Genomic DNA, 72,089 nt, shown 5'->3' with positions numbered 1-72,089 from the left:
GTAAGTTTGTTTTACTGATTTTGGAGCGCTTGTGATCGGCCTATAGGTAGGGTACGACTTACCCCTCTTTAGATTGAGCTTGAAATATGATTTCTTGTTGATTAGTTAGAGTTCGGGTTGGGTAGTGAATGAATCATGATTAGAAAATTAGAAACCATGCTTTAGGCCTATTTTGGGATTTTATCAAGCACTCGTGAGCATGATACTTTCCTTGTTGATCATCCATGCCTTATGGTGTATTTGTATACGTGTGCATGTTTGGCCTAAGCCTATGTTTAACATAAGCTTGCCTTAGAAATGCAAGATTCGGACCCGATAGGCCATAGTCTTGCAAGATGCCATTTAAACTTTCTTAGATCCTTGTAGACTGGTGTAGCAGACTTGAGTCTGATAGTTTAAGCCTTAGCTAGGCGGTGTGCTTGCTTCAATGACTCTCGATCCTTACCTTTGCGCTTATGTGATATTATGAGTTTTCAATGATGATACAAAGTTTTGTTCTGCGATTCAAGATTGGTAACTATTGATATCTGGGAGCACTTGCAGTAGCTATATTTGAAATATTTGTCAGGCATCCAGATTCAAACTCAAGCCTCGACTGTGTTAACATTTTGAAGAGCATCTGGTTAAAGGTCCGACCTCAATTACTTGATAATTGATCTGTTACTTGGATATTTCTAATGAACATTAGGTTAGAGGTCTGTCCTCCTTTCTTTCAGATTGAACAGGTTCGGTATGACGTTCTAGTTTTACATTCTTTGATCTTGGGTTCTAAGATTCAGTTCTTGGTTGTTTTAGCTATTTAGTGTACTTTTCGGGCTAATGGGGTCCATTTGGGTTTTTATTTAACTTGCGAACGTGTGTACCTTCTGATCTTATAGGGTCCAATTAGGTGTAGTTTAGTTGTAGATTACTTTATTTAATTCTTTCTACACTTGTGTGCACTTCCTTAATTAAGTTAATACTTTCTTTCTTGATCTTGTTCTATCATATTTCTCCTTTTCATATTGCTATTACTTTTCAAAGCTCAGTCGGCCTATGATGCCTACTGGGTACCTATTGTTTTGGTACTCATACTACAGTCCACATCTTTTCTTGTGATGCAGGTCCGAGCACCAGTGACTAGCGTTGGTTCAATCTTGGAGAAGTCTAATCCGGAGAGGGGGTGAGAACTTGACATTTTGTAGTATTCTGGTCTCCATCTGTATAAATATGGATAGTTTTTTGTTTTTGAGACAAGTCTTGTTTCTGTGGTCCGCTTTTGACACTTGTACTATTTTTCTTTAGTCAGCTCTGTACTAGTGACTTCTAGATTCTTGGAGGGATCCGTTGAACATATTTATTTTGGCTTGTCTTCCGCTTATCTATTTTGTTTATATTAGAATTGCTTATTCTTGGTTAGTTTCTATCATTTAACCCATTACTAATTATTTCGGTTACAGGTTAACTTACCTACTGGTGGGTTATAGTAGGTGTCATCATGGCTTGAGAAATCAGGTCATAACACTGTCTTCCACGAACGTGGCCACTCCATCCAAGAAATCAGAGGTCATCAAAGTGAACCACCACGAACGCAGGCAGGGAGGCACAATCTCAAAGGCCAAGGAGCCTAAGACAGATGACAACAACTAACGCACAAGCACAAAACCTCGGATTCGACCCTCGGAAGTTGTTCAACCACGAGCAAAAAACCCTATAAGCCTCCTTAATAAATTCGACGTTTTGAACTCAATAGAATCATTGAAAATTGAATTTGAGATCTGCTTGACCCGAAATCCAAAAAGTCGCAACTAAACTTATTTCAAGCCTTAAAATATCAAAATGAGCTCGAAACGTCCAAAAATTCTATCAAGACCACTCCTAGGCCTAAAATCATCGCCAAATCCAATGGAGTCATCAGAATTTTCTAAGCATTGAAACTTCAAATGTTGACCAAAGTCAAACCTTGGCCTAAATTTCTTCCAACTTCCAACTTATGACCTCAAATCTCCTATATAACTCCAAATTCAGAAACGACTACTCTTCTAGACCAATTTCTACATTTCAGAGCTGATAGAATTGACAAAATTTTATTCTGAGACTTGTAGCTCTGGCTAATACCAAAAACTACTTTTGAACACTTTAAGCCTTTAAAACGCATACCCCCAAAACTCGAAATTTTCCAATGAATTTCCAAAACCAACACAAAATATTGGTCACAAATGACTCATAGTAACTTTCAGCAGACTAAAATGGTAATTTTGGAAAAATATATAAAACTAACCTTCAGAATCATTACAAATGAAAAGTAATAATTTATTGTGTTAAGATAATATATTAATTCAATACCTATAATTATTTGATAACATTAAAACTTTACAAATACACCATAAAACTTTATGTGAAATATAATCTCATTAATTGTATTGAATTGAGTAATAAATGAAAAAATTGTTCTCTGACAAATAGTTAATGCATGTTGTAAATATTGTGCAATTTTTTCTTAATAAATGGAGAGGATGTTTTGTCTGCCAGTTGTTAATGCAAACTTAACGTGTACAAGTTTTTTAAATGTGCATCCCTTTTGATGAAATCGTAGTTTGGACAAACTTTTATTTGCTTTAAATATTCACTTTCATAACTTATATCTAATTATCTATTTAGTTCTACTTTTGATATATCATGCTTTTCATAATCACAGCCTCCAAATATTTTATAAAAGCTTTAGGATATCTTTTGGTATTCAATCATTTTTATCTACATAAATTCATCTTTTTTGTTTCATGAGACTCCTTCCCAAGATTATACTTTCATTCAATAGTTAAAATAGTGAAGTGCTTATACTACCTCTATTTTGTACCAAAATAAAAAGTAGTGAAGTGCTTATAGATCATTATTGTACTATTTAATTTTTTTCATCTTTATTGTCATGATTAAAATTTTATGAAGGATTGTCACGACCTGACTTGCTGTGAGTGGCGTACACACTAACCCTCCGATGGGAGAACCAATTCACCCCAAACTAAACAGATTATCAACAAATAGTCATATAAATATATGGAGACAGTTTAAATAAATAGTTCTAAAACTGAGTTTTCATAATACTCTGGAGATTAGTCAAACAAATGCAGAAAATACTCATTAGAACATGAAAGTAATTATACAAAAACTCTAACTAAAGTTCTAGAATAAGGGGATGTAACCCCAAAAACAATAATATAAAAGTAGAGTCTGAAAAATGTCTAAGTCCGAAGGGAATGGACTAAGAGACAAGATGAATCCACGACAGTAGGAAAAAACTAGCTCACCCTTGACTTCGACAAAGTCAACAATCTCCTAGTTGAGGTCTCTCAACAGCCGTCTAAAAATTGCTTGAACACAACAAAGAAAGAGCAAGTACAATATTAGTACACAATCACAGTGTAGTGGTAGGATCGCACGGTCATTCTAGTAAGTAAAATTTTAACCAGAAACCACAACAAAGTACAATAATAATATATACAATCATATTACAGTTAAGACATATGGTAAAATAATATACAAGTCAACATACTTAATCACAATACAACGGTCCAAAGATGGTCCACTCATAGGACCCATACTCAGACTGTTAGTGTGCTGACGAGACAGTCGTTCATATAGTTAGTGTACCAGCGTGGTACCCATTCTAAATTATCGGTGCGATAACCAATACAACTATACCAGCATGGTACTTGATCAAAATGTACTAGTGTGATATCCGATCCTACATAAAGTTACACATATTAATCACAACCACAATAAATAGGCATAAACACTTGAACAACCAAGTAATACATTCATTGCATGCAGTTTGATTAGAGATTATTATTTAACCTTATATTTTTTCCTCTTCCCTAATTATATATATTTATATATATATATACATATGCATACAATACTAGTGAAGTAGTTAACAAGCAGATATATCATAAATCGAAATACAAAATCATCACCTACCTCAAAGCAAGCCCTTGGAACTCTAAAGAAATGAAGCTTTCCCTTTTTCCAAAGCTTTGGCTCATTCCTTGTCTAAAACAAACTAAGAACACAAGTAATATATGAAAAATGTCCTAACTTACCCGGATTATAATAAAATCTTAACTCTTGGTCAATGTCATGATCTTATCGCATAACTAAGGCCTTTCCCACCATATATTTCTGTCAAGAACCCTCTCCTAAAATAATTACCATGAATTCTATGGTCTAAGAATTAAAATACATGTTAAGGGAGAGATTAACTTACCTTTAGCTCAAGAATCGATGGAAAACGGAAAGAAGTAGCCCTAGGTGACCCATTTTCTGTCCAAAAATGAAGTTGCAACAAAACTAACACTTTTGGACTTTTACCCAATAAAACCTATGTCTGGCCCACCATAGTGGTATTAATCCCACCACAGTGGATTAAACAGAGATAAAATCTTGGATTTCTAGTCATAAACATCTATTTCACAATATTGGCATTCTAAAACAACCCTTTCACACCAAGATCAATTCTGGGAGTTCTACTTGCATGAATTCAATTCCATAAAGTAATACATGATCCTTAATCTCTTCACTATCAGTTCAATAATCAACACCCAAAAATCAACCAGAATCCATTACCAAATTTCCCTAGACCTCACCTAACTCTAATTTTATACAAGTCTGGCCTAGTCTTAAAATTTTTAAGTTACTACTCAAAAGTTTTATGACCTAATTTTCTTTCCCATTTGCTTATCCATATTGACATGAATGGATTGTTACAATAGATACCCATTTACCCATATCTCATCTCCAGGTGATCAAATATGAAAAATTGGGCTAAGGCAAGAATAAAGTAGCACCTGAATCATCAAACAAGTAAGGATACTTATCGCGCATGTCCTTCTCGGTCTCCCAGGAAGCTTTCTCAACCGAAGATCCTAATCTAGCAAAACTGAATCTCACTTAATAATATTATCCCAATAACCATGACACCTCTTCATCATAGATACATCAAACACGGGATGAACTCTAGATAAGCTAGGCAGTAAAGCCAATATATAAGCCACTAGCCCTATATAATCAAGAATCTCAAGTAGCCTAATGTAACGAGGGATTAGCTTGCCCTTCTTAATGAACCTTATAACTCCTTTTATGGGTGACACCTTCAGAGGTACTTTATTTCCATCGTAGAAAGTCATATCTCTCACCTTATGATTTACATATTCCTTTTGCCGACTCTAAGCTGCTAAAAGTTTAGCTCGGATACTCCTTACTGTATTGTGAGCATCCTTTATCAAATAAAATCCCAAAGGTTTCTTATATCCAGCCTAAAACCACCCTATGGGCAATATACATCCCCTTTCCATAAAGTGCTTGAAATAGTATCGTGTCAATACTGGAATGGTAGTTGTTACTATAGAATAACTCACACAAGGGGTAAAAACTTATCTCAATGGCCCCCAAAATTAATCATGCATGCCCTCAACATTTCTTCTAACACTTCGATTGTTCTTTCCAACTAACCATCAGTGTATGGATGAAAAATTGTGCTGAAAGTGAGTTTGAGTGCCCAACTCCTTTTGCAACATACCCTAAAACTTTAAAGTAAATTGCATACCATGATCTGAGATGATATATAGGAGCACCCCTTGGAACTTTACTATATCCTCAACATAGATCTTCGCCAACTGTTGAGCATTATATCCCACATTGAGTAGAATGAAGTGGGCTGATTTTGTCAGTCTATCAATCACAAACCAAATAGAGTCATACTTTCCCAAGGTCATGGAAAGACCCACCATGAAATCCCTAGTTATCCTCTCTCATTTCCATTCAGTAATAAGCATTCTCTGAAGTAAACTTCTAGGAGTTTGACGTTCATACTTTAACTGCTGATAATTTTAAAACTTTGCCACAAACTCAACCATGTATTTATTCATTGTAGGCCTCTAATAAACTAGTTTCAAATCTCAATACATCTTGGAAACAGCTGTATTAATAGTGTACCGCAAACCATAAGACTATGTTAGCAATTTTTGAATCAAGTCATCAACTCGGAGAACACTTTAATATCCCAATTCTTGAAAAATTACTTTTTCATGTGAAATGATCATTTTCCCTTTTCCTTAGATTTTTCATACTTTATTTGTATTAGGGTGATGGTTGGCACAGTTTCCAATGCGATCGAGCATAATTTTAGTAATTTGGGACCTTGAGTGGAGTTTTTATTAAGATAGTTAATCTTGATCAGCATAATAAGATCTGAGCGTCAGATGAGAATTACATCAGTTTTGTTGCATCCTGAATGTTGATTTTGGTCTAGTTGAGTGTTTACTTAGATCCCTAAGACCTTAAAATTCATTTTGAGAATTTAGGCTAAAAGTTGAGTTTTAGGCCTAATAGGGGTCCTAGAGGGTATTTTCTTTATAATAATCTTTTTTCAGGAATCTGACGATTCCATTAGTTTTGAAATATATTTTATAATCAATTTTCATTATTGGTTCGTGTTTATAGGGTTTCGACTGAGTTTCGAAGCTCAAAAAGATATTTTGAACGTTGCAAGTGCATTCTTTTAGCGAAAAAATCATTGTGTTAAAAATCTATCCAAACTCATTTCAAATTTTCGACATTTTGGGAGCTAGAAATATCCGTTTGAGATGATTTTTATTGAGTTTTTTTCATATAATTATTAGGTACGTATTTTTAACCTTATTTTACTAATTTTCCAAGAATATCTCTTTCATATTTCGTGATTTTTATTCACAGAGTAGAGATTTTAAACCCTAAAGTAGAGAAATAAAAAATTATTAATTTGAAGGTCGATTTGGAATGGATTTTCATTAACTTTTGGGATTTAAGGTCCTTGTATTATCGGTAAACTGATTTTTGACAAAGGTTTTTCAATATTTCTCTTGCGTTGAAAATGTGGGTTTTGGGGTTTCTTCTCCATGTTGGAAAATTAGTAATTTTATAATTTGGAGCTCGATTTTTACTCGATTTTAATGAATTTTTCAACCACAAACTCATATTTACTTGTAGAACATAATTTTTAAATAAAATTATAATTTTGACCTACTTGATTTCAGAGAGATTTTATGATGATTTTGACCCCGATTCTAAAACCTTGTAATATGGGTATCGTTAGACTCCTTTTGATGAGATCTTTCCATTTCAGATAGTTGGTGATTGTTTCAGAGTGGGTGTTTGTGAGTAGAGCTCCGATTAGAGTGTTCAGGCGAAGTTTCGGCCTTTGAGTTAGGTTTGTCTATCCTTTCTTGAGAATGCGATTGGGTAATTACTCATTCATATTTTATAAACTTTGGGATGGATCGTAAAGCAAATTGGGACTGTTGATTATATTGTGATGCCTGTGTGGGGGCTTGATTAATACTGTGTTGTATGTCTTATTTGCTATTCTATTTTCTTTGAGAGCATGTTATTCATGATTTGCCTCTAAGATACACTTGTAACACTATTTGACTTATAATGCCCGCGTGAGGGGTTGAGCCTGGGATTTTTATCACACTTGAGTAATGAAATTCTTTCAAAAGGTTGAACACTTATTTCAATGTATTTCCTTCTCATTACTATCTATTAAGGGAGTATATCATGTTTAGGGTGAGTTTTGAGAACTTTGAAGCTTATATTACATGTTGAGGTTAATATTGCCTCCATGCCATAGGTGTTGTAATGCATTCATCCTCATTCGTCATATCATTGATCTTGGAAAGTTGAGAAATGTGGAAATTCTTTTTGAAAAAGAAAATATGATACCTTTTTATATTCTTGACCACGAGCTAATTATCAAGTTGATGAGATATTGATATTGTGATTTGGTATATAGACGGTGAGTCCCCCATGGGTCCTTGTCTGAAAGTCTTAGCTCGACGGGCGTATATGATAGGTTGTGCGAAAAACTTGATTCCACCATACCACCACATCATTGCATCATCCTGTATTGCATTACATTGCCTTTTAGATTATTTGACTTATCTAATTACATGTGATGTTGAACTATTCTTATGTTTTTACCTTACTCGCGTCATTCTATATAAATTGGCGGTATCGATGTCGGAATGGGATTTTTCTATATATACAGGTGGAAGCGTTCCTTAGTTTATTTTATAAGTTTGATAAATTCCTTATACTCAGTAAGTAAAACCTACTGAGTACATATATATTGTACACACCCCTACTTAGGTGTCACTTTTGATGTAGATTCTAGTCAGGGTACTTCTTGTGGCTGTTGATCATCTCTAGCGAATGGGTTATTTCAGACTAGTGTTGAGATTTTGTGTATCGGATCACCATTAGTTCCGTCTATTTATCTTAGTCTTTATTTTCGATTTCAGAGACTTATATTATATATTAGACTTAAAAGTTGTAGTAGATGCTCTTTATTCTAGGAGTCTCATATGTGAGTTGATTTTCTCTTTTTCCACAATCTTCGAGTTATCTCTTAAGTTAGAAAGTTAGGCTTACATACCAGGTTGAGGTTTAGGGAGTGTTCCATCACGACCTAGATTTTTGGGTCATGACAAACACAAATTCTTCTCCTAAAACTGAGTATATAGCTAGCATCCTGAGCCTTACCAGACACTTCCAATTTCTGAGCTCACTCCAACTCTTATCTTCCTACTGCTTAGCTTTGATCTCATGAATAAAAGTTAGTCTAACCTCAATACTAGCCAGCACCCACCTTTCTCTGAGATGTCCATCTTTATGAACTTAATTTCCAAAGCCCAAATATCCATAGAGAAGGGCCATTTAGATGCACCCAAACTAGCTAGACTGCCTATGCTAACTATTTTCTAGCTCAATATGTCTTCCACCACATTAGCCTTACCTAGATGGTACTGAATAGTGACAGCATAATCCCTTGAGTAATTCTGTCCATCTTTACTACCTCAAATTCAAATCCTTCTAGGTGAACACATGTTGTAGACTACGATGATCAGTGAACACCTCACACTTAATACCATAGAGATTATGTTGCCAGATCTTGAGAGAAAAAGCTATCGCTGCCAACTCCAAATCATGCATCTGGTAGTTCCTATCATGAACCTTTAACTTTCATGAGTCATAAGCTATGAAATTCTTATCCTAAATCAACACAGCATTAAAGCTTGAATGTGAAGCATCATAACAAACAATGAAGTCCTTACCTTCAACCGACAATTATAAGATAGGTGTTGTAAGAAGAAGAGTCTTGAAATTTTGGAAGCTCTCTTCAAATTTATAAGTCTACTCAAGGTATTTCCTTCTTACTAAGTCTGGTCAAGTGCGTAGTAATAGCAGTAAAAAATTTTACAAACTGTCAATAATAGCTGGCAAGCCCCACAAAACTCCTAACCTCAGTCACAAAACTAGGTCGGATCCAGTTCTTAACTGACTTAATATTTTAGGGATACCATCACCCCTTCTTTTGAAACCACATGCCCAAAAAGAAACCAAAAATTCACATTTAGAAAATTTCTCATATAATTTTTGTCTAGAAGATACCTACAACAACACGAAGATGATCTGCCAATTCTTCCTTAGTTTTAGAGTAGACTATGATATCATTAATAAATACAATTATAAATGAGTAGTGGAATGGTTTGAATACTCCATTCGTCAAACTCATGAAGGTTGCATATGCATTGGTCAAACCAAACGTTATTACAAAGAACTCATAATGCTCGTACTGAGTTTTGAATATCGTTTTAGGTACCTCCTCTATCCTAATATTCTACTAATGACAACCATATGTAAGATCAATTTTTGAGAATACTGCAGCACCCTAGAATGGGTCAAATAGGTTATCTATGCGAGGCAAGGGCTACTTATTTCAAATGGTGATCCTATTTAACTGTTGATATTCTATACACATCCTCATATTTTCACCCTTTTGGTTAACAAATAAGATACCCCATGGAGAAGCACTAGGAAAGATAAAACCTTTATCAAGGAGCTCTTAGATCTGAATCTTAAGTTCCCTTAACTTAGATAGAGCCATACGATGGGGAGGAATAGATATTGGGTAAGTGCCCAGCTCCAAATCAATACAAAAATCTATATCCCTATCCGGATGCATACCGGCAAATTAGTAGGAAGTACCTACTTAAATTCTAAAACTACAAGGATGGAATCGATTGAGGGGGATTCTACATCAAAATCTTAAATATAAGCATAATAAGCCAAACAACCCTGCCCCACTAGTTTTCTAGCTCAAAGGAAGGATATTGTCATAGCTCGAGTCTATACCCTAGGTGTGGCTGGCACTCAAAAACCATCGACTGTTCCCAAGTGACCCTCTGGCAAGGTTAACTACTAAGAAAAATTCATAAGTCATAAAAAAATATAACTCAAGTGGAAATATACAAGAATATAAATGTAACTTCTCAAATTTAGTTCAAATACTCTAAATCAACATCTCAATGTATTTTAGACTAGTAGTGAGATCCTGTATACCGGATTACCATTTTTTCTATCTATCTATCTTGGTCTTTATTTTTTATTTCAAAGACTTTTGTTGTATTTCGTGTTTCTTTCATTTTGGCTCGAATCCATTCTAGGAGTCTCTTATATGAGTTGATTTTCTCTTTTTCCATAATCTTTGAGTTATCTCTTGAGTTAGAGTGTTAAGCTTACACACCAGGTTGGTATTTGAGGTGTGTACCATCATGACCTTAGTTTTGGGGTAATGACGGTCTCATAAGTTAAAGAGCAGGATGTTTATTAGAGTCGTACGTATCGGTACGTAGACGTCATACCTATATTCAAAAGTTACAAGATACTTAGTTGGAAAATTTCTTTTATTTGATTCTTTCATGCGAGATATTCGTATGAAGTGTTTTAAACATTCAATCTATTCCTTCTGCATTTGAAGTAATGTTCGAGTTTGAGAGGGTTATTCCTACTTGGGAATGATCTAGCGAGGCCCCACCCAAGCCCAATTATGAGTATGAGTACGTGGAGCATCAGACTGAAGTAGTGGGGAAATGGTCAGTTAAACTTTGAATGTTAGATTTCAGATTTTGGGTATCCATTAAGCCCTACTTTTCATTCCTCTGAGATTTGTGGCTCTACCTATTTTTACTAGTATTGTTATATCTACTTCAAAGCACAAGAGTTTTGAGAGATTCATCAGATTATTGCCTTCCAAGTTTGATGGTACGACTAGTGAGGAGGATTATGACCTTTTGATTGAGTGCCAAGATATGTTGTTCAACCTAGGGGATCTTAGAGGCACATGGAGTGGCTTACACTTCATACTAATTTGCGGGAGTGGGCAAAGAGTGGTGGAGATTGGTTCTTGCTTACAAACTTACCAGTTCTCCTATGGTGGGTTGTGAGAAGCTTATTGAGGTTTTCCTTGGGAGGTTTGTGTTGTACATCATTTGCAATTAGCACATAGATGAGTTTGATAGATTGGAGTAGGGTTCTTTATCAGTATATGAGTACGAGGCTTATTTTCATGAATTGTCTCGTTATGCTATCGAGTATTCCTAGAGAGTTTGAGTAGATCCATAAGTTGGCAAAGAGATCCATCGGTAATCTTTAGGAAGCCATAACCTCTTTGTATTATTAGGTGCCTCATTTTAGAGTATTATTAACCATGCCATGATGATCGATAGTATCCAACATGCTAGACAGGGCTACACCAAGAGGTCTGTCGCTAGTCTTAATTCATTGTTCATTCATCTAGAGGTACAGAGTATTTGGATTAGGGAACCTAGGGTTATCAGAGTAGACTAGTGCATGCGGCAATTCAGAATACAGATGGTACAGGTGGATCTATATATAGTCAGACTAGTCTGATTGTTCTTCAGGTTCAAGAGGACATGTTGATACTTCAAGTTATCCTCCACATGGTTCCAATACTTGAGAATGTTTTATTTGTGATGAATTTGGGCATAAGGCAAATGATTACCAGACGTTCTTCTTCTAGTGTTCAGCTAGATCATGGATTTTTCATGCAACGTTGGCTCTAGTGGTTTGAGATGCTTCATAAAGTGTGAGAGGTAGCACTAGGGGTGAAAAAGGTAGAGCTTGAGGTGGTTTAAAGGCTAGTGGTGATCGTAAGTTATGATATGCTATATCAATTAGGGATGAGTCAGAGGCCTCCACTATAGTGATTATAGGTATCGTCTCAGTTTGCCATCGCCTTGCTTTAGTATTATTTGATCCCATATCTACCTATTTTTATGTGTCGACTAATTTTTCCACAGATATTGATTATGTGTATGAGCCCTTTGTAGTACCTATTAATGTATCTATCCTCATAGATGAGTCTTTAGTGGTGAATCAGGTGTATTGGGGATGTGTAGTGACATTTTCGGGTAGAGAGACTGGGGAAGACTTGATCTTATTAAATATGCTTGATTTTTATGTGATATTGGGTATGGATTGGTTATCTCCCTATCATGTAATTCTAGATTGTTATGACAAGACTGTGACCTTAGTTTATCCTAGTTTGCCTCGATTGGCATGGATGTGTACTCTAATTTTGTATCCAAAGGGGGTGATTTATTATATTCATGCTTGACGTATGATGAAAAAGGGTTGCCTGACTTATTTTACCCATGTACATGACCTTAATAAGGATTCATCTCCATTAGAGACCATAAAAGTGGTGAGAGAGTTCATGGATATATTTCCTACAGACTTATCTGGTGTTCCTCCAGACCGTGATTTTAATTTTGTGATTGATTTGGAGTCAAGGACGAAGCCCATCTTTATTTCTCCTTATCGAATGGCTCTATTTGAGTTGAAATAATTCAAGGAACAATTATAATATTCGTTGAAGAAAGGGGTTAATTCGGCCTAGTGGTTCACTATGGGGTGCACCATTGTCTTTTGTGAAGAAGACGAATGGTACTACCAAGAATATATTGACTATCGACAACTGAATAAGGTTAAGATCAAGAACAAGTATCCTCTTCCTCATATTGATAATTTATTTGATCACCTTCAGGGTGCATTGATATTTTCTAAGATTGACTTGAGGTCGGGTTACCATCGATTCAGAGTTCGAGAATTTTATATCCCAAAGACCACTTTCAAGACTCATTATAGGCATTATCAGTTTGTAGTCCTGTCCTTTAGGTTGGCTAATTCACCGGATTCTTCGATGGAGTTGATGAATCAGGTATTGTGACCCTATTTAGACTCCTTTGTGATTGTGTTTATCGATACTATCTTGGTTTACTCCAAGAATGAGGTCGACCATGTTCGTCACTTCAGGGTTGTACTTTAGAGATTGAGAGAGGAGAAGTTATATGCAAAATTCTCCAAATGTGAGTTTTTGCTCAAGTACGTGGCATTCTTAGGTTACGTGGTGACTGGTATTATGGTCGATCTGGCCAAGGTTGCAGCAATTTTTTATTGGGTTAGGCCTATTTTGGTTATAAAGATTCGAAGTTTTATTGGATTAACAGGCTATTATGATCAGTTTATTCTGAATTTCTCTTCTATTATAGCCCCATTATTTAAGCTAACTCAAAATATCATGAAATTTCAATGGACTAATGAGTGTGAGATATGCTTTCAAAAGCTCAAGGAATTATTGACCTCGGCACCTATTCAGCATTACCCAAGGAAGGTGTAGTAGTCATTGTATTTTGTAATGCTTTAGGTGTCGATTTGGGTGGTGTATTGATGTAGAGAGGGAGCGTTATAGACTATGCTACTCGACAGTTGAAGGTAGATGAGAAGAACTAGCCTACTCAGGACATAGAGTTAGTGGCGATGGTCTTCTTTTTGAAGTTGTGGATACACTATCTCTATGGTGTGCATTGTGAGGTCTTTATCGATCACCATAGCCTTAAGTATATCTTTTCTCATCCGAATATGAACATGAGGCAGTATAGGTGGTCAGAGCTATGGAAATACTTTGACATCACCATTCTTTATCATTTGAGAAAGGCTATTATGGTAGCAGATGCCTTGAGTCTGAAATCTCCTAGTATTGGTAGTTTATCCTTTCTTAAGGTTGAGAAGAGGCCTTTGGATTTAGAGGTTTAGTCATTTCCTTTACAATTGGTCTGACTTGATATCTTTACACCTCATAGCATTTTGGCCTTCGTGGAGGCTAGGTCTACCCTGATGGATCGGATTCGTGCCTATCAGTTCGATGAAAAAAAGTTGAGGAGATTATTCCAGAAAAGTATTCAAAGGTGAAGCTAATTCAACTACCCTCGATCTCGAGGAAGTTTTAAGGATTAGAAGTCATATTTGTGTGTGGTTGGTGATTGGGTGCATATGATATTGGAGGAGGCTCATTGTTCCAAGTATTCTATTTACCCGGGAGTGGTAAAGATTTTTCATGACATGAAACAACACTATTTATAATGTGGAATGAAGAGAGACATTGTTGATTTTGAAGCTAAAGGTTTAAATTTTCAACAAGTGAAGCATGAGCATTAAAAGGAGGGTGGTCCTATGCAAAGGATGCCCATTATCTAGTGGGAGCAATTTATTATAAACTTTGTGATGGGGTTACCCTTGGCTTTGTGTAAGCATGATTCAGTTTGGGTGATTGTCGATCGGTTGACCAAATTAGCTCATTTCACTCTGGTGAAAACTTGCTATATTGTGGATCAGCTGGCTAGGATCTACATCCATGAGAATGTTTTCTTGAATGCAGTTCCCATTTCTATTCTATCTGATAGAGATACGCAGTTTACCTCTTATTTCTTGAGTTCTATACAGGAGTAGATGGGTACCAAGTTTGAGTTAAGCACAACTTTTCATGCTCGACTGATGGTCAGTCGGAGCAGACTATTAAGATACTTGAGGACATGCTCTAAGCTTATGTCATGGACTTTAGTGGTTATTGGTAAAAGTCTCTTCCTCTCATGGAGTTTGCATAAAACAATAGTTATCATTCCAGTAGTTAAATGGCGTTGTTTGAGGCTTATATGGGAGGAGATGTAGGTCTCCCATGGGATGATTTATTTTGGGGTATAACCTTGAGGTACTGATTTTTTAAGAGATGCCATGGATAGGGTGAAGTTGATTCAGCAGTGCCTTGTGATAATGCAGAGTAGGCAAAAGATCTATGCGGATATGAGTGTTTTTGATGTGTCATTTGCCATTGGTGAGCAAGTGTTGATAAAGGTATGACCCACTAAGGGTGTGATGAGGTTTGGGATGAAAGAGAAGCTCAGTCTGAGGTTTATTGGCCCCTTTATAGTTTTGGAGAAGTATGGGGAAGTGGTCTATAAATTGGCCTTGTCCCCAAACCTTTTAGATGTTCACCCTGTGTTTCATGTATCGATGCTTAAGAGATATCGATATAATGATTCTCATGTGATTCAGTGGGTCTCAGTTTCTTTGGATCAGTACTTGTCATTTGAGTAGGATCTTATTGATGTCTTAGATAGGCAAACTAGATTGTTGAGATCAAAGTATATTGATTCAGAGAAGGTGTAGTAGAGGCACTAGCCTGTTGAGAAGGCTCTATGGGAGGTGAAGCCCGACATCCGTTATAGATACCCTCTACTTTTCTCCCTTACAGGTACTTTACTTTACTTTTCATTCGAGGACGAACGTGTGTTTTGGTGGTGGATGATGTAATGTCCCAATTCTTTATAAATTACTTTTTCATGTGAAATGATCATTTTGCCCTTCCCCTTAGCATTGTAATACTTTGTTTGTCTTGTGAAGATGGTTGGCACAGTTTTCGATGAAATAAGACATGATTTTAGTGATTTCCACCTTGAGTGGAGTTTTTATTAAGATAGTTGGACTTGGTCAATATATTGAGATCGGAGTGCGGATGGGAATTCCGTTAGTTTCGTTTTGTCTGAAACATCAAGTTTGGTCAGTTGAGTTTTGACTTTGAGCCCCGAAACCTTAGAATTTGTTTTGGGAATATAGGGTAAAAGTTGATTTTAGGCCTAAAAGGGGTTTGGGAGGGTATTTTCTTCATAACAATATTTGTTTGGATATCTAAAAATTCCATTAGTTTCAAAACAAGTTTTATAATCAATTTGCTTTATTGGTTCATGTTTATAGGATTCTGAATAAGATCTAAAGTTCAAAATGATATTTTGAACGTTGCTGATGCATTCTTTTAGTGATGAAAAAATAGACTTCTAGCGAAGGAAACTGGGTATTAACAACGAAATCGTTTTGTTAAAAATCAATCTGAATCCATTTCGTATTTTTGATATTTTGGGAGTTAGAAATGTCCGCTTTAGGTGATTTTTAATGTATTTTATCCTATATTTATTCAGGACGTATTTCTAACTTTATTTTACTCATTTCCTTAGAATATATCTTTAATATTTCATGATTTCTATTCAGAAAGTAGAGATTTTAAAGTCCAAAGTAGAGAAATCAAACATAGTTGATTTGGAATGGTTTTACATTGATTTTTGGGATTTAAGGTACTTGTATTGTGGGTAAACTGATTTTGACAAAGATTTTTCAAAATTTCTCATTTTAAACCCCATTGCAAATGTGGGTTTTGAGGTTTCTTCTCCAAGTCACAAAATTAGTAATTCTTTAATTTGGAGCTCGATTTTAATGTGCTTTTCATCTACAAACTTCTTTTTACTTCTAGAACATGATTTTCAAAAAAATTAGGATTTTGTCCTACTTGATTTTAGAGAGATTTTTGGATGATTTTGACTCAGATTCTAAAGTCTTTCAATATGAGTATCGTTAGACTCCTTTTGATGAATTCTTTCAACTCTTGATAGTCAGTGATTGTTTGGGATTCAGTGTTTGTGAGTTGAGATACAGTTAGAGTGTTCAGGCGAATTTTTGGCCTTCAAGGTAGATTTGGCTATCCTTCTTTAAGACTGGAATTGGATAATTAATCATTCATATGTTATAGACTTTGAGATATGATCATGTGAATTGGGACGGTTGATTATATTGTGATGCCCATGTGGGGGACTAATTATTACTTTTTTACCCATCTGGGGGCCTTATTTGCTATTCTATTTTTTTTGAGAGCATATGATTAATGATTTGCTTGTGAGAGAGGCTTGTAACACTATTTGACTTCTAATGCCTGCTTGAGGAGTTAAGTTGGGGGTTTTGATTACATTTGAGTAATAAAACGCTTTCGAAAAAGGTGAACACTTATTTCAATATTTTTCTTCCCCTTACTAACTATTGAGGGTGTATATCATGTTTAGGTTAAGTTTTGAGAACATTGAACCTTATATTATGTGTTGAGTTGAATATTTCCTCCATGCAATATGTGTTTTGATGAATTCGTCCTCATTCATCATATATCTTGAGAAGTTGAGAAATGTGAAAAACATTTATGAGAAAGAAAATGCGACACCTTTTTATATCATTGACCACGAGCAAGGTGGCAAGTTGATGAGATATTGAGATAGTGATTTGGTATATAGACTGCGAGTCCCCCATGGGTCTTTGTCTACAAGCCTTAGATCGACAGGTTATATGACCACTTTGATTCCACTGTACCACCATATCATTAAAACATCTCACTACATTACATTATTCTTTGGGTTATTTGACGTATTTGATTATATGGGATATTTAAATGTCCGTATGTGTTTACCTTACTCGCACCTTTCTACATAAATTGGTGGTACCGATGCCCGAATAGGACTTTTCTTTGTGCAGGTTGAAGAGTTCCTTAATTTATTTCAAAAGTTCGATTTATTCCTTAAACTCAGTCGGTCAAACCTATTGAGTACATTTGAATTATACTCACCCCTACTTCTGTTTTACTTTTGATGTAGATTCTATTTAGGGTACTTCTCGTGGCGGTTGATCATCTCTAGCGAACCGGTTATTTTGGACTAGTTATGTGATTCTGTGTTTCGGATCACCATTAGCTCCATCTATCTATCTTATTCTTTATTTTCAATTTCAAAGAGTTGTGTTGTATTTCTGAATTAAAATATGTAGTAGATGCTCAACATGCTTATAATGCCATGTTTTGGGAAATTCTTTGTTGCATTTCGTGTTTCTTTCACTATGGCTTGACTCTATTCTAGGAGTTACGTATGTGAGTTGATTTACTCTTTTTCCACAATATTTGAGTTATCTCTTCAGTTAGAGAGTTAGGCTTACACAACAAGTTGGGGTTTGGGGTGTGTGTCATAATGACCTCGGGTTTTTGGGTCGTGACAAACACAAATTCTTCCCCTAAATCTAAGTACACTGCCAGCATCAAGGGCAGCATCCTGAGCCTTACCAGACACTTTCTTCTTGTAGAGCTCACTCAAACACTGACCTTTAAACTACTTAACTTTAATATCCTCAATAAAAGTTTTTCTAACTTTAATATTAGCCAGTACCCACCTTTCTCTGAATATTCGTGGCTAAGGGCCACTTAGATACACCTAAACAAGCTAGAGTGCCTATACTAACTATTGTCTTGCTCAATGTGTCTTCCATCACATTAGCCTTACCCGGATGGGACTAAATGGTGACATCACAATCCTTAAGTAACTCCATCTATCTTCGCTTCTTCAGATTCAAATCCTTCTGGGTGAACACATATTGTAGACTGCGATGATCAATGAACACCTCAAACTTGACACCATAGAGATAATATTGCCAGATCTTGAGGGCAAAAGCTACCGATGTTAACTCTAAATCATGTCTTAGGAAGTTCCTCTCATGAACCTTTAACTTCTGTGAGGCATAACTTATGACATTCTTATCCTAAATCAACACAACACTCAAGCCTGAATGTGAAGCATCATAATAAACATTGAAGTCCTTACCTTCAACCGGCAATGTTAGGATAGGTATTATAGTCATAAGTGTCTTGAGATTTTGGAAGCTCTCTTCCAATTTATAAGTCCACTTAAAAGGTACTTCCTTCTAAGTTAGTCGAGTCAAGTGCGTAGCTATAGTAGCGAAATTCTTTACAAACCGTCAATAATAGTTGTCAAGCCCCCACAAAACTCCTAACCTCAGTCACAAAACTAGGTTGGATCCAGTTCTTGACTGCCTCCATATTTTGGGGATCAACCATTACCCCTTCTTTTAAAACTATATGCCCCAAAAAGTAAACCAAAGATAGCGAAAATTCACATTTAGAAAATTTCACATATAATTTTTGTTTCCACGGCATACCCAAAACAACACAAAGATGATCTATATGCTCTTCCTTACTCTTTGAGTAGACCATGATATTATCAATAAATATAATTATAAAGGAGTATAGGAGTGGTTTGAACACTCCATTCATCAAACTAATGAAGGTTGCATGTGAATTAGTCAAACCAAATGACATTACCAAGAACTCATAATGCCCATACTGAGTTTTGAATGTAGTCTTAGGAACATCCTCACGCTTGATCACCTGGTAAAAATACCAAAATACCCTTAAAGGATAGCGCGCTCACATGATGTATTATCCCTAACTTTTTTGGCCAATTTGAGGATGGAATATCGATCAGGGGAAAATCAAATGGGAAAGTGGTCTCGATGGAATTTTAGGCGAACCAGATCAAAAGATAATTTTTTGGGGCAAGATTGCATTTCTACAAAAGTTTGTGACCAGTCCGCGTCATGGACATGGTCTAGTTTAGTTCAATTTTCACTGTTGAAGATTTTTGGAAAAAAAATACACTTTGAAGGAACAGGTCCGCGATGCAGACCTGCTCCCCTATATGCCAAATTTTTTGCCCGATATTATTTCTAATCAGGGGCATTCCAATCTTTTCTCCACCCCTCCCACACTTATACCATATCATTTTGAGACTGTTTTCAACCTCCTATCATTTCCTAAACGCATTCCTAAATTCCTTTATGCTAAATTAACTTAAGATCTAGGGATAAGGAGAGTAGAAAAGGCTAGGGTTCAAGCGATTCAAGCAAATCCTTTGTAGTTTGATTTTTCAACCTTTTTCCAGGCATGTAAGGCAAAACTAAAGTATGTACATTGTTCTTCCATGTGGCCATGATTGTGATAGGTTAATTTGTAAATGATTTGAGTCCCCATGATTATGTTTCTTGAGAATTTCCTTAAATTTAATACATTTTACATAATATCACTTATTGATGTTTTCTAGTAACTTCTTTCTTGAACAGATAATTTTATACTATTTACTTCATAAACCCTCATAATATTTTGACTAAAATTGGATGTATATGCCTAAGGATTGAGTCTAGAGCCTTGAACTTCTAAATGTATGATTGTAATTGGGATGTGAGCATGATGATAGTATTGATGAAACTTGATAGTCCTTTATATATTCATAATTGAACCCAATTGAATGGTCTCAACTGAATGTTTTCATAAATGATTGTCCTAACTACTCTTAAATAATTAGGAATAATTAGATAATTGATTGGTTGAAAGGATTAATTCGATAGAACTGATAAAGTGATAAAATTCCGTATGAGACTTGTTGATTGGCTTATTGGAATTGATTTTATTATGAGTATTGAGTCTTGGGAGGAGCATCGAGCACTGAATTGGGTAATATTAAGTACTAAGTTAAACCCAATAACTACATAACCAGCGTAGGAGAGTATTGAACCATTAAAGTCGGATATTTCTCTATTTTATTATCTAAAAAGATAGGACTTGATTGATTGATTGGATCCTTATTGGATGATTCGTCCTTTACCCTGGCAATGTATTGGATGGCTGTAGAAATAGAAATGAGGTTGGTGTACGATTACTGTCTCATAAGTGATTGTTGTCGAATAAGAGAAACTCCTAGATAGGTCTTGATAGTACTCTAATTCGATTGAATTGGATTTTGTATGATTGGTCTCTGTCTAAACCTTACTCTTACTTTAGACTTATGATATCCTAATTGAGTTCCTTACTCTTGATTGAGTTACTTGAGTTGATGTTATTCTACCTTATGCATAATTCATTCTACTATATTACATACTCGTATATTCCATGTACTGATATCCATTTAGGCCTACATCATTTAATGATGCGGACACACGCTCTAGAGATCATTAACAAGTGCACCGTTAAGGATCTGTTCACATTCCAGCTGATTGGTGAGTCCTCCCTGCTTTTGGGGAATACCACTCATTTATCATTTTTCTTACAAGTTTAGTTTCTGTTATTTTTATTTTGGTAGTCATGAACCTGTCATTGGTACGATCTAGATAGTACAGTTAGAGGCTTTATAAAACAGATAGTGATGGATTTGTTTTGATGTCTTTAAGTCTTGAGTAGCTATCTTTCAAACTGTGTTTCTGATTTGATTTATTATAATTGTTGATTGAGATAGCCCACTAATATTTTTTTTCTCTTAAACTAAGTCTTCCAATGAATGAATGAATATGTGATAAGGCCAAGTGGTTTTCTTGGGAGCCAACAATGGTTTCTGAGTGTTGTTTACATCTAGGGTACCCTCTCGGGGTATGAAAAACTTGGTATTAGAGCATGGAGTTTGAGAGTCCTAAGGAGTCTATGAAGTTGTGTCTAGTAGATTCTTTTTTATTGGTATGTTGTACACCACTCTAATAATCCAGAGACTATAGGACATTAGGAATTGTTTCACTTCCTTCACATTTTGAGTTCATGCGATAAAGTTCAACTCTATGAAAGTTCACTTGTAATTCATATGTCCAAGTTTTGACTTTACCACCAAGAAGATTTGTCGGACCAGTTAGGGGAAGAGGACTCTCAGCTAGGAAAAATGTTAACTAACCTTAACGATAAGTTCCAGAGGGACAAGAAGACCGAGTTGTGCTTGCAGAACCGCCACCATAGGCTGACATCTCAAATAGGGAGCTTCTGCAGGCCATTCAAACTTTAGCTCAAGTAGTGACAACACCAGTGGTTTGGCGGATAGCAAGTAGACAAGATGCTCCGGACACATCCAGTATCCGTGAGTTCTTGAGGATGAACCCGCTTGAGCTCACAGGGTCGACACCTAATGAAAATCTAGAGAACTATATAGATGAGCTTCAGAAAGTGTTCCAGGTTATGCATGTGAGTGATATTGAGCAGGTTGAATTGGTTTCTTACCAGCTCAAAGGCATTGCCACACTATGGTTTGACCAGTGGAGGAAGGCTAGATGATAGGGTTCGCCAGTTCTAAGTTGGGCAATGTTTGAGGATGCTTTGTTAGTACGCTTCTTCCTGAGAGAGTTAAGAGAGGCAAATGTAAGAGAATTTTTGAATCTCAAACAGTTCTTTATGACTGTGTAGGAGTACAGTCTTAAGTTCACACAACTGTCCCGTTATGCTCTAGAGATGGTTGTTGATATGAGGAGTAGATGAGTTTGTATGTAGTTGTATTGGGTTATTTGACAAAAAGAGAGGGAAGGGGAACAATGATGGTGGGAGACATGGATATTAGTAGGTTGATGACTTATGTACGGCAGACAAAGTAGGAGAAGCTATGGGACTGGAGGAGTTTAGGAGCAAGAGGGCTAAGACATCTAGCCATAAAGTTGGTAAAAGAGGGAATGGGAATGGGAGTTATTTTTAAAAAGGGCCATCTGGTCCTGCTCCATCATCTACTAGCGTGCTTGTACCCAGGATTAGGAATGAACAGGGGTCCCAAGAATTTAGAGACCAAGGCTCCTAGTCTCAAGCTAGTTTGGCTCAAGGTTCTAAAGGTAAGCCACCATGTGGAAAGTGTGGAAAAATTCACATGGGACAATGTCGTAAAGGAGGGAATGATTGTTTGTGGGTCACTTTCAGAAAGACTATCCAAGGTGAGCCATCAAAGCCTAATCGGCTACTCCAGCACCACCAGTTCAAGAAAGCTAGAGAGGTGCTACTTCTGGTATAGGCAAGGGTTTAAACCATTTATTTGCCATGGGTAGTCGCCAAAATTAGGAGAAACTCACCAGATGTTGCCACAGATATAGTTCAATTATTTGCTCTTGATTGTTATGTTTTGATAGATATGGGTGACACTTTACCATTTGTAACTCCTTATATGGCTAGTAGATTTAATAGAATGCCTGAATGTCTTCTTGAACCTTTCAGTGTGTCTACTCCATTTGGCGAGTCTATCTTAGCTTAAAGAGTCTATTGGGATTGTACTATATCAATCTATCACAAGGATACCATGGTTGACTTAGTGGAGTTGGACATGGTTGATTTTAATGTGATTCTTGGCATAGACTGGCTTTACACCTGTTATGCCTCTATTGATTTTAGGACTAGTATTGTTAAGTTCAAATGCCTGAATGAGACTATCTTAGAGTAGAAGGGTAGTTTTATTATGCCTAAGGATAAATTTATTTCCTACCTTAGAGCCAGAGAGTTAATCTCAAAAGGGTGTATTTATCACATTGTGCGAGTGAAAGATGATAGTGTTGTCCTAATTTTGAGTCAGTTGCGATTGTGAATGAGTTTCCTAATGTGTTTCCTGAGGATCTGCTTGGAGTTCCTCCTAATCAGGAGATTGATTTTGGGATCGATGTTCTTCCCGATACTTATCTTATCTTTATTCTGCCTTATAGAATGGCTTCTGCAGAGTTGAAAGAATTGAAAGATTTGCTAGATAAGTCTTCATTAGGCTGAGTGTCTCACCTTAGGGCGCTCCTTTCCTATTTGTGCAAAATAAAGATCGGTCTGTAAAAATGTGCATTGATTATAGGAAACTGAATAATGTCACATTAAAGAGCAAGTATCCTCTCCCCAGGTTAAATGATTTTTTTGACCAACTTCAAGGTGCCTCCTATTTTTCAAAGATAGACCTCATATCAAGTTACCATCAGTTGAAAGCGCAGGAATGTGATATTCCAAAATAGTTGTTCGAACCCGTTGTGGATATTTTGAGTTATTGGTCATGTCATTTGGGTTGACTGATGCACCTATAGCCTTTATGGATCTCATAAATTGGGGGTTTAAGCCATATCTTGGTATGTTCATGATTATCTTCATTGATGATATTTTGATCTACTTTTTTTTTTTTTTTTTTTTTATGGGAACAGACCCTACACGAGGCTCCCACCTCTCGTGCATAGTCAGGGGTTGAGCAACACCCCCAAGCCTTAACATAAATAATCAAAATAAAATACAAGGAGGGGGACATAAACCTTGCCTCCGATCCTATGGTGGTTCATAAGTCGGCTAACCTATTAAGGTCGGCTAACTCATCCCCGATACAAAAAAGAGACTAACTATAACTAGAAATCATTAAACCTGTGAAAGGACTCCTCTCGGTACAAATCAACTAAGAAAGAATAAATGAGGGAGACTCTCCCCTTCCATGAGAATACAAGAAAGTAGCCTACACTAGTCCTATTCAATTATGCTACGACTCAGGCATAGCTACATTGAGAAAGAACAAGTATACGAACCTTCTATCTCGCATGGGTTGGGGAAATTCTTTTCATCTTTGCTCTTTTTAGACATGTCGTACCAAGTGGGTCCAAGGAAAGTTGCAGCAACAACAATCGTAGCTAAGGGGGATGAAATGATAGGAAGTAAATATAGCCATAGCAGCCAGCTTGCTTGGTATTGTAGTTAAGGAAGCTGAGGGACAGAATAGGTGTAATATGCATTTTGTATGTGGTGCAGCCCTGACTTGAACAGCTTGTTGGATGGTTCCAGTGTTGTCTACTGATCCGGGGGGTACCTGCATATCCACAAATAAGCCAAGCAAGAGTTCTAATGCAGCCTTGGCTTAGATGTTTGACTGAAGGTGCCTTGGACTTTGGAAGGGGCCATTGTTGCTGTTCAATGTGCCTGCACAGCAGCAAGTAAACAAACAGAGAGTTGTGTTTGTTGGAGCTCCATCTTGTTGTCTTCTCATCAATGAGAGCAGTCAAGGAGTCCCAAAGGACTTGGATGAAAGGGGGCTGCTGCAGGTGTTGGATGAATACAGCAGGTATGCATGGATAGTTGGTGGGATTAGGAAAGGCCCTTGTAGTAGTGGCTGTTATGTCCCTTTGTCTGTGACTTTGTTTACCTGCATAGAAAAGCAAACAAAGAACCAAGCAAGTGTGATAGTAGTGGGGGTTGTTGCAAACCTGTAGGCTGCTTCTTGTTGCCTCCAATGGAGAGATGAGAAGCTCCTTTGAAGGTATCTTATGTGCCTGCACATAACAATTAAGAAAGCAAGGAGATTCCAGAATTTTGGGATGCAATGGGGCTGCTGCAGGTGTTGCAGAGATGGAATATGTATGGGTGTAGGGCTGGTGTGTTGGTGAGGTCCTCTCTTGGAATGTTGTAGTCTCTATGTTGATGCATTTCATTTGCCAAGGTTCCCCAGCAGTTGTTGTACCTGCACAAAAAACATCACAGAAAAACAAATATCCAACTAGACAGGGGCCTTGTGCAGTGGGCTTTCTATTTGATTTGATAGTTGTATCTGTGTTGTCTTTTCTGTAGTTGTTGTTAGTGCATGTTGATGAGTCAATCCAGCAACCTGCAACAATACAACAAACAACCAAAGGCAAAAAGGAACTTGCACCAGTTAGCCAATAGGAAAAGACCTCCAAGAGAGCTTTGGGTTTCAACGTCGCTCGACTAACGTTTCCAATTATCCGATTGAGTTGAAACTTCTTGGGGTATACATAAACAGCCCTTTCTTTAGTTCTGCAAGATTTGGAAGCTTTTTGCACAAGTTGGAAAAAAGGCACCCTCTTTAGGCCTAAGGAAACTGACTTTTTCAAGGTCGCTCGCCTAACGTCTCCAATTGTCCGTTTGTGTTGAAACTTCTTGGACCTTGTCAAAATAATATATACTGCACTCCTACAAAGTTTGGATGCCTTGGTGTAGGTCCTCAGGTTGCAAAACACCCTGCACATCTGACCCTGCTGTATTTTGGTCATAGTCTGCTGTAGGTTCTTGGTTATCACCATGTTCTGTTGTATATTGCTGTAGGGGATGTAGCTCTGGCTTAGATGTTTAAGTGATGGTGCCTTGCAGTTTGGAATGTTCCATTTCTGATGTATTATGTGCCTGCACATCAAGAAATAACCACACAAGGAATTCCAAGTATCTTGGAATTAATTAGGCTGATGCAAGTAATAAAGGGTGGAATCTGGCATGTTTGAATTATTGTTGGGGGATGGTGAGTCTCTTGCATGTCTAGCATTTGTCTCCCTTTGTTTGGATATCTGTGGACCTGTACAAACAAGTAGCCAAAGACCCACACAAATGTGGGGGAAGTATAGGCTGCTGCAAACCTGTAGCCAGCTAGTGGAATTGTTCAGTTGTATGTTGTTGCAAGCTATCTTCAGGAGGAGATCATTACTCATGATCAGCTCCTTAGGGTACCTGCACCTACATACAAAAACAAAGACAAAGCAAAGAAAAGAAAAGACCTCAAACAGTTCTTTGGAGCTTGTTAGCTTTAAATCGGTTAATTTTTTCAAAGTCGCTCGACTAACGTCTCCAATTATCCGATTGAGGTGAAAATTCTTAGGCTTTGCAATTACTATATTTGTTGTGTTCCTGCAAAATTTGGAGGTATTTTGGACAAGAAAGAAGCTCCAAATTGTGAAGTGCACCATTGGGAGGCTTAAGTCGACTAACATTTTCAAGGTCGCTCGACTAACGTCTCCAATTATCCGTTGGAGATGAAACTTCTTTGGTTGTGCAAATATAGTATTTTCTGTATCCCTGCAAAGTTTGGAGGTCATTTGGACAAGTTGGAAGCTCCAAGTTGTGAAGTGCTCCATTTGGGGACTTAAGTCGGTTGACTTTTTCAAGGTCGCTCGACTAACGTCTCCAATTATCCGTTTGAGCTGAGACTTCTTGGGCTTTGCCCCTACTATATTTTCTGTGATCCTATGCAATATGGATTCCTTTTGATGTTGCATGGTGCTTTTGTTTGTTGTTGCAGTTGTGGCATGTGCAGGAATTCTGAGTGCCTGGCCTTTGTTGTTGTTGTTGAATTGCTTGTTTGTGCAGGTGTTGTATGACTGCTGAGTCTCTAAGGCAAGTCCAACCTTGGAACAGCTGTGGTAAATTTCCAGTATACACCTGACTGGCCCTCCACTAGTTGGATGATATGGTGCCTGTGTATTTATACCTACAAGGCCAAAAAGGAGAAAGACAAAGAAGAAAGGTTCTATTCTAATCCTAACCTGTAAAATAAGATTGGTTATTTTAAGAAGGCATAAGACAAGGGAGGTGTTCCCTTTTTACCATGGTCCTAACTATAGAACCTTCAAATTGATTATAACTATGCATAGCAATAAGTAATTTGAATAGTAAGTTGGACCAAGGAGGCTGACAAGGTCATGGTGGCTTCTTGATTCTCTTAAGCCTTCTTCTTCTGAAGTTGGCCATTTCCAGTTTGTCAAGCTCAAAGTAAGCTCTTGCCTCTTTGGGAAGCTCTTGTTTATTGAGATATATCTGTGGAGTAGTGCATTTGTGGCTATGTTTGGACAAAACATCAGCTGTAAAATTGGCTTCTCTGTAAGTGTGGCTGCATTTGAAAACCTGGAATTGATGACTGATGTCCTGCAGCTGTTGGAGTTGTGTTCTAACAGTCCATGGTGGTTGAGCTAGGTGTTTTATCCATCTGATTACTAGCTCAGAGTCCACTTCAAGGATTACTTTAGTATATCCTAATTGGAGACACCAAGTCAAACCAAAGATTGCTGCCAATATTTCAGATTGGTTGTTTGTACCTTCTCCAAAAGGGGTTGAGAAAGCAAAGAGAAGATCTCCTTGATTGTTCCTTAGCAATCCTCCCCCTCCTATTTTTCTAGGGTTGTGAAGTGAACTACCATCAGTGTTCAGCTTCACCATATGAGCTGAAGGTTTCCTCCAGTAGACAGTACTAACATTAACTTCATTAGTACATTTTTCCACAAGAAGGACCAGTTCCTTCCATCTATTTGGCCAGCTGATATAGGAGTAGGTAGTGCTTAGAAGGTTGAAGTTATCCTTGAAGACTGAGTAGATCACTCTTGTAATATTGGACTGCTTCCCTCCATATTTGATGGCACATCTATTTTTCCATAGGTTCCAACATATGAAGATTGGAGTTGCTTGTAGGATAAGTTTATGGACCTCATTACTGTAATTACTGGACCACCACCTCATCATCAGGTTTCTAAGGGGTGTGTATTCTTTACTAATACCCAGAGAATCAGAAAATACACTCCAAACCTTCCTGTCAAAGTTTCCAGAAACAAATATATGGTCAATGGTATCCAAACCAGCTCTATGGCAATAGTAACATTGGGCTGGGGCTTCTCCAAAGGTGATAAATTTTTCATTAGTAGGTAGTTTCCCTCTAAGTGCTCTCCAGAGTAGGAAGGAACACTTAAAAGGAATGTGTTTGTGCCATGTTTGAGAGTTAATTCTTGTCTTACTCCTTTTGTCCCTGATAAGTTCCCAGGCAGAAGAACAACTAAATTCCCCACTGCTATTAGGCTTCCAAGAGGCCTGATCAAGTTTGTGGGGCTGATAGTTGATGTTACTTGCCTGGATGCTAGGTACAAACTGGGGAGGTGCTTTCTGAGAGACCAGTTCAGCATTCCATTGACCATTAATCATGAAAGAAGACACCTTAGTATTGTTCTGTCTACTACTGGCAGACCTGAAATTAGCTAAGGGGCCAACTCCTAACCAATTATCCCACCAAAAGAGGCAAGAACCAGACTGTATCTGCCATTGGATATGAGGCTCAACATTGTGCTTGTTCTTCATGAGGTGCTTCCATATCAGAGACTGTCCTGTGTGCCATTTTTTGGTTATAGAATTTGACCTCTGACAGTACTTAGCTTTGAGGAACTCACTCCATAAGGAATTCTTAGTTCTGAATATCCACCATTGTTTGTATTGGAAAGACTTGGCAACATCTGATATTAGTCTCACTCCAATACCACCCTCTTCATAGGGATAACTCAGATTCTTCCAAGAAGACCAATGATATTTCCTCCTTTCATTCTTCCACCCCAGAAGAAATTGGCTGTGATGCTTTGAATTTGCTTGATAGTGGTTGCAGGAGGGGAACTAGCAGATAACAAGTGAATAGGAAGTGCTTGGATGACATGCTTAATCAAAGTAACTCTTCCTCCATAACTAATTAATTTTGCCTGTCATCCAGCTATCCTAGCCACAACTTTAGCTATAAGCTCAGAATAATAGATGATCCTCTGTCTACCAATGTAGAGAGGATACCCCAAATATGTGATAGGGCTGTTCTTTTGCTTGAAGCCTGTAACTTTCTTGATTCTTCTAACAGTAGAGTTGAAGGCATTTGAGGGTACCATGAAGTTACTCTTGTCTCTGTTGATCAATTGTCCTGAAGCATGCTCATAGGTATGTAGTGTCTCCATGATAAGCTTCAAGGTATGAGATCTTCCAGATGAGAATATGATGATGTCATCTGCAAAACTGAGATGATTAATTTGAGGGCTCTTTTTAGCCATCAGGAAACCATGATATTGGGGGTGTTGATGAAGATTGTTCATGAGCCTGGAGAGGACTTCAGCACCTATGATAAACAAAGCTGTTGATAATGGATCCCCTTGCTTAAGGCCTCTTGTGGAATGAAAGAATCCATGCCTTGAACCATTAATAATGATGGAATACCAATTATCAGCCATAATTCTCTATACCATATCAATGAAACCTTCTTCAAATCCCATTTTCCTCAAAACTAGACAAGTATAGGACCAAGATACCCTATCATAGGCTTTAGCCATGTCAAGTTTGATAACTACATTGCCTCCTACATTTGGCTTCTTGATCTGGTGTATAATCTCTTGGGCTAGCATAATATTTTCAGAAATGTTCCTGCCTTTGACAAATCCAGATTGGTTAAGGGAAATGAGGTTGGGTAGGATAGGTGCTAGTCTAAGGGAAATGAGTTTGGAGATGATTTTGTTTGTGAAGTTGCTAAGGCTAATTGGTCTATACTCAGAGAGCTTGTTAGGATGGTGTACTTTTGGGAGCAGCACCAAACAAGAGTGAGTAAAGTATTTAGGCATAGCTTGTCCACAGAAGAAAGATAGAATCACTTTAAGGATGTCCTCTTTTATGATGTTCCAACATGCTTGGAAGAACTTGCCATTCATTCCATCAGGTCCAGCAGCTGAATTGGGATTCATTAAAAACACTACAGTTCTCAACTCCTCCATTGTAGGGATAGCTTTCAGGTTTCTGTTATGCTCATCAGTGACCATCCTGGGAATACATTGGAGGGTATGCTCCTGAATTTGTGTTTTCTCACCAGTGAAAATGGCTTGGAAGTGATCACATGCAGCTTTGGCTATGTTTTCTTCACCTTGTACCCAATTATCATCCTCATTCTGGATCTTGTGGATGTATAATTTCCTCCTCCTTCCTCTTATCAAGGTATGAAAATACTTGGAATTCACATCACCCTCTTTGAACCAATGCAACTGAGTTTTTTGCTTTAGCATAGATTCCTCCAGTTTCAGGTATTTTATATACTCTGCATTGATGGCATGGAGCTTTGTTCTGTTCTCTTCAGAATTACTAGAGATTAGCTCTTCCTCTGCATGTCTAGTCTTGTCTTCATATTCTTTAACTTTGGCATATATATCACCAAATTGCAATCTGGACCAAGTACTAAGAGTGGCTGCCAACCTCTTCATTTTCTGATGGAAACACCACATTGGATTACCCTCCATGGTCCTGTTCCAACAATTACTAACAGTATCCAAGAAAGATGGTTGTTCTGTCCAGCAGTTAAGGAATTTGAAATATTTGGTGTGTTGGTGGTTTTGATCAGTCATCTCCAGCAGTAAGGGGCAGTGATCTGAACCCACAGAGGGTAGATGAGTAATGGTAGTCTGAGGCATCATCTCTAGACACTTATCATTGACCATTCCTCTGTCAAGTCTCTTCCAGATTCTGAACATTATACCCCTTAGATTAGACCAAGTGTATCTCTGACCACAAAACCCAAGATCTTGTAGTCCACAGGCTTCTATGATGCTGATGAACTCAAGGCTCTTTTTCATATTGTAAGTGACACCTCCCAACTTTTCTTGAGGGTCTGTGATAACATTGAAATCACCTAATGTGCACCATGGAAGGGAGGTGGCTGACTGTTGTAGCATGCTATCCCACAGAGGTCTTCTGAGATGATCTTTGCATTTTGCATATACAAAGGTAACTATGAACTGATTTGGATTCATTACATGATTAAATTCACAAGTAATCAACTGCTCCTCATTTTCCAATATCCTGCAGTCTACATCCTTGGTCCAAAAAAGCCAAATCTTACCATTTGGATTACTAATAGCATGGTCCATGTTGAGTTGATTTCTGAAGTACTGAATCTGAATGCTATCAGAAAAAGGCTCTAGAATGGCAATAATGGGAATTTGATGGATACTCTTAAGAGATTTAAGTCTTTCCATGGCTCGTTGGGTATTAATACCCCTCACATTCCAGCATAGTGTACTAATCATTGAGAGTTTTTGGAAGTGAACAGCCTAGTGTGAGGTCTGCTTGTGTGAGTAGAAATAGTTGGACTGATGGGTTTATTACTGTGACTGGTTCTATGAATTCCTCTAGGGGACAAACCTTGGGAGTTAGCTATTTGTTGAATCTCATCATCATACTCATTTGTGTAAGATGTACCTAAGGGTCTGTTTAAGTATTCACTGGCAGCATCCTCCTCATCTAGATCCTTCAAGGGTTGGTCCTCATAGTCACCCTCATCTTCAGACTCAATAACTGCATATTCATCCAGGTCAGGAGGGACTTCTATATTAGTATTAGTATTAGTATTGAGGGTGCATTTGGGGAGAGATTGTGTGTGTTGTTCTGCAGTTCTGCTTGCAGGATGTTGAGGAGGTGTGTGGTTATACTGAGTTTGCAAGGGTGTAATATCCATCCCCCATTGGTCATCCTCCAGCACAAATTGTTGGCATCCAAGGTTAGGATGTTGTTCTTTCACATTGTCTACTACCAGAGGAATTTGTTCCTCGTGAGACAAATTCCTTTCTTCTACTCTTTTTTTTAATGCATCCCTTCTTCTTTTGCTCAGTTTATTCTTTTTTTCATTAGACCCTGTGACACTAGTGCTTGCTACAGACCCTAGTTCTTTGGCCATAGAACCCAGTGGAGTGGTATGACTGGTAGTGTCAAGTTTTCCATCTGTGTTGTCATTAGGCTGAGTAATTGTAGGAAGATCCATGTTATGAAGTGTAGGGGTTGAGTCTTCTCCCTGAAAATGTAGGTTGTGTATTTGAATTGGGACTTGATAGTACCCTTGTTGCTGCTGCATATCAACATCCCTTCTGTCAACATGCATTGCATTGTCCTTCAAGATAATACCTGCTCTTTCCTCCAAGGATTCCTTTGAGTTAACAGGTGCAACTTCTTCCAAGATTTGCAGATTTGTAGACTGAGTAGGAGTTGTAATGTTGCCCATTTCTAAATTGAAAGTGGGAGAAGCTGCAGGTTCCAGTTCATGCAACTCTGTGGCCCTATTTTGCACATTCTTTTCATTTAATTTAGCAGCTGAAAAAATATATGAAGTGGTAGTAGGAGCTCTAGAGTCACTCCTAGGGTCAACCATACGGTTCTCATGCAAAACATGAGACATAACCCCCCCCCTCTGGGTACCCCATCCTGCAAGTTAATTGGCTTCTCCTCAAACCCACCATCCTCACCTCCATTAACTACTTCAGCAGCAGCAGTTAAAACATTCAATACATTACGACTACAGGGGGAGCCATGGGGTAGTGGGAGCATTGAGTCAATACCTGATCGATGCTCGCTCTGTACAGTTTGAATTGCGCTGGTCGTAGTGACAGTATTACCATCAATACCTGTAGTTCTGACTTGAGTGGGTTTATATACTTGTTGAGTGTTGCCTTGTATCTTTTGGGTGTTTTGTACGGTTTGGGTCTTCCCTTTGAATTTTCTTCTCTTTTGGGTTTGCCATTGGTTGTTTGGGACTTGATTCCTGTTCTGGTTGTTTGAGTGTTCCTGTATTTTGTTTCTTCCTCCTTGAGTTGTGGTGGTTGTTTCTTGTATCGGTACCTGTTGTCTGACACTTACAACATTAGTTAAAACAGTCGTAGAAGAGATCATACCTGCGTTTTTTGTCGACTCATCTTTCTTTGGCTCTTCTTCCTTGTTTTTGGCCTTATTGCGTTCTGCATCTCGTCTGCTGACTGGGCAGGCTAGAGGAGTATGACCCTGGTGTTTACAGTAAGTACAATAAAGTGGTATATCGTCATATTCGATATCTTGCCATCTACCTTCCCCATTTGGGTCATCATTTTCGTCAAAGCCAATCCACACACTTTGGATTCTAGGCTTGGTGATGTCCATTTGGACTTTTACTTTTGCTACGCTACCCCTCGTCTTTTGCATGAAGGCCATGTCTAAGTGCAATACTTGTCCCACGTCCTCCAGAAAAATCGTAACAAATTCTTTATGGAAACAATGCCATGGGAGCTCCGGGAGTATGACCCATACAAGGAGAATGGGGGTTTCATAGTTTGGATCAAAGGTAGAAGTCCAAACTTGAAATCTCATAAAGACACATTCAATGTACATGCGCTTGCTATCTAAGACAGTAGCTCTATCGTGTTCGTTATCCAGGTCAATATATATATGTCTAGAGTTAAAATGCGTAATCTTGACCTTGCCTCGGAGTTCTGTTTGGGCAATGAATTTCTTTCGAATGACCTCCATCTTGGGCATTGGGCTATAGAACTTGCCTATGAGGGTGTACTTACATGATTCTGCCATTTTAATCATGTAGTCCTCTCTCTTAAACATAATAGCAGGACAGCCTTGTTTCATTACTCTTTTTGGGGTTGTAAGGTCAATTTTGGTAGTATTCTCAGTTTGTGTGGCTCTCAGCCGTGTGGCCATGGATTGTTTTGCTATAGGGGGCGGAGGGTGATTTGTGGTGACCGGTTGGTTGATAGGGGGCTTGGTTTTTGGAGGTAGCGCACTGGGGGTTAGGGTCACTACCGGATTTCTAGAGTTTTTTGGGTCGTATTTTTGGAAATTAGAAGATATTGGAGGGAAGTCTGAACTGGGAGGGTATTTGGTACTTTTAGGATTAGTTAAGGTGCTAGGATTATCTGGGGAAACATTTTTGGGCACTAAAAGACTGTTTTCGACTCTATTATCACAAGATGGATATTTGGAATTTGAGTTAGAGGTGTCTAAAAATTGTGGCGTTTGGTTTAAAATGTTCGTACTGATATGGGGGTTAGTAATACCTTGAGAATTTCTTTGGGCGTTCACCGGATGAGTGTTTTCGGTGATTTTTACGTTAGGTTCAATTCTAGTATTGGCATTTGGTGTGTTAGGATAGTCATTTTTTGAATTTAAATTTTTTTGATGGATACTGTATTGGTGCGTATTATTATTCAAACTAGAAACATTTTTTCCGATCGTCGGAGTTCCGGTGTCGCCGCTGCCAGTGTTAGTACTCAAATTGGCAACCCTAATTGATAAATTCGAATTGATAGGGACCATACCTGAAGGGGCATTTTGTGTTTCTAGACTCCTCTCTTCAAGATGAACAGGTTGGCATTGCTAATTTTGGAATAGGAGCTTTGCCGCTGCGCCACCTCCGGCAGTTTGGATTGGAACCCTAATTTCCAAATTGGAGGAGATAGGTGTTGTTGCTGATGGGGCTTTTTGGTTCATTGTGTTCCTTGTAAGATCGTCTACCAAACCCCCAGAACAATTTGTATTTTCGCCACCAGACGCGGCGACGCCGCCACTATCGGAAATCACTTCACCGTCGGAATTCTTCAAATTGATATTCGACGAGTTTGGCTTTGTGTATGGAGGCGATTTTTGGATGGTTGTATTCATATTGTTCTCCTCTACAAGATGGCAGTGGTCTTGACTCTCGAATGTCGCCGGAACGCCGACGTCGGAGTTCAACAGTATGTCGCCGGCGACGCTGTCACCCATTGGAGCTGGGCTTTTAGTATGAGGTGCGCCTGGGGGTGCACTACCAACCCCAAGTGGTGCGCCACCTCGAATAACATCGGAGGCCGTCGAATTTGTAGTTCGAGTGGACGGCGTTTCGCCGGAGTTTCGTCCCACTGTCGCACCTGGATTTCTCTCAATTTCCACGGTGAAATCCCTTGGATTTTTGATATGATGTGGCTGGGATGCTGTTCTAACATCCCCAATTGATGGTTTTTCAATACAAATTACAGAAGTTGACTTAGAATTGGTTCCTTGATCAGTGGCAGAATGTTGAACAGTGATCGCTGCTGTTTTTTCAACATTCCCGAAGCTTCGAATGTCCGATTGAGACGATTCCTATTGTGTTGGATTCGTCTCATCGATACCTATGATTCTGTCTTTTGAACGAAATTTTTGGAGGTCCGGAGGTGGATCCGGCTCCCTGGTAGCCATAAGTTTAAAACTAGTCTTCTTTGAGAGCTTTTTTTCAAAAATGAGGAAGAGCATGTTATTACCTTAGAGTTGGCAAAGTTATCCGAATATGAATTCTAGCTTGTATGAGTGGCCTTTATAGGTCACATTATATCTGGAGATAGTATTTGGGTTGATACCCAGAAAATTAAGGTAGTGAAGAATTGGCCTAGACCCACATCCCTAACTGATATAAAAAGCTTCTTGGGTTTGGCTGGCTATTATCGAAGGTTTGAAAAGGTATTCTCATCCATATCATCACCATTGACTAAGCGGACCCAAAAGAAGGCTAAGTTCCAATGGTCCGATGCGTGTGATGAGAGTTTCCATAAATTGAAGACCAAACTAACCACTGCTTCTATTTTGACTTTATCGATGGAACATAGGATTTTGTGATCTATTGTAATGCGTCTAGAGTTGTCTTGGGTTGTGTGTTGATGTAGAGGGGAAAAATAATAGCTTATGCTTACAGATAGCAAACATAAGAGAAAATACCCAACTCATTTACCATGAGCTGGCAACTGTGGTACTTGCTCTTAAAATTTGGCGCCAATATTTGTATGGAGTACATATTGATGTGTTCACTAATCATAAAAGCCTGTAATATGTCTTTAGTCAGAAAGAGCTCAACCAGAGGCAGAGGAGATAGCTAGAGTTACTCAAGAATTATGACATGAGCATTCTCTACCACTCAGGTAAAGCTTATGTTATTATGGATGCTCTTAGCAGGTTGTTTATTGGTAGCACTACCCATATAGAGGAGGGAAAGAAATAATTGGCTAAAGAGGTACATGGATTGGCTCGATTAGGAGTTATAATAAAGGTGGAATTAATATTCAGAATAGGTCTGCATCATCCCTTGTGGCAGAGGTGAAAATAAAGCAATTTCAAGACCTCGTCCTACTTCAGTTGAAGGAAGTTGTTCACAAACTAAAGATGATGATTTTCTCCAAAGGGGGAGATGGTATGTTGAGGTACTAGAATAGATTGTATGTCCCAAATGTTGATGATGTCTAGGAAAGCAATATGGCTGAAGCTCAAAGTTCCATATACTCTAGTCATCCTGGTTCTACAAAGATGTACCATGACTTGAGAGAAGTCTATTGGTGGAGAGGAATGAAGAGAGATATTGTTGAATTTTTTTCCAAGTGCTCGAATTATAAACAAATTAAAGTTGAGCATCAAAGGCTATGTGGGGCCCAAAATATAGAGATTTCGGAGTGGAAATGGGAGATGATCAATATGGATTTCATTACAGGTTTGTCGAGATCCCCTAAGCAGCATAACTTAATTTGGGTGATTGTGGATAAGATAACTAAATCAGCCAACTTCTTGGCAGTTAAGACTATAGACACTACAAAGGACTATGCAATATTGTATATCCAATAGATTGTTAGATTGCATGAGGTTGCCTTATTTGTCATCTCATACAGAGGAACTCAATTGACTTCCCAGTTTTGGAGATCTTTTCAGAAAGGTCTGGGTTCAAAGGTGAATCTTAGTACATTATTCATCCCCAGACAGATGGACAGGCAGAGCGCACCATTCAGACATTGGAGGATATGTTGAGGGCATGTGTACTTGATTTCAAAGGTAATTGAGATAATACTGGCTCCCTACGAAGCTTTGTACGGGAGGAGATGTAGATAACCAATTGGGTGGTTTGAAGTTCATGAAAGTGAGTTGATTGGACCTCGTTTTATTCACCAAGTATGGAGAAGGTAAAGGTTATTCGAGATAGGATAAAGATAGACCAAAGCCGCTAGAAATCATATACTGATGTGAGAAGAATAGACTTAGAGTTTGAGGCGAATGATAAGGTATACCTGAAAGTGTCACCCATGAAGGGTGTCATGAGGTTTGGGAAAAAGGGAAAGCTTAGTCATCAATACATTGGTCCTTACCAGATTGTGAAGAGGATTAGGAGTGTCTCTTATGAGTTGGAGTTACCTTCTGAGTTAGCCGCTATTCATCCAGTATTTCATATCTCGATATTAAATAAGTGATTGGGAGATCCTTCATTGGTAGTTCCCACTGATAGTATTGGAGTAAAAGATAGTCTGTCATATAAAGAGATTTCGGTTCAAATCCTTGATTGTCATGTTCACAAGTTGAGGACCAAAAAGGTTGCCTCAGTCAAAATCCTATGGAAAAATTAATTTGTTGAGGAAGCAACATGGGAAGCTGAGAAAGATATGAAAACTAGATACCCGCATCTATTTGTGCCTAATGATGAGAATGTTGAAGGTAATGTCCCTACTCTTGACTTGAACTGATTTGTCTATTCTTGAGTTTGAATACTTGATTGTCTATATTGGTTTATTGTTGATTTGGTTAATTTGGTTGAGTCTCGATTGTTATTCGTTCCTTGAGTTCATTCTTGGTTTACTCTTTATTCGAGGATGAATGATCCCAAGGGGGAGATATTGTTACACCTAATAAAATTATCAAAATGCCCCTAGAAAATAGCGTGCTTGTACAATGTATCATCCCTAACATTTTTGTCCAATTTGAGGCCAAAATATCGATCAGGGGGAAATCATGTGGGAAAGGGTCTCCGTTGAGTTCTAGGCCAACTAGATCAAAAGATAATTTTTTGGGGCAAGATTGCATTTCCATAAAAAGTGGGCTACAAATACGCATCGCGGACTTGGTCCAGTTAAGTTCAATTTTCACCGTCAAATATTTTGGAAAAAAAGACACTTTGAGGGAATAGGTCTGCATCAGCCAAATTTTCTGCTCAACGTTATTTCTAATGAAGGGCATTTCAATCTTTTCTCCACCCCTCCCACACTTATCCCATGTTATTTTGAGGCTATTTTCAATCCCTTATCAGTTCCTAAATACATTCCTAAGTCTTTTTACGGTAAATAACTTGAGCTAGGATTAAGAAGAGGAGAAGAGGTTGTGGTTCAAGCGATTCAAGCAAATCCTTTGCAGTTTGATTGTCCAACCTTTGTTCCAGGTACATAAGGGTAAACTAAAGCATGGAAATTGTTCTTCCTTGCGACCAAGATTGTGATAGGTTAATTTGTAAATGATTTGAGTCCCATGAATGTGTTTCTTGGGAATTTCCTTAAATTTAACACATTTTACATAATATCACGTAATTGATGTTTTCTACTAACATCTTTCTTGAACAGATAATTTTAAACTATTTACTTCATAAACCCTCATAATATTTTGACTAATATTGGATTTTGCCTAAGGATTGAGTCTAGAGCCATGAACTTATGAATGCATGATTGTGATTGGGATGTGAGCATGATGATAGTATTGATGAAACTTGATAGTCCTTTATATCTTCATAATTGAACCCAATTGAAGGTCTCAACTGAATGTTTTCATATATTATTGTCCCAACTACTCTTAAATAATAAGAAATGATTAGATAATTGATTGGTTAAAAGGATTGATTTGATAGAATTGATGAATGGATAAGAGTTTGTATGAGACTTGTTGATTGGTTGATTGGAATTGATTGTCATATGAGCATTGAGCCTTGGAAGGAGTATCAACCACCGGATTGGGTAACAGTAAGTACTAACTCAAACCCAATAACTACGTACCCAGCATAAGAAAGGATTGAACCATTAAAGTCGAATGTTTCCCTGTTTTATTATACTGAAAAGATAGGACTTGATTGATTGATTGGATCCTTATTAGATGATTCGTCCAATACCCGAGAAAAGTATTGGACAGTGTTGGTAAAAACAATAAGCTTGTTGTACAATCACTGGATCATAAGTGATTGTTGTTAGATAAGAAAAACTACCAGATAGGTCTTGATAGTACTCTGATTATATTGAATTGGATTGTATATGATTGGTCTCTGTCTAAACCTTACTCTTACTTTAGACTTATGACATCCTAATTAAGTTCCTTATTCTTGATTGAGTTACTTGAGTTGATGTATTCTACCTTATGCATGTTTCATTTTTCCATATTACAAAGTCGTACATTTCATATACTGATGTACATTTGGGCTTGCATCATTTAATGATGTAGAGATAGGTTCTAGATATCATTAACAAGCGCGTCATTGAGGATATGTTCACATTCTAGCTGATTGGTGAGTCTTCTTTCAGAGCATACCACTATTTTATCATCTAGCATTTGAGTTAAGACTTTTTTTATTTTAATTTTGTTAGTCATGAACCTGTCATTGACACCATCTAGATAGTAGAGTTAGAGGCTTCATAGACCATATAGTGATGGATTTGTTTTGATTTCTTCAACTCTTGATTAGTTTTCTTTCAAACTATGTTTCTGATTTGAATGATTAAGATTGCTGATTGAGATAGCCCACTAAGATTATTTTTCTCTTAAACTAAGTCTTCCGCTGAATGAATGAATGTGTGATCATACCAAGTGGTCTACTTTGGATCCAACAATAGCTTCTTAGTGTTGGTTACATCTAGGATAACCTATCAGGTAATGATAGATAAATATACGTAAGATCAATTTTCGAGAATATTGAAGCAACTTAGAGTGGGTCAAATAGCCCATCTATATGAGGCAAAAGGTACTTATTTCAAATGGTGATCATATTCAATTATCGATAGTCTATACACATCCTCTGCCATGACCTAATCTGGGTTTGATGGCACTCATCTCAACCCGCCGAGACAAGTTAACCTAATACCCAATGGAAAGTAACTGCGGAAGACAATGAAATGAATCAAACTCTAATTTAATCAAAAACACATAAAATAAACTCAAAATCCTCCAAGAATGGTTGTCACGTGCACAAGCCAATAATACATTACTGAAGTATGAAATAAAATACAGTCACAATGTATTTGTCTCTAGAATAGGACTAAAACATAATAAAAGAGTAAGAGGTGTACGCTAGATGGATGTAACAACTACCTCAACACTCGAAATGATAGCCTAGGATGTGGTAGGAAACACTAGGAGATTAAGTAGTTCGAGGCTCACAACCTACACAAGTGGTGAAGTAAGGGGTGAGTACCAAACAACATGGTATTTAGCAAGTGGACAGCTAAAACTAAGCAAAGCTAAATAGATACAAGTACTCTTGTCCTCCCAACCGAACCTCCTCAACTACAACCTGCATGAAAACCAGCCCAACTCTGCATTCTGTACAGTAATAGTACACAGTTCATGAATATTCAGCAATAATATCAGCAATTGAATCATACTAAGTAAAATTCAGCAAAGACAAAGCAATGAGAGGTGAACACAAATCACAAATATCATAAAGGTGTGATGCAATGTAATGAAATGATGCATGTCTGTCCTATCAGTACACATCCGCAAAATCACAGTTCAAAACCCATGGTGGACATTTCTGTCCATGTAACCTACCACAAAGCATGTGGCCCATCCCCTCAATATACATATCCCTCCACAAAGCGTGTGGCTCGACCCGTTTATTTCAAAATACCCGCCACAAAGCGTGTGGCCCAACCTCTTTGATTCATATCATTTCCTATCTCAGAACAACATATTAGGACCAATGCAATCAATTCATGTTCATATAATTTATGATAATAGCATGATATCAATAATAATTTTCATATCTCATATCAGTATAGTCATTTCACATGTCCAAAATAGTCAATAATCTCATCACATCGATCATACTAATACACGTCATTAGAATCTCATTTTACACCCCTCATCTCCATTTTTAAGGTCAATCATACATTTAATAACTCAGTCCAACTCTCATTACTCCCCAACGCATATAACAAGGAAATACTAGCATCTACAAGCTTAAACTGAGGTTTAGAAGTTCACTTGCCTCGAATAATCAAGCAATCACTCTGGGACTTGAGCCTTCCCTTTCCGAACAGTATCCAAATTACCACAAGCTAATCAAATAAATAATCACAATAATATTTTGAAACCAACAACACCCATATTACTATATGTCTAACCTAGACCCAAAAACTCACTCAAATCTATAATCGGGTTCCTAATCTTGATGCTAATTAACATGTCAACTCTTATATATTTTTTCAAAAAAATTCAAGCCTAGGGTTAGGTCTTAATTTCTCTAAATAGTATAATTTTGATGAAATTAATTTAATACAATACACCTAATATTTAATTATCTATCCTAATATATCAGAAACTTAAATTATAATATAATAACCATGAGCAAAACTTCAATTTGGGGACGAATAACACTACATCTCGATAAAGTATAGATTGAACCATTACAATTTCATTTCTACATTAAAAATAATGATTAGGCCATCATTGCAGAATGCCAGCCGCTTACTCCTATGCTTACCAAGTTCAATATACTTAACAGGTGTACTAATTTCCTTTTCTCTTCTTTTTTTTTCTTTTGCAAATCAACTACTTTCTCTTTTACAATTCAATATTATAATAATGGAATAAGAATATGAACCTAACTATAATCTTACCTGATTGTTCTCTCTTTTCTTTGCAGTATTTCTTTTTCGTCGTTCGAGCCGTGCAGGTAAGATTCTCACTTAATCTTTTTATGTTTTGTCTTCTAATTAATTATGTACTAAAAGTGAAAAACTCTACTACTTATTTTAATAAATATAGGACAAGTGGTATATAATATTAAATAAATTACTAATTTAGCCTACCAATTAAATGAATTATCTAAAATTACTCATCAACTAATTAACAGTAGTTAAATTTATGGGAAAGGGTCTTTTATGAAAGAAAGAGGACTAGTTCTCAAAATGATCTAAAGGGTCATTACATTATCCACCACTAAAAAACATGTTGTCCTCAAACATAAAGAAGGCGGAGGAAGAACAACCGAGCTACCAAAAGCCTAAGTTATGATCTTCTAGAATCGATATTCATCTCTCCAAGTGAGCTCCTCTTTAAGACCATTCCATCATGATAAACTGCTAAGAACTGAACTTTCAAATTGAACTTTGACAGATTTACAAATCAAGAGTGATTATCAGGCCACAGACTAACCCATGAACCGAAACTTACTGAATCATAACAAAACCACCACTTACTCATCTTTTCTCACATAACCACAATAAAGTCGGAATCAATATCGGTTACAATTAAAAGTGAACCTAAACCAACCACCCCACACTCATAATGCACAAACCATCACAGATCTTGTCAAGATTTTATTCTCACAACCAAATATTCCCAAGAGCTTAAGTTGTAAAGATATGATCTTTAGATATCGGGTACTCTTCATGGGAGAATAAACTTTATCTAACCCAAAGAAGGAAATAATCGAGTAACCACCTAACAAACGATACACCCAAGCATATAGAACCTATAATAACACTATCAAAAAGGCTAGATCAGTAATTATGATTGTAAATAACCCTTAAGAGAGGTAGCACTAGACTCATTCACCCCCACATTTAATTATACATAGTCGGAACGTGAACTCAACAATGAGATGTATCCTAAAACTATTGGTCATTGTAAATAACTATGGTAGCTCTTCCATAAATTCTCACAAGCAAGGTGGCACTTATAAAATCACTAGAACACTTCAACTGCCCGAAGGCAACACCAAATTCGTCATATCTGAACTGACCAAGTTTGCACAAGCATCCTACCCTACTAAGAGGTTATCACAAGATTGGTACACCCAATCCACAACTAGTAATTCATCTACAAAAGTGGAAACACGCATGGCATAAGTAGCGAATTATACTTCAAATCATGTCTGAAATAAAGTAGATGCTCACATAAGAATGTACGGAACCAAGGTCGAATAACATAAGATACTCCTTCATAGTGGCTATATCAAACATTTTCATTCATGTGACTCCATCTCTTTGACTTGTAGCTACCCACAATCAACCAGTCTAGTCCCCATTACAATAGTTGACATACTCAATTTATCAACCTTCACATACTCCTCACAGTACTCCCATGAAGTCAACACTCTTAACGCTAACAAAACATCATAGCCACACCAGTCATTATCGCCTTCACATATTTAGAACTATAACTCCCTCTCTTTCTATTTAGGCATTCCATGACGGATGCAGGTCATACCCAAGGCTGATAACACTAATTTCAAATCTGCAATATTTTTTCATCGAGGTAAGGCTATTAAATCATGCTCAGTATCAGCTCTACACAATATTTCACCTACTAACTTTCAACTACCATTCAGACCATCATATTCATGCCAAAACTTAGAGTTTTGGTCACCTCAATAATTCTGTATATTATGAGCACATAACCTCTATTTACCCTTTAGTGTCAATGTAACGCATCACAATAGTCTGTATAATCCATCAGCAAAGTAGTATCAATCCAATTCAAAATCTCTAATAACCATGAAGAATTATATCCCATCTTTTAGTGCATTCATAAGTCACCTACCAAAATTTGGGCAATCTAACCCTCTCATAAAAAATAGAATCCTTGATACCTCACTGTTTGTCACCCAAACAAAAACAAAACATTCAGAACAGTCATCTTTACATCCCATATAATTCTGTGTTGTACCAATCCACACTATATATTCATATCTAAACTCAAAAGCAAAAATTCATACAACCTTCAACTTTGAACTATAGATCTACACGTGATGTCTTATTTATTTATAATTCTTAACTTGTATCCACGCACAATGTTTCTAGGACATTCAAATTCTTAACTAATACTCATGATCCAATCCTAAATGCTTAAACTCTTTGATACACTAGATTCTTGTTCCTTTCTTTAATTCATATATCATTATTATTTCTTGGCCAAGAATTCACAACTTTTTACCTTTTACCTTAAACCAAGATCCTCAAATAAAGACTTTATTGAGCTCTTTCACAATCAAAAGTAAATAACTCTACAATCTAGACCATGCACCAGTCCTTCCAAATGCTGAATAATCGACACAATCAATCATTTTATTACCTTGCCAATCCATACTTTTGACAACCAACTACCACAAATCTAGACTTAAAATGTAAAACCTAAATTTTGATTCAAACCATGTAAACCAGTCGACTTATCAATTGACATTAGCCTATATCTTGAAGATTTTATGAAATCACATACCTTAGTTTATCATTAAACACCTATCCAACAATCTTACAATGGCCCTCATTAGGAAGACAAATCGTGTCAGCCATCAAACTCGAAACCACTATAGAACTTACCATTATAGTAGAGCCGAATATTTGTGGACTCAACTCTTGAAGTATACTCAACCCGATTGATGAACACCAAATACTATTATTATAACTAGAGCAAGATGGATGAATTCACGTGTTCCAAACCTAACTCTCCAACATCCTTGAAGTTGAATTCTTAAACTTTGCAATCAGAATAAGTATTTTTCCTCTCGCCTTATTTCGAAGGCCAAACTACACCCTACTAAATCTCCTATTATAAGTTGAAATTCATTTTAATTCAACTCAAGAGGTTTCAAACACATCATAAAACTTTTTATAACTATTCTACTCACCAAATAGTATCAAACCACAATTTTAGATACCTACAAGTCGTTATTACCATAACAAATTCATTGAACCAATTTTTTTATCATATTGTTACATCCTGATCATAATCCATTACGAACTCTTACTACCATTATGATCAGTAGGCATTGTCAACATCTCGAGGTTAACCTTATCATTAACATAATATGTTAAACCTAGCTATACCAACAAAACTCAAAGGACTCCAATTTTATACGCATTTTCTTACTAAAATCTTTAATTTCCTTGACACAAGTATACTCGCTGGGACTTTCTTTACCCATAATCTCGTCATTTTGATATCGATTCACTCCCTTAGAGTTACAATGAACTCGGCAATACCCATTTAGAATCCTCATAATACATTTCACATTCAAAACATGTTAATACCGTGACATACATCCACCACTAGAACTCTTCTTATAAATAATGCTTGACCCAAGCGTCCGTAGTAACAAACTAGTTGGTTTCTCAAATATGAATGTAATATCGAATCTCATTATATAAGCATGTGATACAATTGTTAACTCCTTAAGTAGTTCATTTTTGCACTTGTCTCTATATACCACTAGTACCACACCATGAAAGTCCGGTAGATCCACCACTAGAGCACATTATACCCACTGAATAAATTACACCCAGATAGTCTACTCCTTCCTACCCTTAAGTAACGGCCATACATTATCAAAGCATTTCAGTGATATGCACCATTTCATAGGCTAGGCCAATAGTAGAAGCAACACAATACATGACCTAACGAGGTAAATAGAGGTGTCGCGATAGTAGACTTATAATAACCTTTCCTGATATACATCCACCCTATCAAACCGTCGTAGAAATTCTGATATCAATTGGTGCAAAATCATCCTCATCAAACACTACGTAACTGACTGTAGTCTCCAAAGTCACAGTGCTAAGTCACAGTGCTCATAACATAGTCATTACTCTAATTATACCATTCTCAATTGTATAACCACTTCAAACATCGGGTAGTCTACACAAGCACCATTCTCGATGCGGAACTGCTAACTAGAAATATTAGGCGTTTATGTAATCCTTCAAACCATTGTTCCTCTTCCCATACCATATCCTCAAAGTACATCATTGATCCACAACCTTAATCACATTTTTCAAATTGTTGCACATTACAAGCCTGACTGCATATTTTTTTCATAAGTATATCACTTCCGCCTCAAAATTAGATCTAATATGAAAACTATATAACGACATGTCGACTATATGCACGCAGAACCAAGCATGAGTCACCACTATAAATAAGAGAATGGAGTGAAGCAATAGGAATTAGATCAGATTAAGAACGTACGATAGAGAAGCAAGAAGTAAAGATATTTTCTAATATTCTCGATGCCTCTCGAAGATAAGTAAAGATGTCTCTATACAGATCCTCGAGACTCAACTTACACTTGACTTGCACACATGGGAGACCTATGAACCTAGGGCTCTGATACTATTTTGTAATGATCCAAATCCGGGTGTGATGGAGCATATCTCAACCCACCGAGATAAGTCAGCCTAATGAAAAGTAAATACGGAAGAAAATGAAATGAATCAAAGTTTAACTTAATCAAAAACACGTAAAATAAACTCAAAATCTCCCAAGACTGATTGTCATGTGTACAAGCCATAATAAATTACTAGAGTATAAAAGAAAATATAGTCACAATGTATTTGTCTCTAGAATAGGACTAAAACATAATAAAAGAGTAAGAGGTGTCCATAAGATAGATATAACAGCTACCTCAATACTCGAAATGATAGCCTTGGATGTGGAAGAAAAAACTAGGACATCAAGAAGGTCCGGGCTCACAACATACATAAGTATAGAAGCAAGGGATGAGTGCCAAACAATATGGTATTCAACAGGTAGACAACTAAAATTAAGCAAAGCGAAATAGATACAGGTACTCTAGTTTTCCCAACCAAACCTCCTCAACTACAACCTATATGAAAATAAGCCCAACTCTTTATTTTGTACAGTAATAATACAGAGTTCATGAATAGTCAGCAATAATGTCAGCAATAATCTCAGAAATTGAATCATATCAAGTCAAATTCAGCAAATACAAAGAGATGAGAGGTGAACACAATTCACAAATATCATAAAGGTGGGATGCAATGCAATGAAATGATGCATATCTTTCCTATCAGTACATATCTGCTGAATCACAGTCCAGAACCCATGGGGGACATTTCTGTTCATGTAACCTACCACAGAGCGTGTGACCCATTCCCTCAATATACATAAACTACCAAAGAGAGTGTGGCCTGAACCCTTTATTTCATATCATTTCCAGTCTCAGTACAGTATATCAGAACCAATGCAATTAATTCATGTTCATATAATTTATGATAATAGGATGATATCAATAATAATTTTCACATCTCATATCAATATAGTCATTTCACATGTCCAAAATAGTCAATAATCTCATCATATTGATCAAATCAATACACATTATTAGATTGTCATTTTATACCCCTCATCTCTATTTTTAAGGTCAATTATACATTTAATAACCCAATCCAATTCTCATTAATCCCCAATGCATATAACAAGGAAATACTAGCATCTACAAGCTTAAACTGAGGTTTAGAAGTTCACTTGCCTCGAATAATCAAGCAATCAGTCTGGAACTTGAGCCTTCCCTTTTCGAACAGTATCCAAAACCCCAAAATTAAATCAAATAAGTAATAAAAATAATATTTTGAAACCAACAACACCCATATTAATATATGTCTAACCTAGACCCAAAAACTCGCTCAAATCTATAATCGGAGTTCCTAATCTTGATGCCAATAACATGTTAACTCTCATATATTTTTAAAAAAAATTCAAGTCTAGGGTTATTTCTTAATTTCTCCAAATAGTATAATTTTAATGATATTCATTTAATACAATACATCTAATATTTAATTTTCTATCCTAATATAGCAAAAACTTAAATTATAATATAAGAACCATGAGCAAAACTTCTATTTGGGGATGAAGTACACTACATCTCAATAAAGTATAGATTGAATCCATTACAATTTCATTGCTACATTAAAACTAATGATTATGCCATCATTGGTCATCATTGCAGAATGCCAGCCGCTTACTCCTATTGTTACCAAGTTCAATATACTTAACAGGTATACTGATTTCCTTTTCTCTTCTTTTTTTTTGCAAATAAATTAGTTTCTCTTTCACAATTCAGTATTATAATAATAGAATAATAATATGAACCTAACTATAATCTTACCTGATTGTTCTTTCTTTTCTTCGCAGAATTTCTTTTTCATCGTTCGAGTCGCATAGGTAAGATTCTCGCTTAATCTCTTTCTCTTTTCTCTTCTAATTAATTATGTACAAAAAGTTAAAAATCTTACTACTTATTTTAATAAATATGGGATAAGTTGTATATGAAATTTAAATAAATCAATAATTTAGATATCAATTAAATTAATTATCTAAAATTACTCATCAACGAATTAACAGTAGTTACTGAATAGTCCAAAATTTTTAATTTAAATTTATGGAAAGGGTCTTTTATGAAAGAGAGGTCTAGTTCTCAAAATAACCTAACGGGTCATTACATCCTCATATTGTCATCCTTTTTCTTAACAAACAAGACACCCCACGGAGAAGCATTAGGACAGATTAAACCTTTATCAAGAAGTTTTTGAATTTGAATCTTAAGTTCCCTTAGCTCAGCCGGAGCTATGCGATAGGGAGGAATAAAGATTGGTGAATGCCCGGCTTCAAATCAATACAAAAATCTATATCCTTATCCAGATGCACACTGGGAAAATCAGTAGGAAGTACCACTTTAAATTCTTAAACTTCAAGGATGGAATGGATGGAAGGGGAATCTACATCAACATATCGAATATGAGCATAATAAGCTAAATAACCCTACCCCACCTATTTTCTAGACTTGGGGAAAATATTTTCACACCCCGAATCTATACCCGAGGCATGGTCAGCATTCAGAAATCATTGTTGGTTCCCAAGCAAACCCCTGGTCTGGCGAACTACTAAGCAGAAGACCTAACTCATAGAAAAATATAACTCAGGTGGGCATATAAAAGAATATAAATGTAACTTCTCAAATTTAATCTCAAATACTCAATGTATACATAAAGGAAAGATTTAAAACATAATCTCTAAAATTAAAAATATGCTCAATACTCTGTCTACATCTAGTCTATGAAGCCTCTAACTGCCTTTGTATAGGCATCGGAATAGGTCCATGACTACCTCAAAGGACTAATAATAAATACCAAATAAAATGACTAAGAGCTCATCCGAATACAAAGAGGTGTCGCAAAAATTTGGATGTAAGGTGATCTTCAATGGTGCGCCTATTGAGGATCTCTAACACTTGTATTTGCATCATAAAATGATGTAGCATCGAAAGATGTCAATACATGAAATGTAGAGTATGTAAAATAGATGAAAAGAAACATACTCAAGAATACTAAGATGAATACTTACTGAAATAACTCAACTCAATAGAGAATGCAATATATAAGGAAGACAATAATTTAAAAGATATGAATAGGTAAATGCAACTCAGTATAAAAATAATATTTCTCTTATGGAGTTTCTCTAACCGACAACCATCACTATGAGCATCATGATAATAAATCGAACTGATGTTGTTGACAGGACCGTCCAATACCTTGCCAAGGTAAGGTATGCAAACTCATATCATAGATCCATAAAAGTCTGTATCAAGGGCTGAAGTGAGGAGTCATCCAAACCAACAACACGATCCTATCCTACGTTGGCTACGTAGTTTATAGGATTTGAGTTGTTCTAAACTCTTATCCAAATTAGTTCTTAATAATACTCGCAAAATATATAATTATGATAATGAACTCAAGTGAGTGTAGGTACTAAAAATATCATCTCATTAGTCTCATTGGACTTTACATAATTTAACTTAACTCTTCTCAACTCATAACTTCTTTTTTAAATAGTTTTTCTCCTCAACTCAGTGAATTCATAAAAATAGATTCTATTTCTCAACTCGATCTAAACATAAATATTTAGATGCATTATTACTCAACTCATTTAGACTTGACAATGATCATGGTCATATCAGTGAATGAAAGACTTTTCAAACTCAAATTCATGCTCGAACTCATTCTCAAACATGAACAATATTTTTAAGAACTTAAACTCATAGGGATAATCTCAATATTAATAAATATAAAGGGAACTCAATGAAAGATTATATAACTAACTCAGAAACTCAATTTAACGGGATTGAAAATCAATCTCAAACTCATACTGACTGAATAAAAATGTAGGGAACGAGGACGAACACAGTCCCATATTATGATTAGCCTAACATACCTGGAATGATTAATATCTAAGCAAAACTTGACGAACTTGGTTGAAGCACTTGAACCCAAGATTTTCTCTCTTGCTCTCAAAATATTTTAAGTGATAATAAAAGAAAAGAATTATTGGGTACTGATTAGGGACATATTTTAGTACCAAAACCTCAGGGTTTTGGTTCAGAAAAAGAACAAAAAAACTCATCTACCCTGTATTAAAACTGTCACTAGGCCATTTAAAAGTTGACCTACGGGCCGTAGGAACTCCTACTAATTGCAGAAGATCGATCGTAGATTCTGCGGACCAAATATAGGACCTACTGGATCTTGTCAAATTGAGCCTGCGAACCCATTCTATGGGTCGTTGACCCTAAGATGAGTCATACAAAGGGGCTCATGGAACTCAACTGGGGAACTTGGGCTTTGGGTTTATGGACCCTTCCAAGGGTCGTAGACCCTGCTCATAAAATCAGGAGCTACTTGAATGTGACACTTGAGTCTATGGGGTGACTATAAGGGTCGTAGAGTTTCATATGGATTGGAGGGATAGATCGTCGAATGGGGTCTTGGAGACTGGGCTAGGTCACTCTTACGGGCCCTTTCTACGGTCCAAAGAATCTTCGACGAGCCATATAATCCACTCATAGAATGGATCTCAGAAATTCAAATTTTTGCTAAGTTTTTGGACCTTTTACGAGCCCTACCTATGACTCATAAAGCCTTCTGTGGGGTCATAGGGCCCACTCATAGTCCACTGGCAGTGTATTGTTTATCACTTACTCTGGGCTCTTCAGAATTAATCAAAGTTAGAATAGTACGGGGTGTTACACATATGACCTTAGTTGGCTTAGGCTTGTACACCACCTCTCACTCTAACCTTTGCCCTACTTGGGATCTCTAGAGCCATAGTCTTAGAATTAAAGTTAACCACATCATAGTAGGGGGAAACTAAGTCATGCCTAATATCACATCAAAATCAGTCACACCCAGAATAACCAAATTATTCCAAGTCTAAAAACCCATAAGACAAGATAAACAGGATAGATATGGTTGACTACAACAGACTCTCCAACTAGGGTGGAAACATGGATGGGGGCGTCAAGTATATCACAAATCAAGTCAATTACCAAAGCAAATTGTACCGACACATAGGAGTACATAGAACCTGGATAAAATGACACAATAGCCATTCGGTCACAGACAAGAAGAGTACATATGATCATTACGTCAGACGCCTCAGCCTCTACCCTGCTCAGAAAAGAAACAATTGTGCCTTATCATCCTAACAGGCAACTACTTTGTTTGGGTGCACAACTTCTCTACCTCCATTACCATTTTCTCGGCCTCCACGTCCTCTCTGATTTCCTCTTCAGCCACCTTATAGACATCCTCTTCCATTATTACCTCTACCCACTGGTATCACTACCCTAGTCTTCTACTATACTGAATCGGTGATGCAGGGGTGTGGGCATACTCTCCTCATATGCCATGGTTCTTCATTGTTAAAGCTATTATGGTCAAGGAACATCCTACTGGCTAGCGAATATGAATCTCCCTGACCATTCAAAGAATAATAATTTATTAGAGCCCTTGAATAACCACCTGTAGACGTGGGCATGACTGATTGAATCGGTCAAAATGCAAATGTTTGTCGACCTGAACCCCTGGAGTAAGAACCATTGAATTTACCTACATTCTTGGGCTTCTTAGACAAAGCCTTAGCCTGCTCATCTCGTCGAACTCCTTCTACCTTATTCACAAAATTGGCCACTTCATTAAAACTCCTACCTACAGAGGTCATGTGGACAAAAAAACCTACAATTTGGGATTCTAACCATTGACAACAACCGGATCCTCTCTTCCTCAGTGGTCACATACTGTATGGCATATCTGGACAAGGCGTGGAATTAGCCTAATAAATGGGTACAACCATGCTACCTTGTTCAAGCATCATGAACTCATCTTTCTTCTGATTTCTCAAAGTCTAGGGTATATACTTTTCTAAAACAAGGTATAGAATTGGATCCAAGTGAGAGAAGGTAGGACTGGCAACCTACATTACACAAAGTCTCTCCACCATTATTTTGCCCTACCCTAATGCCAGAAAGTCACAAACTCAACCCCGTGCTCATGCATAATACCCTACTTGTGAAGCCTCTCATAACAATATAAGATGAATTCATAAGCATCCTCACTCTCAGAACCATGGAACATGGGAGGCTTTAGCTTTAAGAATTTAGTCAGCATCTCGTGCACCATGCCAGTCATCACCGGGCCTAGAAATGGACGGAAGAAGGCATCAGTACCCAACACTCCATCTATTTTGGGGACCGTAGAAGTAAAGGGATGAGTGATTGGAGCTTGGGTAACTTGCAACATGGGAGTGGCTCCATAACCATCAAATCAACTAAAAAACGTTAGTACCTGTTGAACCATCACTGGACATCCCAACATGTGTTCCCTCTTCTGGTTCCACATCTTCCTCAATATCATTCTCTACATTCTTTTCCACCTCAGTATGGGGTGAGGGAGAGGCCTCTTCACTTGGTACGTTCTCAGCTTGAGCTTCACCTCTAATAGGTATTGCACTTCCTAAGCCTCTACCTCTGCCCCTACCCCTTTTTGCCTCTCCCTCTACTACATTTTCTCATACTGGCTCTCTTGCTGGCTCATCTTCCTGAGCTAGTGACCTTACACCATTATTTCACATGTTAATCATCTATAAACAGAAGAGTGAAAGATATTAGATACCAATTTGGATCACCAGATACAAATTGGAATAAAGTTATAGCAAAAAGGGAGAAGAAGATGAGAGGTTTCCTACAGTCCTATAGCCTCATGAAGAAAGTTAGAAACGTCTCTATATCATTCTGTAAGACTCTACTAGACTCATTTTTTTACAATGAGATCAACAAACCTAGGGCTCTGATACCAATTTTGTCACGATCTCGACCCATCATGAATGACACTCACACTAACTATCTTGTGGGAGAACCAACACTACACCAGAAACTAAATAGACTATCAACTAATAAGCAGCTAAATATGTGAAAATTATTTAAATAAATAGTTCAAAAACTGAGTTCCCATAATACACAGGAGATATGTCAAACAAATGCATAAAATACTCCCTAGAACCTAAAAATCGTTGTAGGCAAAAACTGAGTTCCCATAATACTTAGGAGATAAGTCTGAAGGGAATGGACTAAGAACCAAGATGAATCCATGGCAGCGTGAAAGAACTGGCTCATCTTTGAATTCGAAGAAGTCAAGAGCCTCCTGAAGATGCTCTGTACTCAACAAAGAAAGAGCAAGTGTAGTATGAGTACTCACACAACTATTTTTCATGACCCAATTTCTCAGGTCATGATGGCTCCTACTATGACCCACCAGTAGGCAAGCCGATCTATATCCCAGAACTGCAAGTAATGGTATGTCAGGGTAGAAGAACAGTAATCTAACCTAAAATAATAAAGTAATAACAGGAGGATACAATGAACGGGTGGAAGCAACCACATATATGTACAAATAAAATGATCCCTCCTAGAACCTAGAAGTCACACGTACAGAGCTGCAAATAAAAGAGTAAAAGTCCCAAAAGTGGACCATGGAAACAGAACTATCTAAAAAGTAAAAGACATGCAAAATATATGTATAAAAAGAGATGGGAAAATCCAAAATGCAGTGTGCTCACCCTCACCTGTGATCATGACTGCAGCTGGCTCAAATCAACGTCGTTAGCTAGTACTCGGACCTGCATCACGAAAACAGATGCAGAGTGTAGTATGAGTACCAAAAAAAAAGTACCCAGTAAGAGGTAAGGTCACAAGCTGAGTTACTTCCAAGCTAAGGCTTAGACTATAAGACTCAAGTCTGCTATATCAATCTACATGGACCTAACCTTCCAAAACAACGTCGGAGAAGGTCTAAGGCCCAACGACAATAAAACTGTGCAAGTCTAAGAACACTATTCTAAGCCTAGACTAAGGCCAAACATGCTTCCAAATGTGTTACCATAAGCACAACATTCATTATAGTATAGGAACAACCAAAAACCACAGGAGTCGTGCTTACACAGTCCAACAACTACCCGCAATAAGGCCTAGGACATGGATTCTAGGTATTTATCATGCTCGATACCCAACCCCACCATACTCATAAAAATCAATATATAATCGCCTAAATATGCTCAGTCTTACAAAGGGAAAACTATAGCCTACCTGTAAGCCGACCACACGAGCTCCAACTCACGAAACTTGAGCTTTTCCCTTCTGAGTGGCCTCTGAATGCTTCCACTCTATCAACAATGGAATCACAATGTTAATACGATCGTTATGACACTAATATTATCGAATTCAGAGACAACTAATTTTGAGGTCAAAATGGGAAATATGGGATCCACGTTTGGAATTCTGAATTGACCCCAAAATAGGTTCTAAACATCTCCCCCAACTCAAAAGTTAATTTGATAAACAGTACGGGGTTGGAAAACTAAGAAAGACGGGCATGCTCGAAAATTCTCATAATTAGAACTAAGAAGGTGAAAGAAAGAAGCAACTTTGAGCAGCTACTTCTCACAAATGATACCCTCATGATCCAAACCAAACATACTACGATGATACTTACAAAAATAACCATAATCAAGCCTCAAGAATCACTAAAAATGGAGTTAATTGGCCAAGTTGAAAATCTACAAAGTTCAACAAAACACCATTCCGAAAATAACTAAACTAGCAGATCATTATGAATTCTCACCTAACACGAAGCTTCCCTTCACTTTTCCAAGCTCACCACTAGATTCTTCATGAAATTCTCTTGAATTTGGACCTTTGAATTGCCTAAATTGAGATTGAAATAAAGAAAATATCAAGGTTTGAACCTGAGAGTTATGGCTAAGTTCGTATTTCTGGTCTTAATTAATAGACTAGATAGTTGCCCTTCGCGATTGCGGGGACACGTGTTGCGATCCCGATCGAGACCAGCTCCCAAATAGACTATCACGATCACGAGGGTAAGGTCTCACAATTGTGAAGGCCAACTAGGGCAAACCCCAGTTAACTCTTCGCGAACGTGATGAGGAAAGCCACCAGCACTAGATATTGGGTTCAAATATTCTGACGGGATGCTCGAAATTCATTCAGAATCTCATGCGCACAATTAAGATATGCTACCCCACAAAATTCGATGTTCTGGACTCAATGGTACAGTCAAAAATTCCATATGAGATCATTGCGAATGAAAGTGGGTCCCACACCCAAGGGTCATTTTGAGCCAAATTCCACAACGGGCCTGTGAATTAGATCAGAAGACTCAAGAAGTGAATGAAGGGTCGTTCTAGACCAAACTAGATATTTCAAAACTAACCGCGCTATTAAAATTTTCATCCGAGCTTGTTTTCCAAGAATGTTGATCAAAGTCAACTATAGGTCAAATTTCAAAGGTAAAAGCGCTAAATGGTCCTAAACTCGTACCGATTGATTGGTACTCTTTTCAACCATGCTATTAGCCTAATTTGGCCATTTCAGAGCTGATGGAACTGCCATAATTCCGTTCTAAGATATTTTTCCATAAGTTATGACCAAAGTTAGCTTTTCAAGTTATAACAATTTCCAAATAGGGAAACAGACCTAAAACCCAAACGAACGACCAAGCGATCGAACAGGAAGTGCCAGAAAATCATAAATAACTTAGGGTCGCTACAGAAATGCTCTAAATAACACAATGAATGTTTAAATTTAAAAATGACCTGGAAGGTCATTACACCATTCTAGTGAGTGAAATATGAACTAGAAACCACAACATAGTACAGCAACAAAATACATAATCATATCACAATTAAGATAATTTGTAAAATAATATACAAGTCAACATACTCAATCACAACACAACTTTCCAAAAATGGTCCTCACATGGGACCCATACCCAAACTGTTAGTGTGCAGGCATAATGCCCATTTCAATAGTTAGTGTACTGCGTGGTACCTAATCAAATTGTACTTACGTCGTACCAGATCCAAATGTACTGACTTGGTACCTCATTCAACATGATGTCACACATTATAATCACAACCACAATGAATAGGCTTACACACTTACACAATCAAGTAATATATTCATTGCATGCAGTTTGATCACAGATGATCACTTTACCTCATGTTCTTTCCTCTTCCCTAATCATATATAGTGAAGTAGTTAACAAGCACATATAACATAAACGGAAACATATAACCATCATCTACCATGAAACTAGCCTTTGGAACTCTAAAAAATTAGAGTTTCCCCTTTTTCAAAGCTTTGACTCGTTCTTAGTCTAAAACAAATTAAGAACACAAGTAATAAATAAAAAATGACCTAATTTATTCGGATTATAACAAAATCCTAACCCTTGGAAAATTTCATGATCTTATCACCAAAATAGGGCTTTTCCCACCATAGATTTTAGGCCAAGAACTCTCCCTAAGATAATTACCATGAATTCTATGTTCTAAGAATCAAAATACAAGTTAGGGGAGAGATTGACTTACCTTTAGATGAAGAATTGATGGAAAATTGAAAGAAGTAGCCCTAGGTCGCCCTTTTTCTCTCCAAAAATGAAGTTTCAACAAAACTAAAGTTTTTGGGACTTTTACCCGATAAAACTTGAGTCTGACCCGCCATAGCAACCCCCGCCATGTCGAGATTAATCCCACCACATCGGGTTTAACTGAGACAACAACTCGAATTTCTTTTCCCAAACTCCCATTTCACAACACAACCTCAAACAGTAACTTTCAAAAAAAACCTTTCACGCCAAGATCAATTCCAGAAGTTCTACTTGCCTGAATTCGATTCCATAAAGTCGTATGGGCTCCTTAACGTCTTGACTATAATCTGAACAATCAACACCCAAAAATCAACTCAAATCCATTATCAGATTGTCCTTGATCTCACCTGACTTAGATTTCGTCCAAGTATGGCTAAATCTCAAAAATTTTAAGCTACTACTCAAAAGTTTTCTAACCTAATTCTCTTCCCCATTAGTTTATCCATAACGACGGGAATGAGTCGTTAGAAGGATGTAGTTTGATACCCATTGAAATGGATTGCACTTTTCTTTTCCTCCAGTTTTAGAGCAGTTTTCAATCGATTATTTTTTTATCGTCTCTATTTTATTTTTTTTGTGTTTTCCCCAATTAAACTTCTTTAACTTAATTTTCTATGAATTTATGATTGTCGTAAGTCTGTATTTTTATTTGGGCTCAAATTATCCATTTATGACCTTTATTGAAAATTTGTTAACTACTAACCAAAGTTCTAAAGTTACAGTTGATCGCTTCAAAGAAATTAACTTTAAACATTACAATATGCCCCTCATTTGGAATTCTCATCATATTTTTAAAGATTATTTGCAGTTATTATATTTTATTAATCATTATGTGTATATCTTCATAGAATTTTAATTCATTCTAACGGATCGATATAAAATTATACGGAATACACGTGCAACACTAGTGTCCAGAAACTAGTTATAATAAAAGTTGGAAGAATACCAATTTGCCCTTATACTAAATCTATATATTATAAAATATCTAATTATTTAGTAAATATTAATTAATTATCAAAAAATATTACTAAATCTCATATTATATTCCTTATTAATATTTTTATTACATATATATATTAGTCTCTATTTAATTTCTTAATGTTACTCTTTAATTCTTTTAATTTTCAAAAATACGCTATTATCACTGGAAAACATTAATTATGAGAAAGATGTTTAGGAAAATGAACAATCATTAACTTATGTCATTTTGTCTTCTTGAAATTCCTTTTTTTGTTTGTTTTAAAAAATCCCATTTGTGTGCTACGTTTAAAAAAAACATACAAGAGGTTTTTTCTTTCCTTTTTTATGTGTAATTGTGCATTAAGATTCGAATTACTCCATTATGTTAATGCTATTAAAATATGATTTTTATTAGATAAAACGGATTTTTATAAGTTTCTAAAATTATGAAAAGCTAAATAAATATCTAAAAAGTGGGTGTTTGCAGTTATTATTATATATTATATTCATTGCTAGAATTTTAGGCATTTTATTGTAACATTTCCAAATAATGAATATATCAAAGAGAAGATAGAAATACACATCCAAGAAAAAAAATGTATAAAGAAAAAAAAAGAATTCATTTCCTCAAGTCTTGCTCTCTCATCTTTATATGTTTTACTAAAGTTTTCTTCCGATTATCAAATATTCTTAGATCGTTAGTTGTGTTAGCTGGGAATGCGCATGATTTTTTTTAATTCTTCTTACTACAATTTAAAAAGGATATATATATATATATATATATATATATATATATATATATATATATATATATATATATAATACTGCCAACAGAGGTTTATGAAATTTACACATATTATACATTAGCCAACATGTAGTATTTTAGCTTCCTCATTCAAATATTTTTTTTTGTATAGTTAGTTATTTTTACTTTATGAATTTTAAGTCAAATTTTGTCACTCCCCGAGAGGATTCCCTAGGCGTGGCCGGGCACTCGAACCGTTGTTGTCCCCAAGTGAACCACTTGGTCTGATCAATTATTCAATCACTCAGTGAAAGACTTAGATAAATCCAAGAAGACATTCAAGTGGGCCAACAATCAACAACTCAATAAAAGAATAGTTTAAATAACCAGTTCAAATCAACTCAATATCAAAAGAATAGTTTTTTTTTTCAAAACAAGTTTCAAAAGGGGAACATCAACTCTACTATGTCACTGTCTCTATCATGCTTATGAAGCCTCTAAACTGACTCTGAATAGGTACCGGGATAGGTCCACGGGTATGTCAAAAGAACTACTCTAGTAAAGACAATCAATTAGAATAAAAAGATCCCTCCAAAAGCTAGTAGGTCTCACCAAAATACTTGATGAAATTGGACCTTCAACAGAACTCTTGTTAAAGATCTCTATCACTTGTGTCTTCATCATAAAACTATGTCGGTCAAATGGCGTCAGTAAACGAAATGTACAAATATGTAGAATAGTTGATAGAAAATACGATCAACAATACTCAATATCATGCAACTCACTCAAGGGACTCAACTCTGAAATTGACTCAACTCAATAAGCATGCAAGTTTAAAAATAAATGGTGCTTTGAAAATATACTCAATGATATGCAACTTAACCAAATCAAACCATTCATTTTAGGGAGATTCTCTAACCGTCAATCATCACTTATGAGCTAGTGATGATACAACGCTTTGCACTGCCATTGCCACAGCCATCCAATACCTTGCCATGATAAAGGACGATCAACCTCATTGGATCCACAATCAATCAAAGTCCATCATTTTGAGACTATAGAGGCATAGTTTATGGGGTTTGTGTTCACTACTAAAAAAAGGTCAAAAAATGACGCAAAAAAGCGATAAACTACATTGCTTTTTTGGTCAAACTCGACAGAAAAGTGACGCAGTCACTTACGTCACTTTTTTGCTCGACGCTTTTTAACAAAGCGACGGACAAGGTCATAAAAAGCGACGGACTGCATCGCTCCTAAATTTTTTAATTAAAAATATATTTATATATATAAAAAACGACGAACTCCATCTTTTATTTTTTTTTTAAAAAAAAGTAATTATTTAATATAAAGACTGATAAATGGTCGCCGTCCGTCGATTTTGTTCTTGGTGTTCTTAAAAATTTCCAGAAAAGCGACAGACATAGAGTCCCAGTCCGTCGCTTTTCTGAAAAAAAAATTAAAAAATTCCATAAAAGCGACGGACTCTGCCATATTTTTGACAGCAAAAACCTGCAATTTCTGTTGCTCACCTGCAATAAAAATTCAGTTCATTTTATAGCAATTCAGCTCATTCAAACACAAATAACAATAAATAAAATACGCAAAATACATAATAACAAACATAATTAAATACTTAAAACGAATAAAGTTATAATTTAGAATGATTTAAAGTGTTTCAAAGTTAACAAAAAAATTCAAAATGTTCATAAACTAACATAGGGAACATAAGGATTATTTGCTATGTATTCATCACTCCTGTCGGATTCATCAGGAGTGGACCCTCTTGAACAACGGGTCGGAGGCTGACGGACGAGGTTGAGCACTTGTTCTTTAATTTGCTTAACATGTTCATTCATACGTTTTTGCTCCTCAACCCTTTTTTTCTCAGATTCTGCCAATGCACGTGTAAGTTCTGTAATTTGCTGAGACATTGCAGCTATCTGAACCCTAACAATGGCCTCATCTTGACGCGATGATCCAATACCTTCTAAACCTGATTGGAGTCGTCGTACATTATTCCTAGAGCCCATTCCATATATTCGGCCTTTGTGGCTGCCTCCAGCCACTTTTTTTGTCTAAATTTGAGTGGACTGTTCAGACGTTAGCTGGATCGAATCTCCTATATCACGTATGTGCCGCTCATAATCTTGCTACATATTAAAAGATAGATGTTATAATCAATATATATATATATATATATATATATATATATATATATGTATGTATTAAAAATAAAAGTTAGAATCAAAATATATTATACATTATATTAAATAACTTACATAGGCTTGTTTGGCTCTTTCCTCCACCTATTCATCCGAATCCGACGCATTAGTCTTTTTCTTCACATGAGTCTTTTTAAAGACTTCATGATGATAGGGAGTGTGTCCCAATTCTTTTTCCTATAAATAAAAATACAATTAATAAAATAATATTTTGTCAAATAATTTATTTAAAAAAATGAATTTAAACTTAAAATTTAGAAACCTTACCATTTCCTTCTGAAATGTACCAACACTCTTTGCACCTCCGGTGTGCAACGAGCGACCCTTTAGGCTGGCTCTTACTTTTGTTCCTTATTCGAACAAAGCCTTGAATTCTTCGGTATCCCAATACCGTCATAATTCTTTAAAGATATGAGGCAGCATCCAACTCGAAGGTTCCCGATCATTCCTAGCTTTCTTTAGTCAGCTAGACAGTCTGACGCTCGCTTTTCTTTCAAAAGTGATCGCAATGACCATATTGTACCTTGGCTCCCAGGTACATAAAATCTAAAAAAATGAATAATGTTAAATAATTAGTTAAGTAAAGTATAGTAAAAATATTAAATGTAACTTAAAAAATATATTTAAGCATATATATACCTTGAATTCATTAAACATCGTCTAGCGGATACTGTTTGAAATCTCCCGCCAAGAGTGATAGAGCTCAGTATATAGCCTCCTAACACTCTCCTGAAGAGCCCTAGCAGCCTCCTTCGAACGATTCCACGTGCAAGACACATAATAAACATGTAATAAGTTCATGAATAATTTATTAATATAGCAAATATAAATAAATAAAATATTAAACTTACGAGGATCCATCACGCTCAATCATGAGTCTCTCATGTTTTTCCCTCTGCCTAGGAGCTAATCCAGGCACATCATGTACTGCCTCTGGTCTAGCAACAGAAGAAGGTGAAGCTGATGTTGTAGGAGTGTCACTCTCAACACTAGAATCTCTAAGTCTCAGAGTAGATATGTGAGGAGACTGAGATACGGGAGATGGAATTGTGAGAGATGGAGTAGAAAAAAATGATAATCTAGGGGGTCGAGCAATAACCTCTGTGGGTAGCTAGTAGGTTTGATCATATGAAGTATATCTGACCCGTGAAGAAGAAGAAGCACTGCGTGGTCGGCGGAAGTGACTATGGTAAACTAAAGGATCCATAGTCCCAAAAGGCACAACATTAATATGTGTAGGACTAGCTTAGCGGTGCTGCATCTCTGGCGCTAAAGAAATATGTCCTGGGATATCCTCAGGATCAACAAGTCTCCTAGACTTCTTTTTACTTCTACCAGAATGGCTAACCCCAAGATGATCTCGGGATCTATCACCATCACCAGATGACATCTGTATGTAAAGTAACAATACAATATATAAAAAACATAAAGCAACATGCATAAGAAAATTCTGCTTAGTTGATATATCATAAGTCACTACGCCTTCAAACTACAATTGTTTAAGCTCATATATCAATGGCTATAGATAGATATCAATCAAACTTTTAGGATTACGAGGAGCTGGAATAACACAGCTTAGAAAGATGTACGGACTTGTCATGCACATTTCAGGAGAAAGGTTGTACGGGGTAAGAAATACAGGCCAGCAAGAATAAGGTGAGGCAGCATTAGAGAATGGTGTGAACCCATCTGCACACCACCCCAATCTTACATTTCTTGGTTCACTAGCAAAATCAGGATATATGTTATAAAAATGTTTCCATGCTTCTCCGTCAGATGGATGAGACAAGACACCCGGCGGCCTTCTATATTCATGATGTCATCTCATATGTGGGGCAGACCGCATTGATGCATACAACCTCTTTAATCTAGGAATAAGAGGTAAATAATGCATCGCCTTAATTGGGACCATCTTTCCAGTAGGAGTCCTCTTATAACAAGCTTTTCCACAAAACTTACAATTTTCTAATTCTCTATCAGTCTTGTAGAACAAGATGCATCTATTAACACAACAATGAATTCTATCATACGATAGTCCTAACTTGGAAACCAATCTCATTGCCTGATAGAAGTTCTAAGGTGTGTTAAACTCAGGATTAACTAATTTGCCCAAAAAATCAACCATTGAGTCCATAGCCGCATGAGGGACATTCCAATCTGATTTAATATTCATTAACCTAACTGCAACTAATAAAGAAGAAAGTGGACTCCCTTCACATAATGGACGACTAGCCTCTTCTAAATGTTGTTAGAAGCGTCTTGCTTCTTCATTAGAAGTTTCATCAAAATATTATTCGGGTTCCATCCACCTTGAACCCCGAAAGCATCATTACCCATTTCATGAACTCTATCATGGTGAAATGTATCATGTTGAACTCTATCATTTAGAACCCTATGTTGAACCCTAATTTGACCATGTGGTGCAAGTATATTATATTCATCCACGGGCAGCAGAATATAAAATATATTATTCAATCCATCTATTTCTGCATGATCAACCCATACAAAATATCTAGGTTTAAATCCATTACCATACAAATGAACCATAACTATAACTGGATTAAAAAATTTCAAGCACTTACATTCACGACCAGGACACCTAACCAATCCATTTCTCTTAAAAATATCAAGTGTCATGGCATGATCGATAAAACTTCTTACACCGTCAATAAATTCAGGTTTCAAACCACCACCAACTTCATAATGCATGTTATACATCCACAAACGATGATCCATCTACAAAATTATATATATTCAAGCTTAATTAATTTGTTCATAATGACTACAATTCATCGAGACTAAAATTCTAATTAATTCAAGTTATAATTAATTAATTCATATAATAATTAAGTTCAAGTTATGATTAATTTAATTTATAATTAATTAATATAATAATTAAGTTCAAGTTATAATTAACTCAACTTATAATTAAGTTGAAATTCTAATTAATTTAGGTTATAATTAATTAATTCATACAATAATTAAGTTCAAGTTATGATTAATTCAAGTTATAATTAATTAATTCATATAATAATTAAGTTCAACTTATAATTAACTCAACTTATAATTAAGTTTAAATTATAATTAATTAATTCATATAATAATTAAGTTCAAGTTACGATTAATTCACGTTATAATTAATTAATTCATATAATAATTAAGTTCAAATTATAATTAAGTTCAAATTATAAATAATTCAAGTTCTAATTAATTAATTCATATAATAATTAAGTTCAAGTTATTATTAATTTTAGTTATAATTAATTAATTTATATAATAATTAAGTTTAATTTATAAGTAAGTTCAAATTATAAATAATTCAAATTCTAATTAATTCAAGTCAGATGTTCCAAGTTAAATAAAAACAAAATTACAAGTTTCAAGTATATACAAATTAAAGTTCTAAAATAGGATTATTCAAGTATCTAATTAAAGTTCAAGTTCATGACAACATAAAATTCTAATTGGTTAGTTTTAAAGTCTAAAAGTTCAAAATTTATCCAAACCAAAATAATTTATAAAGTTCTAAATTCCCAAAATTCAAGTATCTAAAGTTCAAGTTAATAACCACATGAACTTCTAAGTTTTAATTACTTCTAAAGTTTAAAGAGTTCAAACATATAGAAACCTAAAAATTTCAAAGTTCCACTTTCAAAATTCCTAAAGCTTAAATTCATGACTTTGAATATCGTCTAACTCTAATAAGCTTAATTAGTTCATAAGTACTACAATTCAACAAGATTTCTAAAGTCAACTAAATTTCAAGTTCAAAGTTCTAAGTTCAAGTTCAAAATTCAAATTCTAAGTTCAAGTTCTATATTATATTCAAATATCCTAAAATTCAAGTATCTAAGTTCTAATTAGTTCCAAAGTCTAAAGTTCACAATTTATACAAACCAAAAAAAAAATCTAAGTTCAAAAATCCTAAAGTCCAAGTTCATAACTTGAATATCTTCCAAACATCAAAAATCATTCAACCCAATGTTTTTCTAACTTGAATATCTTCCAAACATAAAAAATCCTAAATTCTAATTTCTAATTACTTCACGTTCTAACTTTAAATTTTATCTTCAAAAACACTTCAAGTCCAACTAACACAATACCCTATTCACAATCTAATTAAAAAAAACCACAATTCAAACTAAAGCCCTAAAATTTTCATTCACATTCTAACTTCAAGAACTAACCAACTATGTTAATAACATTTGAACATCAAGAACACTTTAATTCCAACTCAAAAAATATTCAATTCACAATTTAATTCAAAAAAAAACAAATCAAAGCAAAGATCTAAAATCTATTTTCTAACATTCACCAATTCAAAATCACATATACAAATTAACTATGTTAATAACATACATTAAACAAATTAAATAAAATAAATTAACTAACAAATCAACAAATTAATTTTTTTTTCAAAATTAAAATCCTAACTAACTAACCTTATTAACAATACAGAGAGAGAAGGCTTACGGAGGGAAGCAGCGGTGGCAACAACGACGACGGGGAAGGGAGTGGGGGCGGCGAAAGGCAGCAAACGGCGGTGGGGGTTGGAAGTTTTAGAGAGAAGGAGAAGGGTTTTAGAGAGAGGGAGAATGAAGAAATAAGAAAAAGTAGGGCGCTCGGTTTGAAATATTTCAGAAATAGCGACGGACAGCGTTGCCCTGTCCGTCGCTTTTTTTTAAATAGTTGACCGCTATTTTGACCAAAATTGTGATGGACTGGGAGACGCTGTCCGTCGCTTATTTAAGAAAAATATTTAATTATTTTCAATTCAAAAGCGACGGACGGAGATGCAATTGTTAAATAATATTTAATTATTTTCAATTCAAAAGCGATGGACTTCGTCATTATTTTTATTTTATAATTAATTTTTAAATATATTTATATATGGCGCAAAAATCCACCAAATAAAGCGACGGACATATTGTCCCTGTCCGTTGCTTTTTATTAAAAAAATTTAATAATTAAATAAAAAAGCGACAGACAAGGTTTCAAATTCCGTTGCTTTTTTGAGCGATGAAGTCCGTCACTATTTTTTTTGTCTCTTTTTGGACTGTTTTTAGTAGTGGTTGTTATTTTCTCTTACCCAAATCGGTGTTCAATACTACTCCCAATAGACTCAATATTCTCATATGCTCAATCAAATCAATATAATCAAATCATCTCATCTAATCTCATTGTACTCTCATCAAACTCAATCTTATCTCAATCATCAATTCTTTCATTCAAAACATGTATTCAAGCTCATTCATACTTTCTCAAAAGTCTATCTCAAATAATCAATTATACTCAAAAATACTCATGTTCAAAATTGTAAAAGTTTAAGAACTTTTCAGACTCAACTCATTCTCAAATATAAGTTTAAAAAGAGAAGAAACAAATGTATTAACAATGAACTCTTTCATACTCAAAATGGTAGTTATGGAACTCCTCAAAACTCAACTCATGCTATTTCAAAACTCAATAAAATATGTATAGGCTCAATTTAAAATAATACATCATTTAATGCATGAAAATCATTCTCATCAACTCAAAATAAATGCATGCTAATATAATGATCATCAACTCAGCTAGGGTTCATATGAATGAAATCATGAACAACAATCTCAAGAATTCAAGATGTAGAAATAATAATAATCTCAATGCACGATTATATAGAACTCAATGAACGAAGAAATTACTAATTTTAAATTCAAAGAAACTAGGGCTAAAACTCAACTCAACTCTTTGATGATAGAATTTAGATGTATGGAGCGTCGATGAACTCAATCAAACACTATGATTAGCCTTACATACCTAGAAGATTAATATTACAATCGAAACTCGAAAAAACACTAGCTTTCTTGGAAGAAACCTTTGATATTGGAACCTTGATACTTGATCTTGAGAAAAGTAAACTCTTTTATGAAGTTCTGAGAGTGGAAGAACTTGAAAAAAAATAGGGCTTTTCTTTAATTCTTGAATTTTTTGATTTGAAGGCTTTAGGGTTCTTAATGAAGAAGCGGAACCTAGGTTAGTTTTGGGAGAGTTTCTTGATAAAGAAGCGGATCCTAGGTTAGTTTTGGGAGAGTTTCTTGAGACTAGATTGTTTGGATTGATGATTATGAGAGAAAAATAAGTTACTAGAATGATATATTCCTTCAAATCACCCCAAAACGACTTAAAATAGGGTTAAAAAGCTTTGGAAAGGACTAAATTGACGCTGGGACACGTGCATGAAGTTTCTGAAAAAGTATTACAGCAAGCCTTCATGGTCCATGAAGGTCTATACAGCCCATAGTGGCGGTCGTGAAGATACGACTGCCTGACAAGACTTCACTAAATTGGACATAACATTTTACTCCAAACTCCAAATGAGGAAACTTTGGTGGAGTTGGAAATATGACTCAAAGGCCTTTAATTTGATAGTTCATGATCCACCTAATTCTTTTTATTCTACGAGATATGATCATTTGAAGTTGACCGTTGTATGAACTAATGCGAAAAACTTAACCGGTAGAGAGGTTTTGAATTCAACTAAGTATTAGAGGTCTCTTATGACCCTAAAACACTTTCAATATACTTTCCACTCATTGTAATAAACCTTAACACATAAGCACAAGTAGGACAACACACGGTTCAAGCTTAGATACTTGCGACGATAGATTCTGATTCTAAAAGGGAAAGTTGTACGGTGTTACAATTCTATAATTAAGGGCGTATTCTTTTTAATAGTAAGATATATGTACTTCCTATCATAAAATTGATGGATTTTTTTTTGTAATAAATACCAATAGATTTGAAGGAGATAAAATATATCATTTGCAATACAAAACTTATATAAAGTTTTTTGGAATAAACGTGCAATGCACGTTTCCATAACTAGTAAATGAAAAACAGTAGTCCTGGCAAAATAGAATCCTACACTTAGGAGATTAAGGATACCTAGAGGTACAGGGTTCTAGAGTGTTGCAGCTATAGAAACAATTACTCCCAACAAAGACAACAACAACAACAAACCCAGTATAGTCCCACCATGTGGGGTCTAGGGAGGATAGAGTGTACGCAGACCTAACCCCCACCTTAAAAGGTAGGGTGGCTGTTTCCGAAAGACCCTCGTCTTAAGAAAGAATAACAAGGAAGGAGAAACAAGGAAAACAAGACATAGGTCAGTAGAGCCAGGCATATAGCAAACAATATAAAAATATGAATAATGAGAGCGATAAAGTCAGGGTAGAAAAGATCGGGGATAAAGGAGCATTAACTACTATAGATAAAATAGGATAATCAAAGTAAACTGGGCTAACTAATATAAGCAGTAATCCCATGCAAAAATCATATGTTAATAAACAAATGAGCGCGACTACGACTACTATGGAGAAAAGATAGGCCACCTAGCCCACTATCTTAGTCTGAGTCCTCCATAGCCTCCTATCTAAGGTCATGTCCTCGGTGAGCTACAACTGTGCCATATCATGTCTAATCACCTCTTCCCAATACTTCTTCGCCCTCCCTTTGCCCCTCCTAAAATCGTCCATAGCCAACCTCTCGCACCTCCGCACTGGAGCATCTGTGTCTCTCCTCTTCACATGCCCAAACCATTTCAGACTCACTTCCCGCATCTTGTCCTCCACCGATGCCACTCCCACCTTGTCTCGGATATCTTCATTCCTAATTCTATCCATCCTAGTGTGCCCACACATACATCGCAGCATTTGCATTTCCGCGACTTTCATCTTCTGAACATGAAGTTACTAGATTGGCCAACACTCCACCCCGTACAATAGAGTCGGTTTAACTACCACTTTGTAGAACTTTCCTTTGAGTTTTGATGGCACTATCTTGTCATACAGCACTCCGGAGGCGAGCCTCCATTTCATCCACCCTGCACCGATACAGTGTGAAACATTGTCATCGATATCCCCATCTTCTTGTATAATAGACCCAAGGTACTTCAAGCTTCTTTTCTTTTAAATGGCCAGGGTACCAAGCCTCACTTCCCCGTCAGCTTCACGCGATAGTCCACTGAAACTGCACTCCAAGTATTCTATCTTGGTCCTACTCAATTTAAATCCTTTAGACTCCAACGTTTGTCTCCAGCCCTCCAGCTTGTCATTAACTCCGTTGTGAGTCTCGTCAATCAGGACTATATCATCCACGAACAACATACACCAAGGCACCACACCTTGTATTTGTCTTTTCAATTGATCCATCACCAGGGCGAATAGAAACAGGCTAAGAGTCGATCCCTGGTGTAACCCCATCATAATAGGAAAGTGCTCCGAGTCCCCTTCTACCATCCTGTAACACCCCTCAAAATTTCTCCCAAAATATTCGGACCTTCCTTGTATATGTATAGGGTCAATCGTATTTACTTCGAAGTATGTGCTTGATTTAAGATGAGTCCCTGAGAAATTGAAGAGTGTTGGAGGTGATGTGGGGTCACAGAGGACCCCTAGGACCGAGCTAAGCCCAAAAAGGTTCGTCGTGGCTAAGTTAGGATGAGTTCGTGTACGGGGTCGACTTCTAATGACCCTATATTTTGAAAGATGACAATCTGGGTAGCCCACGACCCATCAAATTAAAGGTCGTCGAGTCTTCTTTCCAACGCCACCAAAAATGTAATTTTTGGAGTTCGGAGTCAAAAGATATGACGATCCTAAGACGAACTAGCACAGTAGGGATTTTCAGGCCTGGGTTGCAGTTGCTGGAAAACTGGGCTTGGCGCCGCAGTGGCGCGACGCGCCACTATCACGCCAGAAACATGCCTCAGTAGTTTGGGCTCTGGCGCGGCGCGCCACTAAAAGTTGTGCAGGATTTTTCAAGCCAAATTTCCAGAACCAGGAACAATGGCCTTGGCGCTGTAAGGGCGCGACGCGCCACTATCGCGCCAGAAACATGCCTCAGTAGTTTGGTCTCTGGCGTGGCGAGCCACTATGAGGTGTGCAGGTTTTTAGGCGTAATCAACCTGGCGCTGCAATGGCGCGACGCGCCACTATCGCGCCAGTAGCATTTTAGCCTATTTTCAGGACTTTTGAGGAGGGGCAATTTGGGAACTTACCCAAATTATATATGTATTACCCTTGGTCATTTGGGGACACATTTTGCAGCCTCACTCTCTCTCTAAAAAAAGCCCTAGGAGTTCCCCTCTCTCTCTTCTTCTTCTTCTCCATTTCCAACAAGAAGAGTTCCAAGAGCTTCAAGATTCAAGTTGTCATTGAAGACCCAACTATAAGGTTTCTTCAAGAATCTATTCTAAGGTATGTAAGGCTATCCAAAACATGGGTTGAGTCCACCCATGTGCCCTATTCTTGCTTTGAGGTTAAAGGTCCATGAGAATGGAGTTTCTTGATATGGTTTATGTTTGAATGAGTTTTGTCTCTTATAAAATTTGATTTTGTTTGTGTTGGTGTTGTTGAGCTAAGAGGTTCCTAAACCTTCATGTTAGTGTGAGTTGATGGAGAGGAATTGTTAATATGTTTTGTTGATCTCTTTAACCATGTGATTATGTTGCATAATTCAATTTCCTTAAATGTGTTAATCTACTTGAATTGTTGAGCTAAAGCCATAGAGTTGTGATGAGTCTTGAGGAGATGTCATAAATGCTTATTAAATTAGGCGTGATTGAGTTGATTGGAAGATAGAATTGATGAGTAGACAAGGTCCTAAGTGAGACTTGCCCTTATGAATTGATTGAGTTGAAATGAGGATAAAGTTGATGAGTTGGCAATGTCCCACATGAAACTAGCCGTGAGGGCTTGTTTGAGATGATTGGAGGGAGTCTTACGAGCATAGAGTCATGGGAGGAGTATCGAGCACCGAGGCGGGCGAGAGTACAGTCCGTACTCGAACCCCAAAAACTACGCCGCCAACGTAGGTAGGGATGGAACCATTAAAGTCGGATGCTTCCCATGGGATTGAACCGTTCAAGTCGGATGTTTCCCATTTTATTGTCCTGAAATGATAGGACTTGACTAATCGATGGTATTCATGATTAGGGAGGCGTTCATGCCCTGGCAAGGAATGGACGGACATGGCAACAACGTCTGATTGTTGTACTATCACCGGCTCATAGGTGATGGTTGTCGGTTAAGAAAAACTCCCATTTAGGCCTTGATAGTGCTCCGAGTCAGTTGAGTTAAGTGGCTTATGAGTTAGTCCTATCTGAACTATTCTTGTTGGACTTAGGACATTTGAGTGAGTTGTTATGTATATATATATGAGTTAAGATCCTGAGTTGATATTGATGCTTCTTAATTTTTGCTTCATCCGGCCATTTTACATACTCGTACATTCCATGTACTGACGCCATTTGGCCTGCATCATTTTATGATGCAGCGACAGGTACCAGAGATCATCAACCGGCGCTCCGTTGAAGATCCACATACACTCCCAGCTAGTTGGTGAGTCCTCCTAGTTTCCGGAGGATATTGAGCTTTCTTGTATAGTTTTGTTGTTGTTGTTGTTTCCATTATCCTGATTGTAGGTAGCCATGGGCTTGTCATTGGCACCTTCTAGAATTTGATAGAGGCTTCATAGACTAGAGCGTGGGAAGGTTGGACTGCTACTTTTGAGAAGTCCTATTATACTTATTTTGTTGAGTTGAGAAATGTTTGGCCTTCGGCCCCATGTCGTGGATAGTATGTTACGATTGAACCCTTTATTGAGTGAATGTGATTGAATGATAGTGCGACTGAATCAGGTGGTTCGCTCGAGGGTCAGAAATGGCTTTCGAGTGCCGGTCACGTCTAGGGTACCCTCCCGGGGCGTGACAATTCTTACCCTAGTCTTAGCTCCATCATACATGTCTTTAATCGCTCTAATGTATGCCACAGGTATACATTTCTCCTCCAAGCATCTCAATAGGACCTCTCTTGGAACTTTGTCATAGGCCTTTTCTAGGTCAATGAATATCATGTGTAAGTCCCTTTTTCGCTCCCTATACTGATCCACCAATCTCCTTAAAATATGAATGGCTTCTGTAGTCGAGCGCCTGAATCCAAACTGGTTCTCTGAAATAGACACACTACTCCTCACCCTCATTTCTATCACCCTTTCCCACACTTTCATAGTGTGACTTAGCAGCTTGATACCTCTATAGTTGGTGCAGCTTTGAATGTCTCCCTTGTTCTTGTACACGGGAATGATTGTACTCCACCTCCATTCTTCCGGCATCTTCGATGTCATGACAATGACATTAAACAGCGCAGTCAGCCACTCCAATCCTACCCTACCTGCATTCTTCCAAAATTCCCCAGGGATCTCGTCAGGTCCGGTCGCTTTTCCCCTGCTTATCCTACGAACAGCTCCCTTAATCTCCTCAACCTTTATTCTCCTACAATACCCAAAGTCGCGGCGCCTATCCAAGTGCTCCAAGTCTCCCAACACAAAGTCTCTGTCCCCTCCTTCGTTCAAGAGTTCGTGAAAGTATGACTGCCATCTCTGTCTAATGCGGGAAAGAACTGAAATTATCCCTTTAATATTTTACAAAAAAAAGGGAGGATATTAGGGAATTAAAAGAACAAAGCAACAAAACTCATGTGAATGAGCATCACTCCACCAATTACATTATCAAGTGAAGGTAATGAGAAGATAATCAACACAATAATTACAAATAAGCAATCAGA

The 72,089-nt window shown here is 36.7% G+C and overlaps 1 protein-coding gene across 1 annotated transcript; it reads right to left on the bottom strand.

The window, feature by feature from the left end:
* Window positions 1-27,079: 27,079 nt before the first annotated feature.
* Window positions 27,080-31,188, bottom strand: LOC129872479 (uncharacterized). The gene is made up of 3 exons (XM_055947462.1): window positions 29,864-31,188; window positions 28,918-29,362; window positions 27,080-28,807 (listed from the first exon to the last, which is right to left on the bottom strand). Exons 1-3 carry the CDS (start codon window positions 31,186-31,188, stop codon window positions 27,080-27,082), a joined length of 3,498 nt encoding a protein of 1,165 aa, XP_055803437.1.
* Between the last annotated feature and the right edge of the window lie 40,901 nt (window positions 31,189-72,089).

The sequence above is a fragment of the Solanum dulcamara genome, chromosome 11, assembly GCF_947179165.1.
Source record: "Solanum dulcamara chromosome 11, daSolDulc1.2, whole genome shotgun sequence".
Classification (NCBI taxonomy): Eukaryota; Viridiplantae; Streptophyta; class Magnoliopsida; order Solanales; family Solanaceae; genus Solanum; species Solanum dulcamara.
The sequence above is the reverse complement of the archived record's forward strand: the minus strand, read 5'-3'. Positions and strand labels throughout refer to the sequence as shown.

Excerpts from the sequence above, each read along its gene's own strand:
- LOC129872479 (XM_055947462.1), bottom strand. The coding sequence starts at position 31,188 with ATGGAAAGACTTAAATCTCTTAAGAGTATCCATCAAATTCCCATTATT. Across the intron at positions 29,363-29,863 it reads CCTGATGGAATGAATGGCAA|GCATGGATTCTTTCATTCCA; the intron begins GTTCTTCCAAGC and ends TAATGGTTCAAG. Across the intron at positions 28,808-28,917 it reads ATTCTGAGCTTATAGCTAAA|TTCCCCTCCTGCAACCACTA; the intron begins GTTGTGGCTAGG and ends GTTATCTGCTAG.